The sequence below is a fragment of the Colobus angolensis genome, unplaced genomic scaffold, assembly GCF_000951035.1.
Source record: "Colobus angolensis palliatus isolate OR3802 unplaced genomic scaffold, Cang.pa_1.0 Scaffold97, whole genome shotgun sequence".
Classification (NCBI taxonomy): Eukaryota; Metazoa; Chordata; class Mammalia; order Primates; family Cercopithecidae; genus Colobus; species Colobus angolensis.
Genome location: NW_012123709.1, coordinates 5,738,787 through 5,794,671, shown reverse-complemented (window position 1 = coordinate 5,794,671; position 55,885 = coordinate 5,738,787). Strand labels below are relative to the sequence as shown.

At 37.8% G+C, this 55,885-nt stretch overlaps 1 pseudogene; it reads right to left on the bottom strand.

Moving 5' to 3' along the window:
- Positions 1-29,987: 29,987 nt before the first annotated feature.
- LOC105504999 lies at positions 29,988-31,181 on the bottom strand (annotated as a pseudogene).
- Positions 31,182-55,885: the final 24,704 nt, after the last annotated feature.

Sequence of the window (55,885 nt, the reverse complement as noted above, 5' to 3'; positions counted from 1 at the left end):
GCCATTTAATATAAGGTACTTGAGTATCTGTGAAATAGGTGTCCATAGGGGTCCTGTAAGTTATCCCCCTTGGAAACTAACGAATGACTTTATATCTAAAGTGCTTATCATAAGGGCTAGCATCTAGGAAGCTTGATGTTATGGACTGAATTGTGTCCTTGCTGATATTGTTTGGATGTTTGTGCCTTGAAATCTCATGTTGAAATGTAATCCCCAGTGTTCCAAGTAGGGCCAAACACCCATGGTGTTTGGGTCATGGGGGTGGATCCCTCATGAATAGCTTGGAACCTCACAATAATAAATGACTTCTTGCTTTGAGTTCATGTGAGATCTGAAATGTGGGGCTGGGCGCGGTGGCTCACACCTGTAATCCTAGCCCTTTGGGAGGCTGAGGCAGGTGGATCACCTGAGGTTAGGAGTTCAAGATCAGCCTGGTTAACATGGTGAAACCCGTCTCTACCAAAAACACAAAAATTAGCTGAGCATGGTGGCACATGCCTGTAATCCCAGCTACTTGGGAGGCTGAGGCAGGAGAATCGCTTGAACCTGGCAGGCAGAGGTTGCAGTGAGCTGAGATCGCACAACTGCACTCCAGCCTGGGCAACAGAGCGAGACCACATCTCAAAAAAAAAAAAAAGAAAGGACCAGGAATTGGGCTTTGTAGAATTAACTACTGTTAGGGCACAAGAGGAGGAAAATCAAATAGAAAAAAACAAGGCTGACAAGGTAGGAGGAGAGCAGGAAAGACCATTAGGCAAAGGAGAATCAAATATAATTAAAATAAAGAACATTAAATAGCTTTCATGTAAAATAATGCCAAGATGAATGTTTCCAATATGAAAATCACCTTTTTAATTATATAAGTCTCTGAGAAAATAATTATATTGATTGACAGCTCATTTACTCCTCAATATCAATCCCCAAGTCTTTTGCTGCTATTCAGACTTATCCCCTGATATCCTATAAAAATAGAAAACATTTTAAGAGGACTACCTAAATTATTTCATATGTTGGAAGACTATTAGTTCTTCTCAAAGTTATTCCTTCCTAAGTTAAATCAGACCAGTTCCTTAAAATGTAAAATCTATACTATACTCCCTTTTTTCTTCACTGTTTTCTTATGAACTTTCCTAAATTTAGTAGTTGTTGCTTGTCCTTAGGACAAAATATCTAATTATACGGTCTGATTAAATCTCTTTATGAGTAAGGAGAACTCAATGCAACCCCAGAAACCCTTGAACAAAATGAGATGTTTAGACTTATTTAGGGCTTTTAGTCAGTAAGGATAAACCTATTTCAGTGAATTTCAGGACTTCATTTTATGTATTCTTTTTTTTTTTGAGACGGAGTCTCGCTCTGTCGCCCAGGCTGGAGTGCAGTGGCCGGATCTCAGCTCACTGCAAGCTCTGTCTCCCGGGTTTACGCCATTCTCCTGCCTCAGCCTCCTGAGTAGCCAGGACTACAGGCGCCCGCCACCTCGCCCAGCTAGTTTCTTTTTGTATTTTTTAGTAGAGACGGGGTTTCACCATGTTAGCCAGGATGGTCTCGATCTCCTGACCTCGTGATCCACCCGTCTCGGCCTCCCTAAGTGCTGAGATTACAGGCTTGAGCCACCGTGCCCGGCCTTATGTATTCTTTAGGGTGTGTTTCTAAACTCTGAACATTAACTGAAATATAAGATGCAACCCACCGAGTTGAAGTACCATCTGTTAGCAACCAAAAGAATGGTATCTATTGGCACCAATTAGGAAAACAAGAAATAAAAAAGAAAAAGAAAGAATGGGAATAAAAGGTTACTTGCTATAATCTTTAGTCCATGTTGCGCTGAAGTGGAAAATCATTTTCAGAGAAACAATTTTATGAATGGAGTGCATCGGTTTTGCTGATCTTGTCACAGCTATTTTCTTATGTGTATTGGAAGTTAAGGTGAGATAATTTCCGTGGTTAAATAGAGCCATCTGGGCTTTGGTTCTCAAATTTTGAATAGAAGTAGGTAGGATCTAAGGTTATAGATTTTTTTCTAGCCTTCATGAGTCGTGCCTCAAGTAGTAATCTGATAATGCAGTTACAGCAATTTTCCAATAGTTATTTCTACAGTTTTTGGACTTTGGTAATGCATTTGGTCTGCCATAGTGGAGGCTGTGTCTAGTTTACTTCTTTAAGGGCATCTAGAAAAAAACCTAAGTTATTTCCCTAATATACTCTAATATCTTGAAACACTAAATGTTCCTTCAAAATGCTCTTGTGTTTGTAGGGAATGACAACTTCCTAGAAGGATCTAGTCCACTACATATTTTTATTACGGTTATATTCTCCTAATAAGGAAATGAGAAGAAAGTCAGTTGTTGAGCTTCTAACACAGACAAGACACTTAGATACATTTTTATTTAACTCTCATAGTAGTTTTGTGATGTAAAGATCCTTTGATACTTTTCATTTTATAGCTCAGTACACAAACACAGAGAAGTTCAGTAACTTGCCAAAGGTCACAAAGCTTGTAAACTGATAGAAATGGGAGCTCAAGCCAAGACCATCTATCTACAAACTGCATGTTTTTAGTTATTTGTCTAATCAGATAGAGAGGATTTAGAATTGAGGTAGGGTATAAATATGTCTAGGAAACCACTGACAGCGAAACATAAGGTTTCCCTACAAAAGGGTTAGTTCAGCCAAACTTCTTTCACATTATGAAACTAACCCTTATCCCAAAAAGGTGCCATACTGCCCAAACCTCTGACAGTTCCCTTAGGAACAGAAGGGTTAAATAAAAGGTCAATTGAGTTATACAAACAAACAAACAAACAAACAGGCATCATTCACCCTTTCTGGCTTTCATCAACCCCACCCTTGACCCCCAATTGGGTAGCTTTCATTTCAAAACTTGAAGAAGAGGGATATGAAAATATATTCTTTGCAAACATTTCCTCAGGGCAAGAAGAAAAAACATTTGATAAAAAACACCCACATCAATTAAAGTTGTTTCAAAGGAAACATCTGAACTGAGGTGCCATCTCAGGGGAGAATATAACAGGATAACAAGATGAGTAAGCACCAATAGAGCATGACTCATCCATTTTGCCAGTTAAAGGTACACATATAGAGTAGAGGCAGTTAGAGCAGCACGTAGTGACCACTCAAGTATTCACTTCTTCAATCAATATTGTCAGGCACTCTGCGGGGCAAAGCTGAACCACGATGGTGGTAGAATTCTGTCCCAGACATACAGGATGGGGATGGAGAACTGTAACATGGAATCTCTGAGGCTGAGGACTGGGCATGTTTCTCCCATGGACTTAAGAATCAGAGAAAGCTATGCTGCAAGGTAGAGCAAACACCCAGATAGAAACAGAGATGACAGAAGGGAGTCCTGTTGGCTTCAGCAGGACAGTTTAGCTCAGTGTTCAAGGGCATGAACTCTATAACCAGACAGCTGTGTTTAAACTTGGCTTCATTATTTATAAACTATGTAACCTCAGACAAGTTACTTACTTCATGTTTTCTTTGTTTTCCTTATTTATGAAACGGTGGTAAAACAGTATCTATTTTATAGGGTGTTTGTGAACATTAAAGACAATGCAGTTCACCTTCTGTATCCGTGGATTCTGCTTCTGTGGATTCAACCAACCACAGATCAAAAATATTTTGAAAAAATCAATAAAAATAACAATACAATTAAAAAAAACAAAAAAACCAATAGTGTATAACAAGTATTTATATAGCATTTACATTGTATTAGATATTACAATTAATCTACAGATGATTTAAAGTATACAAGAGGATGTATATAGGTTATATGTAGACATTATGGCCATTTAATATAAGGTACTTGAGTATCTGTGAAATAGGTGTCCATAGGGGTCCTGTAAGTTATCCCCCTTGGAAACTAACGAATGACTTTATATCTAAAGTGCTTATCATAAGGGCTAGCATCTAGGAAGCTTGATGTTATGGACTGAATTGTGTCCTTGCTGATATTGTTTGGATGTTTGTGCCTTGAAATCTCATGTTGAAATGTAATCCCCAGTGTTCCAAGTAGGGCCAAACACCCATGGTGTTTGGGTCATGGGGGTGGATCCCTCATGAATAGCTTGGAACCTCACAATAATAAATGACTTCTTGCTTTGAGTTCATGTGAGATCTGAAATGTGGGGCTGGGCGCGGTGGCTCACACCTGTAATCCTAGCCCTTTGGGAGGCTGAGGCAGGTGGATCACCTGAGGTTAGGAGTTCAAGATCAGCCTGGTTAACATGGTGAAACCCGTCTCTACCAAAAACACAAAAATTAGCTGAGCATGGTGGCACATGCCTGTAATCCCAGCTACTTGGGAGGCTGAGGCAGGAGAATCGCTTGAACCTGGCAGGCAGAGGTTGCAGTGAGCTGAGATCGCACAACTGCACTCCAGCCTGGGCAACAGAGCGAGACCACATCTCAAAAAAAAAAAAAAGAAAAAAAAAGGTGGTACCCCACCCTCATGGTTCTCTCTCTTGTTCTCAAGTGATATACTGGCTCCCCTTTGCCTTTTCACCATGACTGCAAGCTTCCTGAGGCCTCATTACAAGCTGAGCTGATGCCAGCACCATGCTTCCTATACAGTCTGCAGAACCAAGAGCCAATTAAACCTCTTTTCTTTACACATTACACAGCCTAAGGTATTTCTTTAAAATTAAAAAAAATTTGTTTTAGTTTCCATAGGTTATTGGTGAACAGGTGGTGTCTGGTTACATGAGAAAGTTCTTTAGTGGTGATTTGTGAGATTTTTGTGCACCTATCACCCAATCAGTATATACTGCATCCAATTTGTAGTATTTTATCCCTCACTCCCTTCTCACCCTTTCCCCTAAGTCCCCAAAGTCCATTGTATCATTCTTATGCCTTTGCATCCCCATAGCTTAGCTTCCACTTATCAGTGAGAACATACGATGTTTGGTTTTCCATTCCTGAGTTACTTAACTTAGAATAAAGTCAAATTGTCTGTTTGCAGATGACATGATTGTATATTTAGAAAACCCAATCGTCTCAGCCCCAAAACTCCTTAAGCTGATAAGCAACTTCAGCAAAATCTCAGGATACAAAATCAATGTGCAAAAATCGCAAGCATTCTTATACACCAACAACAGACAGAGAGCCAAATCCTGAGTGAACTCCCATCCACAATTGCTACAAAGAGAATAAAACACCTAGGAATCCAGCTTACAAGGCATGTGAAGGACCTCTTCAAGGAGAACTACAAACCACTGCTCAAGGAAAATAGAGAGGACACAAACAAATGGAAAAACATTCCACACGCATAGATAGGAAGAATCAATGTCATGAAAATGGCCATACTGCCCAGAGTAATTTGTAGATTCAGTGCTATTCCCATCAAGCTAACAGTGACTTTCTTTGCAGAATTAGAAAAAAAAACTACTTTAAATTTCATATGGAACGAAAAAAGAGCCCTTATAGCCAAGAAAATCCTAAGCAAAAAGAACAAAGCTGGAGGCATCCTACCTGACTTCAAACTATACTATAAAGCTTCAGCATGGTACTGGTACCAAAACAGATATATAAACCAATGGAACAGAATAGAGACCTCAGAAATAACACCACACATCTACAACCATCTGATCTTCAACAAACCTGACAACAACAAGTAAAGGAGAAAGGATTTCCTATTTAATGAATGGTGATGGGAAAACTGGCTAGCCAGATGCAGAAAACAGAAACTGGACCCCTTCCTTATACCTTATACAAAAATTAACTCAAGATGGATTAAAGACTTAAGTGTAAAACCCAAAACCACAAAACTCTGGAAGGAAACCTAGCCAATACCATTCAGAACATAGGCATGGGCAAAGACTTCATGATTAAAACACCAAAAGCAATTGCAACAAAAACCAAAAGTGACAAATGGGATCTAATCAAAATAAAGAGCTTCTGTACAACAAAAGAAACTATCATCAGAGTGAACAGGCAACCTAAAGAATGGCAGGAATTTTTTGCAATCTATCCATCTGACAAAGGGCTAATATCCAGAATCTACAAGGAACTTAAACAAATTTACAAGAAAAAACAAACAACCCAATCAAATAATGGGCACAGGATATGAACAGACACTTCTCAAAAGAAGACATTTATGCGACCAACAAAGATGAAAAAAAGCTCATCATCACTGGTCATTAGAGAACTGCAAATCAAAACCACAATGAGATACCATCTTACGCCAGTTAAAATGGTGATTATTAACAAGTCAGGAAACAACAGATACTGGCGAGGCTGTGGAGACATAGGAACGCTTTTACACTGTTAGTGGGAGTGTAAATTAGTTCAACCATTGTGGATGACAGTGAGGCGATTCCTCAAGGATCTAGAACTAGAAACACCATTTGACCCAGCAATCCCATTATTGGGTATATACCCAAAGGATTATAAATCATTCTGCTATAAAGACACATGCACACATATGTTTATTTCAGCACTATTCACAATAGCAAAGACTTGCAATCAACCCAAATGCCCATCAATGGTAGACTGGATAAAGAAAATGTGGCACATATACACCAGGGAATACTACGCAGCCATAAAAAAGAATAAACTCGTGTCCTTTGCAGGAATATGGATGATGCTGGAAGCCATAATTCTCAGCAAACTAACACAGGAACAGAAAACCATACATTGCATGTTCTCACTTGTAAGTGGGAGTTGAACAATGAGAACACATGGATACAGGGAGGAGAACATCACACACTGGGACCTGTCAGGGGATGGGGAGCAAGGAGACAGAGACCTTTCGGACAAATACCTAATGCATGCAGGACTTAAAACCTAGATGATGGGTTGATAGGTGCAGCAAACCACCATGGAACATGTGTACCTATGTAACAAACTTGCACATTCTGCACATGTATCCCAGACCCTAAAGTAAAAAAAAAAAAAAAAAAAATAATAATAGTTTTCAATCTCATCCAGGTGACTGCAAATGTCATTAGGTCATTTCTTTTTATGGTTGAGTTGTATTCCATCATAGATATATATCACAGTTTCTTTATCCACTCATTGATTGGGTTAGTCTCACATTTGTATTTTTACAAATACAAGTAGTTTCACATTTTTGCAATTGTGAATTGTGCTGCTGTAAACATGCGTGTACAAGTTTCTTTTTTGAATAATGGCTTATTTTCCTCTGGGCAGATTACACAGTAGCGGGACTGCTGGATCAAATGGTAGTTCTACTTTTAGTTCTTTAAGGAATCTCCACACTGTTTTCCATAGTGGTTTTACTAGTTTACATTCCTATCAGCAGAAGTGTTCCCTGTTCACCACATCCATGCCAACATCTACTATTTTTAGATTTTTTAATTATGGCCATTCTTGTAGGACTAAGGTGGTTTTGATTTGCATTTCCCTAATCATTAGTGATGTTGAACATTTTTTCATATGTTTGTTGGCCATTTGTATGTCTTCTTTTGAGAATTGTCTATTCATGTCCTTAGCCTACTTTTTGATGGAATTGTTTGTTTTTTCTTACTAACTTGTTTGAGTTCATTGTAGATTCTGGATACCAGTCCTTTGTCACACGTATAGACTGTGAAGATTTTCTCCCACTCTGTGGGTTGTCTGTTTACTCTGCTGACTGTAACTTCTGCCATGCAAAAGCTCTTTAGTTTAATTAAGTCCCAGCTATTCATCTTTGTTTTTATTGCATTTGCTTTTGTGTTCTTGGTCAAGAAATCCTTGCCTAAGCCAATATTTAGAAGGGTTTTTCCGATGTTATCTTCTAGAATTTTTATAGTTTCAAGTCTTAGATCTAAGTCCCTGATCCCTATTGTGTTGATTTTTGTATAAGGTGAAAGATGAGGATCCAGTTTCATTATCCTACATGTGGCTAGCCAATTATCCGAGCACTATTTGTTGAATAGGGTGCTCTTTCCCCACTTTATGTTTTTGTTTGCTTTGTCAAAGATCATTTGGCTGTACTTGGATTTATTTCTGGGTTCTCTATTCTGTTCCATTGGTCTATGTGCCTATTTTTATACCAGTACCATGCTGTTTTGGTGAGTATGGTCTTATAGTGTAGTTTGAAATCAGGCAATGTGATGCCTCCAGATTTGTTCTTTTTGCTTAGTCTTGCTTTGGCTATGTGGGCTCTTTTTTGGTTCCATATGAATTTTAGGATTTTTTTTCTGGTTCTGTGAAGAATGATCATGATATTTTGATGGGGATTGCATTGAATTTGTAGATTGCTTTTGGCAGAATGGCCATTTTCACAATATTGATTCTACCCATCCATGAGCATGGAATGTGTTTCCATTTGTTTGTGTCATCTATGATTTCTTTCAGCAGTGTTTTGTAGTTTTCCTTGTAGAGGTCTTTCACCTCCTTGATAATCTATATTCCAAAGTATTTTTTTTTTCCAGCTATTGTAAAAGGGGTTGAGTTCTTGATTTGATTCTCAGCTTGGTCACTGTTGGTGTATAAGGGAGCTACTGAATTGTGTACACTAATTTTGTATCTGGAAACTTTGCTGAATTCTTCTATCAGTTCTAGGAGCTTTTTGGAGGAGTCTTTAGGGTTTTCTAGGTATACAATCATATCATCAGCAAACAGTAGCAGTTTGACTTCCTCTTCACTGATTTGGATGCCTTTTATTTCCCTCTCTTGTCTGACTGCTCTCCAGCCTCAGGTATTTCTTTATAGTAAGCAAGAACTAACACTGAAAATTGGTACCAGGAGTGGGGTATTATTATAAACATACCTGAAAATGTGGAAGTGGTTTTGGAACTGGGTAACAGGCAGAAGTTGGAAGAGTCTGGAGGTCTGAGAAGAAGACAGGAAGATGAAGCAAAGTTTCCAGTTTCTTAGAAGCTAGTTAAATAGTTATGACCAGAATGTTGATAGAGATATGGACAATGAAGTCCAAGCTGAAGAGCTCTCAGATGGAAGCAAAGAAGTTATTGGGAACTGGAGTAAAGGTTACCCATTATGCTGTTGCAAAGAACTTGGCTGCATTGTGTTCATGTCCTTGGAATCTCTGGAAGTTTGAACTTAAGAGTGATGACCTAGGGTATCTGGCAGAAGAAATTTCTAAGCAACAAAGTGTTCAAGATGTGGCCTGGCTGCTTCTAACAGCCTATCATCAGATACAGGAGTAAATAAATGACTTAAAGTTGGAATTCATATTTAAAAGGGAAACAGAGCATAAAAGTTTGACAAATTTGCAGCCTGGCACATGGTAGAAAAGGAATACAAGCAGAGTGTGGAGCAACCACTTGCTAAAGAGACTAGCATGACCAAAAGGGAACCAAATGTTAATATCTGAGACAATGGAAAAAGAGGCCTTGAAAGAATTTCAGAAATCTCTGAGGCAGCCCCTCCTATCACAGGCCCAGAAGCCTCAGATGAAAGAATGATTTCAGGGACCAGGCCAAGGACATCACTGCCCTGCTCAGCCTTGGGAGGTTACTCCTTGCAACCAGGCTGCTCCAGCTCCAGATGTGGCTCAAAGTCCCCAGGTACAGCTCTGGCTGCCACTTTGGAGACTGCAAGCCATAATCCTTGGCAGCTTCCATGTGGCAGTAAGCCTGTGGTTGCACAGAATGCAAGAGTGAAGGAGACTTGGCAGCTTCTGTCTAGATTTTGGATAATGTATGGGAAAGCCTAGGTGCCTGGGCAAAAGCCTGATGCAGGGGTAGAGCCCCCACAGAAGGCTCTACTAGTAGGGCAGCACCAAGGGGATGTGTGAAGTTGGAGACCTTATACAGAGTCCCCACCAGGGCACTGCCTGGTGGAGCTGTAAGAAGGGGGCCACTGCTCTCCAGGCCAAAGAATGGTAGAGGCAGCAGCAGCTTGATCCTCAGCCTGGAGAAGCCATAGGCACTGAACTCTAACCCATCAGAGCAGCCCTGTGGGCTGTATCCAGCAAAGCTATAGGGTTGAGTTGCCTAAGGCCTTGGGAGTCCACCCCTTCCATCTTTGCACCCTAAATGCAGGACATGAAGTCAAAGGAGATTATTTTGGGCCAGGCGCAGTGGCTCACACCCATAATCCCAGTACTTTGGGAGGCCAAGGCAGGTGGATCACGAGGTCAGAAAATCGAGATCATCCTGGCTAATGCGGTGAAACCCAGTCTCTACTAAAAATACAAAAAATTACCCAGGCGTGGTGGCACATGCCTATAGTCCCAGGTACTCAGGAGGCTGAGGCAAGAGAATTGCTTGAACCCAGGAGGCGGAGGTTGCAGTGAACTGAGATTGCGCCACTGCAATCCTGCCTCGGTGACAGAGTGAGACTCCGTCTCAAAAAACAACAACAACAACAACAACAACAACAACAACAAACATACATATTATTTTGGAGCTTTAAGATTTAATGACTGTTCTACTGGGTTTCAGACTTGTGTGGGGCCTATTGCCCCTTTTTTTGGGCTGAGTTCTCCATTTTGGAATGGCAATGTCTACCCAATAACTACCACCATTGTATCTTGGGAGTAAATAACTTTTTTCAGTCTTACAGGCTCATAAGAAATAACTAATCTCCAGATGAGACTTTGGACTTGGGACTTTTTGGTTAATGCTGGAATAAGCTAAGGCTTTGCGGGACTATTGAGATGGGATGATTGTATTTTGCATGTAAAGACATGAGATTTGAGGAATCAGGGGCAGAAGGATACGGTTTGGGAAGTTTGTTCCCTCCAAATCTCAGGTTGAAATGTAATCTCCAGTGTTACAGGAGGGGCCTGTTGAGAGGTGTTCAGGTCATGAGGTCAGATCTCTAATTAATAGCTTGGTGCTGTCCTCCCCATAAGTGAGCTCCCACTCTGAGTTAATGCAAGACCTGGTTTAAAAGAGTGTGGCACCTCCTCCACCCCTTGCTTCCTCTCTCACCATAGGATGCACCTGCTCCCCTTTGCCTTTCATCATGACTGTAAGCTTTCTGAGGCCTTACCAGAAGCCAAGCAGATGCCAGCACCATGCTTCCTGTACAGCCTGCAGAACTGTGAGCCAATTAAACCTGTTTTCTTTATAAATTACCCAGCTTCAGTTACTTCTTCATCGTGTTGCAAGAACTAACTCCTCACCCCCCAAATTCATATGTTGAAGCCCCAACCCTCAATGTGACTGTATTTGGAGACAGCTTTTAGAAAGAAATTAAGGTTAAGTGAAGTCATAAAGTCAGCTAATCCAATAGGACTGATGACGTTATATGAAGAGAAAGGGAGTAATCTCTTTCCCCACACACATGTACCAGGGAAAGGACATATGAGGACACAGTGAGAAGACAGAGCCCTCATCAGAAACCAAATTGGCTGGCACCTTGATCTTAAGACTTCCCAGCCTCCAGAACTGTGAGAAATAAATTTCTGTTGTTTGAGTCACCCAGTCTATAGTATTTTGTAATGGCAGCCCAAGCAGACTAACACAGTAACATAAATCTTTGATATCATTATTATTCTGATTTTGGTTCCTGGGTCTAGTTCTAATTCATAGTAGCCTTCTGAGGGCTAGACAGTTTCTACTTTGACATTCTGAAAGATAGCACAGCATCACAATAATACATTTCCTACTGTTGACTTAAAGAGCATTAGTAGGCTTCTGCAAATGATAACCAAAGAGTCTTAAGCAATAAATAATATTGGAGGTTAGGGTAAAGAAAAATCACTTGTAGCTCATGACTGGGATGAAAGTATCATGGAAGAGAAGTTATTTCAGCTAGAATTTATACAATGGTTAGCCTTTTAAAAGGTAGAGAGAGAGAATATACTGATAACTGAGATAAGAGCAGAGAATTATTCATATTCTGCACACGCCAACACTACACATCAGCGTGAAATTTGGATTACTCCATGTTAGGTTTTCATAGCTATAGAGAACTATTTACCAATTTATCTTAAACATATTAAAGATGCAAATTTCAAACCTAAATTTCTAGAAGCTTTACTAAAACTTAACACATTATTAAGTAGGTAAGGTAAAAAACATTTTCTCTCTTACGTTCATTGAGGATGAAAATCTTACGAATTCTCTCAATTTTATTCATTGTTCTAATAAGAAAGAATCAGCTTTCAAAAGTTCAACTTTTCTGAGATATTACAGCAAATGCATTAGCTCATCTAGATCTTTGTTGGACAGACAATTGACTTACTTTCCTATGCTTTCTAATGGTGAATGCTTCAAATATGATATTAACATAGGCAAATAATTGTCTATCTATCTGTCCTTCACTACCACTTCACAAAGAATTCTGAGTGAACTGTCCTGTAAAAATCAGAAGGTCATGTAAGTCTTGCTCCCTCAAGCAAACTCTTATCTTTAGGAGACCTCAAAGGCAAATTTTATGACTGCTTCCTTTTAAAACTATAAACATAATGAAACCATTCTAAAAATAATTATGGTATATCACCCAAATAGCTCACAAAATCAAAGACTTGAGAGAAACATTGTCTGAAAACTTTAAAACATTGTTATTTAAATATGTATTGACATATTTTGATGCAAAGTAATTTTTTTTAATTCAGAAAACATATGCTAATAATAATTTTTTTTCATGAAAAAAATGACCAAAAGGAGACATGACTTTTCACCTAAGCAGGAGGCTGGAAGCCAGACAACTCATTTTCTTTTTTATAGCTTTTAACAAAGTCATGACTTCTTAAAATCTGTTATTCTATCCAAAACATTGGTCTACTCTTCTGGTATCATCTCTTTCAGCAAGATATTCATGGATTCCCAGGCTGGGGAGAAAAAGGCTCCAGTGATACATTCATTCCTAAAATGTTTATTGACTATCATGTATGAGTCAGGCAATGAATCTCTGAGGGCCAATACAGCTTAAGGAAGAATATGTTTGGAGTGACACATCTAATAGAGATATCTATCGTAGATACCTTAGGTAGCCTAAAGTAGCCTTTCATTGTCCCCTGGTCAAGACATTCTCCCATGCAACAAATCGGTTGATTTTTTTGTTTGTTTGCTTATTTTCACTTAAATCCACTTCCTTGTATATTGTCTTCAGTTAGTAATAGAACAACTACAGCATTATTGTCACCAAGATGCTTCATAGAATTTAGACAACATAATATTCAAGAATATAATGTTATTCAACTCATTTTATTAGCTATTGATTCTCCAAGCGTATCCCCAACTCTTCCATTCTCTTTTTATATAAAACTAATTTTCTAGTTCGTTATTTGTTTTTGGGACTCCTCCTACATGATTCGGCTTCTGCAAATAGTTTTTCTTTTTGTTTTCAAATGATCCTAGGTCTTGCTCTGTCGCCCAGGCTGAAGGGCAGCCATGTGATCATAGCTCACTGCATCCTGGAACTCCTGGGCCCGAGCAATCCTCCTGCCTCAGCCTCCCAAGCGGGTGGGACTACAGGTGTGCGCTGCCATACCTGGCTAATTTTTTTTATTTCTACTTTTCTGTAGAGACAAGGTCTCACTCTGCTGCTCAGGCTGGTCTTGAACTCCTGGCCTCAAGTGATCCTCCCACCTCGGCCTCTCAAAGCACTGGGATTACAGGTGTGAGCCACCACACCCAGCAGTTTTCACAAATAGTTTTTGAAGAAGCTCAGTCTTGGCAGACTGTGCTGGGTTGTCACGCTGCCGCTGCCACTGTGCCAACCCTTCAGGTCTCAACGAGGCTGGGTGATGCTCCAGAATGGGAGATGAGCCAATCTGGGAGCAGATTTGATCCAGCTTCATTCAGCATTACTACCAGTTATTTCATAATGAGAAAACCCAACTAGGTGCAATTTACACTGATGTGCCATGCCTCATGTGGGAAGGATGGCAATCCCAGGGGAAAGCTGCCACTGTGGAGAAGTTGTCTAGTCATCCCTTCCAAAAAATCCAGCACAGCATCACAGCACAGGACCATCAGCCCACGCCAGCTGCATCATCAGCATGGTTGTGGGCCAGCTTACGGTGGATGGAGACTCCATCATGGGGTTCCACCAGATAGATGTTCCTGTTGAAGAACATCAATAAGACTTGGGTTTGCGCCAATGACATGTTCAGGCTTGGCCTGCACATCTTGGGCTGATCTCTTCCCAGCCAGGCAGTCATGCTGTTTCCTCCTCCCTCCTCTTTCCAGTACCATTCACACTCCAGATGCTCCACATATCATGCCAAAGGAGCGAGTCCATGGTGGGAGTGGGCATAGTGCAGTGCTGCCACCCAGGTGTTGTGCACGATGTTTGGATGTTAGACTAGTTGCATCTGAAGGAAGAAGTTTGGGTTATACCGTGCATGCCTTGAAAGACCTCAGTAAGGCAGAAGGGAAGGAGAAAGCAGCTGCCTCACCATCCAGACATTGATTTGTTCAGATGTTTCAATGCCTCATGATACAATAAACCCACAAACATTTTCTTAAAAAAAAAAAAACCAGCTCAGTCTTTACTTTTGTATTGGGTCCCTTCTTTCCCAAATTTGAATAATACTGTATGATAAAAACATAGGTTTGAAGTCAAATACAGTTGAGGTTAACAGCCTTCCTCCACCAGTTACTAGCTATGTAATTCTGGACAAGTTACACAACCTCTCTGAAGTTCAGTTTCCATACTTGAAAATGGAATAATAATATTCATTTAAAAGCACAGCTGTAAGGATTAAATAATAAGCTGCTTAGCATAGCATGAGTTACATACTGAGTTTCTGTGGATTTGAATCTGGTCCCTGATCAGTTTCTTTAGTTAAGTCTACAAAAACCTGTGATTAAGAACAGTCCCACTATTTAGTGCAATCACGCTTCTTCACTTATTTCTCTCATTGCTATTCTGGGTTTTCTCTCATGGTAGTCATATGGCCTTGGAGGGAAATATCATCTTTTTCTGGCCCTTGATTCTATCACATTACCTTCTTTTCCTGGTCAGAAGCAAGCTTTACGTGTCTTTTGTTACTAGCTCTCCCCACTTCTCTTGGTGGTCCTGAATAACAACTCTTCTTCTTTTTTTTTTTGAGTTGGAGTCTTGCTCTGTTGCCCAGGCTGGAGTGCAATAGTGCGATCTCAGCTCACTGCAACCTCTGCCTCTCAGGTTCAAGCCATTCTCCTGCCTCAGGCTCCTGAGCAGCTGGGACCACAGGTGCCCGCCACCACGCCTAGCTAATTTTTTGTATTTTTAGCAGAGACAGGGTTTCGCCATATTGGCCAGGCTGGTCTCGAACTCCCATCCTCGTGATCCGCTGCCTCGGCCTCCCAAAGTGCTGGGACCACAGGTATGAGCCATTACGCCCGACCCCTGAATAACTTCTTATATGGTTCTTCCCACCCCACCAAACCCAGGGAAGAGTCCTCTAGAATCCTATCACCAATACCAAAATATGTTCAACCTAAAGTAAAAACAGCGGCCACCATTTCTAGCAAGAAAGATGGTTTACTTTTTTCACTGGGCACAGATAGTACACACACACACACACACACACACACACACACACAGAGTCTTAAACAACTTCTGAATGCCCTGGAAAATGACTTTTGACATCCAATATATAAGATAAAAGCCATAGCAATGTAAATTGATGGTGGGGGGAAATGGTTCTCCAAAAATTACCTAGTGATTCTTCTGGCTGTCTTTATCTTTATCTTTGCTGTAGTAATTTCAGATGTTTTATTCTTTCATTAAGCATAAATTTTAAAATCCATTACTTTTAATTCAGTTCAGAGGGGCCAACAGGACAGAAGAACACTATTTCTTTTCAGGACACAGTTCTGTTCCAGTAACAGGGAAGCTTTCCATTTCAAGCATGATCTGATCATCTCCCACAGTCAAACTACTGACTTTTCTCTTTTGTCATCTATCCTCACTCATCAGCTGCCATGTACTTTTAGAAACTGTGAGAGCTTGATAACATCCCAATCTAATAAGTGTACAATATTACAATATAATCTTATCACATATTTACAAATAATGTCTTTTCCATATAATATACACAACAAGAAACCCTTCTAAATCATCCATGAAGAATAAACTTAACATGTGTGCAGAGGAAATTAAGTGCTGCTTTTTTTCCCCCTAAGGTAAAATATGTTATTTGGCTAAATTTTTATCCTGAAATCCTCCACGGAGACATGTCTATATCATGGACTAATAGATTGCAAAAATTTTCTGGACAATAAAAATGGTGATTTAAATATTAATGAAAAGAAAAAAGTGAGAGCACTTACTGTTTTATTTATTTACTTTATAACTTCAGAAATATTTTACAATATAAATTATACATATAATAAAAATTATTTTGTAACAGCCAATAGATCTATATTTTGGGGGAGTGGTAAGCTTGGAAAAATGAATGAAAGAAGAAATACCTCCTTTCCCTACTGACCTAGTAAAAGGACTTCAGGTGTTGCATGGCAAGTTTGAGCCAGAAACAAGTATGATGACTTCTGTATTAAAAAAAGCAAACCTATGACAGATATAAAAGGAAAGTCAATGAGTGAAGTCTCCAAAATGTATGTACTTTTTTTTCTTTCTCCTTTTTTCTTTTTTTTTTTTTAGAGACAAGGCCTCATTCTGTCCTCCAGACTGGAATGCAGTAGTGCAATCACAGCCCACTGCAGCCTTGAACCCCTGGGCTCAAGCAATCTTTCTGCCTCAACCTCCCAAGTAGCTACGACTATAGGTGCACACATGCTCACCTAATTTTTTCATTTTTTTGTAGAGATGAGGTCTTGCTATGTTACTCACGGTGGTCTCCAACTCCTGGGCTCCAGGGATCCTCCCACTTTCGTCCCCCAAACTGTTAGGATTACAGGTGTAAGCCACTATGCCTGGCTCACACCATATACATTGAGATGCATTAGAGATATCTCCCTGGTCAGCAGAAAAAAAAAAACTGTATCTAAAATAAGTACGTTTTATTCCTAGCCTTGATTTCTTCCTGTTTTCCAGTACCAATAACTTTTCAAAGAACTTATATAGCCATTTGATATGGTTTGGCTGTGTCCCCACCCAAATCTCACCTTGAATTGTTGCTCCCACAATTCCCACGTGTCGTGGGAGGGACCTAGTGGGAGGTAATGGAATCATGGGGACTGGTCTTTCTTGTGCTGTTCCCATGATAGTGAATAAGTCTCACTAGATCTGATGGTTTGATAAAGAGGAGTACCTTTGCATGAGCTCTCTCTCTTTGCCTGCCGCCATCCACATAAGATGTGACTTGCTCCTCCTTGCCTTCTGCCATGACTGCAGGGCCTCCCCAGTCATGTGTAACTGTAAGTAAATGACAGTTTCTTTCTTTTGTAAATTGCCCAGTCTTGGGTATGTCTTCATGAGCAGTGTGAAAATGGAATAAGACACCATTTTTCTTTAAAGAAGTCCTTTTCAAATTAAAATTTTCAATGAAAATTAAGTGATTACTTAATCTATTTCTTTTATATTTAGAAATAAATAGTATCAAATTAAGTGGAAATTTGTTTAGCTAACATTCTTGTTTACTCGAGGAAGTTATCTGTATGTCCAGAAATATCTAGACTAGATTTCTCTGGCACATTCTTCCTGATGAGATTCTGGACTGACTCAATTATCATTTTGAGGTTTTTTTTTTTTTTTTTTTTTTTTTTACCTGAGACTACTTGTTCACTATAAAGGACCCTAAAGAAATAACTCTGAAATGATAATAAGAGTTCATACAGGCAGCTATTGAAGCTGGGGCAAAATAGAAAAATCATTCAAATAGTATTAATAATCTGTGAGGCAATGAATTTATTAAAGACAAGCTAGTGAAAGCAGAATGGAAAATAAATATACTTTGCTTCATGAATTCACCTGTCCTGGGTAAAAACATCACTTTATTGTCAAATAAATATTTGAGTTTCATCACAGACTAGGTAGACTAAAAGACACAAACTAGTTACCCTTCCATTAATATGAGAATTGCCAGGTATTACAATACTGTAGCAACAATGAATTTTCCAGACAAACACCAAGAACTGGATCCAGTACAGATGTGATGATAGCACATTAATAAGCTAATTCCTTTAGCTACCTCTTCATTTTCTGAGTCTCATTCGCAGAGAGGCAATGCCATTAACTCTGGATGAGGTGCTTTGCCCAATGAATACCTCTTGATTAAATTGTTGATCGGGCCTTCTCTGCTCACTGCACTCTCCATCCCTATGGGAAATAAAGTCTTGCACAGCATCCTCCAAAGGACACAGAATAGGCACCATAAGCAGTAGGAGCATATACTGACTAGATGAACAAATGACTCAAGAAATAGTTCGTAAGACATTGAGAGTTAAACTAGCATTGCTAGGTTAGTGGTCATTATCTAGAGTAAAACAATCGTGAAGTCTAAAGACAATATAAAAATTGATCTATCTAGTATATTATCCTGTTGATTGAATTTAGAAAACTTTGTCTGAAAAGGTGGAATTTAAATCCTTAGTTTATTAAAATTTTGGGGAGAGGACTGGCGAGATGTACACTTATTTGAAAAAGTTTTTATTTTTTAAATTATCTATCATAATTTTCTGCTAAGAGAACTAAGAGGTATTTTTGTTCTCCCCTGAAGATTATCTGAGAGTATTATGGCTTTGCTATTTAGGGGAAAATGCTAGAAAACTTCTAACCAAGGCAAATTATCTGTCACTGCAAGCACATTTCCTCTGAGGAAAGGAATTTCACGGGAGAAGCAACAGGTGCCTTTCTTTTTCTTGACGCAGTAGTATACAGCAAAAAGAAGACAATAGGAAAAAGTTGTTAAAATGTGACCCAAGACTGAAGTCTACAATACCAACTCTCAATGAAATAAATATCGTACAGAATATCCACAATGCTGAGATTGGGCTGAAATGTTACAACTTAGTAAACAGGGTTTATTTTTTAAAAATCACCTTATGAGTCAAGATATGATATATTAGAAAAATAATGTCCACAAAAAATCTAGTTTTTAACAATTGGCACCACAAAGCACTTATTATCTCTGATTAGTAAAACTGTTTGTTTGAAAGCAGTCAGTTTTGAAGATTACAGACAGGAGGGCGAGTTTAAAAACATACGAGGTTTACATAGAGGGCTATTATTTTACAAACAACAAATGATTTAAAATAGTCTGAACTAACATTATTTGGAGTCACTTTCATGTTATAGAACTCAATAAATAATGTTTTTTAAAAACTTCGCACAGTTCTTCTTGATCTACTTGTAATTGTAGGGCATTATTAGTTTCGTGTGTATCACGTTTCCAGATCTGGGTGTTGAAAGATTTATTCATGTTGAGCTGTGCCCTGGGGTAATTTTAGTTTTCATAAAACCTAATTCTACAATTATAACCATCTGAGAAAATGAGTATTCTTCCTACGAACAGTGTAGTAAGAAGATACATTTTTATTATAAGCCTGATTTTCACAAGTGATTATTTTTTTCATTTTCCTTAAACTCCTCACTTAAATTTCTTTTCTTATTAGACCCTCAACCCACAAATGTTCAACTGTCAGAAAAGATCAGTGTTACCGAACTGCCAGCATTAATCTTTTGTTTGAAATGTATAAAGACAAATAAAGGAGACATTGCAAAATGTCTTTGTGCAGTAGAAGCAGATATTGAAATGATAAATAACATAACCTGTAAACACTAGCTATAATGTTCTTGGATAATTTCTAAATATTAAAGACAAGGGCATCTCTGTCAGGTACTACATAAATAAACCATGGACAATACCTGACACCGGAACTTTCATTCTTGCAATGCTATGCTAAATAAGCACGCTCCCCTTGCCTGTCTGAATTCTATATGCCCATTTCCAGAAATGCTGCTGTAGATAAGTAACAGTGTCATGTTTGTTTTGTCAACTACATACTGATTATCTTTTCCTGTCTGTAGTTTGGGAACATTATCAAGGTCAGCCGCAAACTCTCCGAAAGTCTTCCCTAATGTAGCTGTATTTGATAATTTCTATAAGGGGCTTTCATAAACAAACTTTGCAGAAACACACATGTATTTTCCAAGATTTTACCTTCAGGAAAAAGGAAAGACTTACCACTAAGATTTTACTTTTAGGAAAGATTTTACTTTTAGAAAAAATGAAAGACTTAACAGTAAGGTTTTGGAAATTTAAAACCAAAAGGAGAGTAAGCCTAGTCATTCATTCTATTTTCATTTAATCACTAACAATGTGATATTTGAGGATGACATACCTAATTTTTTTGGAGATACTTTTACAATGACCCTACTTTCTCTACCTTCCTAACCACTTCCTATTTATTTTATTCTGACAAATTACTTATGAAGCATTTGCAACTGATGCACATATCACAAAATTATTTCTGCCAAGCTTCCTCTGTGACCTGCCCGTGGGACATGACATGCTCCAAGATGCATCGCTCTATCAACCCGCATTTTTCCAGGACAATGCAAATTATGACAAATCCCATCACCCTGCATTATGTGCTTCATGCTAATCTCACTAATTCTAAAGAATCAGGAGGGCTTGTTGTTCTGCTGAAGGGCATACTGTCTGATTGAATGATAGAAAAACATTTACCATCTCCTTCTCACAATCCCAGCTGTGGCCACCACTGTCCCACTTCTGCCAGGCAACCGCTCTTGCTGTGTAACTTCCATATCAGAATTAGCTTTATATCAGCTGAGCTTTTTAGCAGGAAACTACACATCACCAAAAAAAAAAAAAAAGTTCTAAAGTCCAGAAAATAAAAGGCTTTTGGGGGTAAAATGAAAAGAGGAAATAGAATTTTTACTGACTGTTGGATACCTGCATTCATTTCTACTTATTTTAAATGAAGAGTTAAAATCAAATTTATCATTTCCATGATAAAAGTCAGATGGTTTCTAGACTTAGAAGTTTCTGGCTGCTGGATCACTACAAATGGCAACCTGAGAAGTCTCTTAAAACAGCTAACCTTGAGGACAATTCCTCTGGGCTTCAGAAGGTGGCAGTATTACTACATGAAACAAGCTTAAGGTTTCCGTGCTATTCCATGGCCACATTGCTGAAATAAACATGTTTAATTCCCAAAGAAACATATATTTTATCCGCTGGCATAATTTACTTATAACATTAAAACTCAAACATGGAGCAATTTGTAGCAATAACCATGATTATGCTGTTAGTGGCCCAAATGTCACTGTCTAGATTAGGCTAAATGATACCTAGCACCGAAGAGCTTCTCTGATTTATTTTTTATGATCACGGGTAGAACTTGCATGCTTAAAAGGCTCACCAGAAAACTGCCTTCAATAAATAAAAAAGGATGAAAAGATTGAAAGAATCTCGTATTATTGTTCAGAGATGTGATTGTAAAAAACTGTCATAGGAATGAGGCAAATTTTAAATCTCAGAGACATTTTCAGAAAAAGAGGTAAATATCTTGAGCGTTTCTAATGTTATATTTTAGATTCTAAAGTATTTTTCTGTAAGCAAATAACTCATCTTATAAATTAAAATGCATCTAAACTGTTTTGTCCTTTATGAATGTTTCCTGAAATGTCAGAACAAAATTAAGGTTTTAAATACATGTAATGCACTAAAATTGATTATTTTAGCTACTTTTAGAAAATGTAGTAAATATAAATCTGCTAATAGATGTTAAGACTAAAATATCCTATTCAAACCTTCAATAATTTACTTTTGGGAGTTCTGGTCTAATGCATACTTCTACCTGGAAACTATATTGTAGGCTCTTTTGGCCATTATCATACATCAAATTGAAATTGTTATGCATAATAAAAGTAAAAGTAAACCACACTAAAGTTGAAAAAGGAATGTAAGCCATACTAACTGAAGTTGAAAAGGTTTTGCAATGAACACACATTTTACCACTTACTAAAACAAGGGCAAATTTAAGTCAGCATCTGTGCCTTAATGGAATGTTGCATAATTGGTTTAATGTTTTAGTGAGTCCTTAGATGAGCTTAATACGTACACAGCACAAATCAACATTAAGATATTACAAAGAAGAGACAGGAAGATCTTTAGCTTTCTACTTTACTCCCAGCGAGACCCAATCCCCTCAGAGGAATATGACGATGTGAACATCATTTCTGCAAAGGCACTGGGCACACCCTGCACATGCTGTGGCTTGTTGACATGAACCAGGGCAGGCAGACACCAATAATACATGAAGTGCGGTTCAGAGGCAATTAGGATCAGTTGTCAAGGCCAGGCCATTAATGAAAGAACATGTCAGAGGAGCTGGAGACTTCAATGGTTGAGGGCAAGAAGGCGATTTAGTGTGACAGATCGAGTCCTTCCAATGTCCTCAGTGGTACATGCTAATACCAGCCTTAACAACCTTTTGTGGCAGTGTATAATGCGACTAACATGGACTTTGATTCAGCAAAATGACTGCTGCCACTGTTAGTCTGTCTCATTTCGAACAACAGTAAAAGCATTGCTACAAATAATTACCCACTTCCGTCCCTCCCTCTGCCACTTAAAGCATCCGCCCTTTGTGCATGCATGTCTTAGTTGTTTGTTGCTAGAAGGTTAGGATTTTATCACTTTCGGTTTGTGTGATACTTTTTTTGTCAGCACATACAATCCCAAGTAACTAATTATAATATATTTTAGATGACAAAAATAAATAATTAAAACTATCACATTCTCATGTAGTTAATATTAACAACTTCCAACACAAGTAAAATATGTCTAAAAGAAACAATATCCACCACGTAACTTACAGACAATAAGGGAAGTTCCTTACCTAGGCTCCAAAACCATCAGCCAAAAATTAACCTAACACTCAAAGAAGTGAATGCAGGAGCATTACAGAAAAATCACACACTGCCATTTTTTGTTAAGTTTCACAATTTAATAGTGATTTAAAATAAAAATCTACAAGCCTACAAGCTGAAAATCAACAGTAAGTAGGAAAAATACATTAAACATTGGTTAGCAATCCAGGTAAATTACAAGGGATGGCTAATGGTTTTGGAGCCTAGGTAAGCAATTTCCCTTACTGTGTGTAAGTAACTTACACGGTGGATATTGTTTCTTTTAGACACATTTGACTTGTGTTGGGAATCCTTAGAAACTACGTCAGAATGGGATAGGTTAAATTATTTATTTTACCTTCTAAATATCTATTATCATAAATTACTTGGGATTATACATACTGACAAAAAAAAAGCATCACATAAACCAAAAGTGACAAACATCCTCACCTTCTACAGATTTTTATGTTATGACAAAACTCCACAGCATCACACTCTTGTCTTTATGGAGGCCTGTTATTTGTTACTTTTTGGCTCTTCTTTCATATTTTATGCTCATTTGGATAAGATATTCTTACGAAGACAAAAATTAAGTTAGAAGAAAAATGGCTTAAATTTTCTTATAAATTCTCAATGTTCTCACCTCCTCCCAATTTTTCAGAATTTATTTCCAGCATCTCAGCTACAAAAGATGATGCGATATTTTAGGCTTAAGGTGGTAGTTCAGCCTTGTCTGCCTATGAATGACTAGACAGATATGTAGAAGGGTATGTGGATAGAAATTAACGGAAATTATACTGTGAGGTAGGTACCTTCTTGAGATATATACATGTTTTTTCTGGGTCTTATTTTTATTTTCTTCTGAGATAGTCCTCACTGCTTTATTTCCTATTTCATACACCACTACTCTCTTCTTTTGCTATTTTGTTCAGTTCTCTTTGCTCACTTACCTTTTTTCTGACCTTAGTCACTGCCACTCCACTCCTCTAACACTTAATTCATTTTCAGTCTTCTCGCTTCCTCATATAAATGCTTTTTCCTCCTTTCTCAGGAGAGCTTTCAAAACTGAGCCCTAAAAGGAGAAGTAGCATAAAAAAATTATTACTACAAATATCTAAATGTTCATGTAATCTCTAAAAGCGTTCTCATAAGTAATTTTTTTGATGAAAAGAATTTAGGAAAAAAATTACCATGCTAAAAATGTACCCTTTTTAGTTGTACCCAAAGCCAACACGCTCCAGACACCTGATAGTGTTATTAAGTTATTATTACATTAACCACATACCACAAATGCAAATTGTCTACCTGGTCCTAACCAATAATAAATATATCTTCCTTCTAAAGAGAGGTTCAGTAGATCAGTGATCTACTCTTGGTTAGTCTGCAAGATATCTAGCTTAACATTAGCCCTCCAAGTCTGGGTCTGCCATGAGACTGATATTTCTGTACCTTGATATGAGAATATTTGATATTATTTCCCCTGCTAAATGTTCAGGACTAATATGATAACAGAATATGTTTAACTGGTGACTAGGATAAGTCTTCGTTATTTTTTTCAGGCTGCTGGCCTTCATGACACGGAAGTAGGCCTACAGAGCTAAAAGTCAATACCGCAAAGTTAGTGATGATTTTACCTATTGGTAGGATCAGGACTTTAGAAAGCGCCAAAATGAAAAAAATTTTATATTTATTCATTTGAATAACAGAAAATGCATATTTTTAGAAAAGAAATGCTGGGAAACTTGCTACTTTTTAGAAAAATGTCCTTTTTTTTTTTTTTTAAAGTGAGCAACTTCTTTGAGATGGCTTTTGAAACTCAGTTCAGTTTCTCGCCCTTTGCCTGAAAATCTGGGATTTCTCATCTGTCGTAATATGTTTATTTTGAGTATAACATTTTAAAGGTATTATTTTGCCTTCTAAAAACTTACTCCTAGGCGGTCTGTTTTCCTTTACAAGCATAATTATATCTAGTTTATTCAATCATTATCTCATATTTTAATAATATGCTGCCATTTGGGTACAGCTATAACCATAATAATGAACATAAGGTTCAAAGATCACTAGATATATAGATGGCATGAACCATTAGCAAGAAATATTCTACAGCATAGAGATCATACATTTTAAAAACTCTGAAATTCACTATAGAATTTGCTATTCTGACTAAGGCAGCTTTCTGTGTAATTAACATAAATCTCTTTATAAAACATCCTAGTTTTAATAACAAATAGGGACATTTTCCAGGAAAAATAAGGAATAGAGCACAAATAAAATTATAACATGAATAATTTAGTTATCTCTTTCTCATATCTCATAATGACATTGTGCAGCTATAATGGACCTAAACCGGAACTATTTTCTTTAAAAAATAGGCTTATCTCCTTTTCCTGTATGCCATTGAAATTCATATCATCACTTCCACACAAAAACACATAATTAATCCTAATTATTTCCAACACTCTGAGCAGGAGAAGTGGAGTCTGTGGTTTCTCCTTTTATGTGTGTTGAGTCTTTCTGGCCACAAGGGCACCATTTAGCAAATTACTTCCTCCAAAACGCTGACCAGTGCCCTCTTGGCCTGAAAGAGTTAGTGTAGTTGCAAGGGGTGAGTCACTGAATTCCTTTGTGACTTGGAAAGATGAAACTCAGTGATTGCTCAGGGGTGTCCTATTCTGCTACTGAACGATGATCTGGCAAGGGGGAAAAATTGCTTCTGAAATGCAGGTCTTAACAGGACATGGCCGGGCGCGGTGGCTCAAGCCTGTAATCCCAGCACTTTGGGAGGCCGAGACGGGCGGATCACGAGGTCAGGAGATCGAGACCATCCTGGCTAACACTGTGAAACCCCGTCTCTACTAAAAAATACAAAAAACTAGCCGGGCCAGGTGGCGGGCGCCTATAGTCCCAGCTATGGGAGGCTGAGGCAGGAGAATGGCGTAAACCCGGGAGGCGGAGCTTGCAATGAGCTGAGATCCAGCCACTGCACTCCAGCCCAGGCGACAGAGCGAGACTCCGTCTCAACAAAAAAAAAAAAAAAAAAGAAAAAAAAACAAGACAAAGGAAGAGGATGCACTGTAAACGCACAGAGGTGGTGGATGTGAAAGGAATGTAATGATGTCCTTGACTGGTGCAGAATTAAAATGGAAACAGAATGAAATCTTCCTAGTGGTGATTCTCCAACTTTGTTAGAACTTTTGTCCAAGATTAGCTAACTCTGTATCATTGTCTTACTTATCTTGGGTGACACTTGTTAGCATAAGGGGCACAGTAACCATAAAACCATTGGCATTCCAACCTCTAGGCTCTAAGTCCTACTCAGTAGGGAGAGAGCTTCACATCTCAGCCAGTCCAGTTGTTTGCTCCAACTCTGACTAACTCAGCCCTTTCTCAGTGAACTGTCTTTGGCACGCTGCACTCCTCAAAATGCCCTAGCTCCTGAATTGCCTCCGTATATAGCCAGTTGTTTCCCTGCTTTGAAAATGCTGTAATGTCACTCCTATCCCCCTCTCCTCCTACTCCATACCCAACCCAAATGCACCTCTTGTCTCCTGGATCTATCCTACTCCCTCAGTCCTTGAACTGTAACAATTCTTTCCTTAGTTAGGACAAGATTCTTGAAGGAGTTGCCTTTGAAGCTGCCTTAGACTTGTTGTTCCCCTAAATTTCCATCTCATATCCCTCTGGTGATTACTGTTGCTATTAATATAGTCTGTAAATAGTTCTTTGCTTTCAGACAGTAGGTTCGTAGCATTGTCCTTTCAAGATCAGTTGGGTCATGTCCATGAGGATTGAGCTGTAGACCTTACTAGTTGCAACAAGAAATGTTCCTTGCAACTTCAACTTCAATAGTACCTCCTGTTGGTTCTCTTTAGTTTCCTTTGCCGTTTTTTTGTCTTCAACGTCTGCTAACTCTGATTTCATTAATTCATTAAATTTATCTTTGTGTGTACCTACTATACATTATATACTGTGCTTGAGATACAATAGTGAACAAAAACAGGTATAGTCCCTTTTGCACAGAGCCTAGTCTAGCAAAGGAGTCAAACTTAATAAAACAATCCCACAGATAGAGATAAAACTGCAGCTCTGACATATGAGAATAAAGATGAGGTGCAAAGTGCCATAAGAACTGGATCAGGGAGGCCACTGGAGTCAGGGAAGGTTTTCCTAAAGCTATGAGACTTGTACAGAAATCAAAGAGAAGACAAACAGCTAGTTAGTTACCAGGAACAGGATGAGATATGTGCAAAGGTCCTGTTGCATGGTGAGTTCATGGGGCTCAGCACCCTTCCCTCACAGTCCCAATCCTCCCTCCTAGTGCCATGTTGGCTATTCAGAGTTGAAGGGCAGTTGCTGCAACTACCTTGCTCCCAGGGAGGCTGCTCTTAACTAACACACCACCACCTCACCTCTACAAACTAGCTAAGAAACCAAGCCTGTGAACAAGGCTAATATGGGCCACTACCCACTTTTCCTTGTGTTATCATCAAAACTGACCAGGCCCACATTTAATTTCAGTCCAAGTATCGCAAGTTGTTTTCATTAAACCCATCTCCAACCCATCTCTGACCTCCCAAAGCCTTTCCCTGGACCCTAAGGAAATCAGAATCTCTCAGTAACAAAATCTCCCCAAGTCCACAATTCTATCTGTTGACTTTTTCTTCACCTTTTTGCTCACAGTGAAGACAGGACTCTAAGTCTGCATCTTTTCCTGAGTACTTCAAAATGAAAGTTGCTTTTTCTTTCCCACCCACATTCTAGGACCTGGAGGTAATGTGTCTTCTCTAGCTCTTTAAAATCTCCAGTCTCTTAGAAGCACAGACCACTACCAGACTACACCACCACTTTCATTGTCTTCCTCCATGCCATTACTCCTGTCATCATCCCCGATGGCTTCCACATCTAGGCAGATACTCCATCTGACACTATGGACTCTCAGGTGTCTGAATTCTATAATACCAACAATCCTTTCCTCCATCCCACACCAGTCACTCATTCCCATGGTCACTAGAGCTGTTTTCAGAATGCAAAGTCTGATCCATTAGTAATAATAACAATCAATTTAATGAGTTATAACCAGTATTTTTCATTTTAAGTAACATAGAATAGATTTTTAAATATCGGAGTTGATTGAATGAAGTCAGGTAAATATTGTTTCGTAATTTCTTCAATTACATATCATGTACGTATTGTGCAAATTGACTTGCCTTGAACATTATATTACTTACTACGTTCATTTTAAAAAGCTTCCGAAACACTGGTTGGCCTTGTCATCACCAGTAACCACATTACTTCTAAAATTCTGATTTTTAAGTGCAGATTTGCTAACTACCATCTTCTAATTTTAAAGCCTACTTATTCTAGCTCCCTTCCTCTAAAATTTTTATATCTCATTCAGACCTCCAATTTATTGACCCTACCACTTTTTACTATACCACTCTCACTCCCAATATGCTCACATCCTTCTTTATCTGGCTCAGACTCCAGGCTCTATTGCTTTAATCATACCCATATTCCTTTGCTCCTTGCTACTCCGTTGTATTTTCTTGTCAAAATCCCAAAAGTTACACCGAACTCTCCAGCTACTTTGTGCCACTAGAGAAAAACACATAACTGGAGGCAGATTTCACATTACATTTATGATGATAAATTTCAAGCAGGCATTTAATGCTGCCCAATCTTTTTTCTTTTTTTTGAGATGGAGTCTCGCTCTGTCGCCCAGGCTGGAGTGCAGTGGCGCAATCTCGGCTCACTGCAAGCTCCGCCTCCTGGGTTTACGCCATTCTCCTGCCTCAGCCTCCCGAGTAGCTGGGACTACAGGCGCCCGCCACCTCGCCCGGCTAGTTTTTTGTATTTTTTAGTAGAGACGGGGTTTCACCGTGTAGACCAGGATGGTCTCGATCTCCTGACCTCGTGATCCACCCGTCTCGGCCTCCCAAAGTGAATGCTGCCCAATCTTACTATATTTTCCTAGTATTTTAACTTTCTCTTCCCCCTGACAACCATTTTTTATCTCATATTCTCTAACCTGTTGGCCTGGCTTCTTATTCCACCTTCCCAATACCAAGTCTACAGCCTGATGAGCCCATATGCTGCACCTTCCCTAGGAACACAATAGAATTATCCCTGCTCCGATCTAGGACTAATCACTCCACTTCAAGTTCCAACCCATCTTGCCAACGCAAAGATTTAGATACTGAAATTATGATTTCACTGTCCTGTGTCTTCAGTTTTATCCTTTTTCATGGGTTATACCCATTAACATAAAAAATATGCTATAATGACTCTGAACTTGAAACCAATTTTTTTTAGCCCCTTGTCCTCGATTTTCTCTGTCAATTGCCTTTTTTCTGTTCCTCTTTATAGCAAAGTTCCTTGAGAGTGAAATCTATACCCACTCTTTTCCCTTCCTCAGTTTTTTTTTTAAACCTATTAGGTTTTTATCTCCACCAATCTGTTGAATCCGGTCATGTCCAAGTTCTCAACAATTTTCATTTTGACAAATCCTGAGGCCAGTTCCTGTCTTTTTCTTATTGTATTCAGAGCAGCATTTGTCCCATGACTTAATTCTTTATTCCCCCCCGCCCCTGGCCCAGTCTCTCATTTCTTCTTTTGAGAGACCACATATTTTTGGTAAGGAGATTGCCTGATCTTATTAAAAGTGCTATAGGACTTGATCTCTCTCCTCTTCACTTCTCTATCTTTTCTCTATAGGTGACTTTATTCGGTTCCTAGACTTTAATCTCTATCTATATGCTGTGATTTTTCCATTTTATATCTATAGTCCTGACCTTGAGTTCTAGATTCACAGTCTTCTACCTGCTCGATATAGCCACTTGGTGGTCTACTAGATACAGTCAATTTAACCTGCTCCAGCCACCCCTGTCAAAAAAACTTGATTTCTCTCCACTAACAAACTTGCTCCTTCCCTACTTTTCCCCATCTCAGTTTATAAGACTACCATTTATTTGGTGGTCAAGGCAAAAACCTAGGTTTCATCCTTAATTTCTACCTTTCCATCACCAATCATCAGCAACCTCTGTTAGTTCTGCCTCCAGATTATGTGCCAAATCCACTATTCTTTATCTCTTATTACTGCCTCCCATCTCTCCAACCTTATCTCTAACATTTTCTTTTTGTTTGGTTTTTAAACAGATTTTTATACTATATTTAAAAAACCACAAAATAAAAAAGGGATCAATCAACATATATCTTAGAAGTCCCTCCAAGAGTCTCAGTATGCAACAGCCATGGAAGCTGTGACCTTTTTCCTTCTTTTCTCAGCTTGTAGTTCATTTAAGGATCACCGGAGATGACTTGTGTTCTAGTTCTTAAAATCAAACTTGTTCTGCCAAATCCAAGACCCTGAATTTTTCCACACTGTAGAAACATGCATTTGCCACCCATCCACCCAAATACCTCCCATTCGAGTCAATAACTGCTTGAATTGCTGATTTAACTCTCTCAAATTCTAAAAATATCCGTACTGCTTCATCATCAAGGGCACCAGAATTTCAAACAACACACTTTTCCCAACTTTGCCATATTTTTCACATTCTTCCCTGGTTTCAACTTCCAAGTCTTCATCCCCCTTTCCTGCACCAACCATGTTCCTTAGTAGGGCCACTTTAGTAGGACACTTAAGTATTGCAGTCAGAGATTTGAATCTGACTTCTTGGATGCATCTTTCTCTGTGGCGTCACTCACGATGATCTTGCCACCCAGCATGCCGGTCTTCTCCACCGACAGGGTGGTGCTCAGCCCCTGCTCGTGCTTCCCCAGACCCCGGCCCTCCCGGAAGCCGTACTTCCGTATGCTCTTGCGCGCCACCGTGCCCCTCCAAGTTAGCGAGGAAGGAGCTGTGCTGGGCCGGGTTGGAGATCTCGGTCTGTCTTGTTGCTCGTACACTGGGGGAGGACTGGCAGTTTTGGAAGACTGTGATCGAGGTCTTGAGTCCTCTTCATAAGGAAAATCGCGGGGTAACTGTCTTTTTCTACCAGAGAAGTGGGTGGGGCAATGGCAGCTCCGCCCATAATTGTTTTCCTCCTCTCTCGCTCCTAATCTTCATCCTCATCACAATCTGGATCTGATCTCCTTGAAAACTCACTTGCATCATGTCTGTGTTTATGCCTTTTTTCTCTTTCTTCTATTTCCTTTTGTCTTTCCAGCTCCCGCTGTCTTTGTCATTCCTCTCTGGCGTTTCACTACTTTCTCACAATCGTTGGGAAACATGGGATCATATTCGTCAGCTAAGGGAATCAGAACTTCCCCTGCAGAAAACCCAGTGGGAACAAGATCCTTCAGCGCAGCTGGTACATGCGGTGGTGTGTCCACAATTTGCCGGTCATCTGAGGAGCCACCTCGTTTTAGGTCAATGACTGGGGCAAGAACTGTACTTTGTTTCGTCCTTTGGCCTTTGAGTGAGAGCTGCCTTCTTCACCTGAAGCTGACTGCAGAAGTTTGGGTTTTTTGGACCTGCCTTCTGTTTTTGAGTCACTGGTTTCCTCTCCCCGGTCATCGTATAGGGACATCTTTTCTTCAGATTAATGCCTGCCCGCCTGCTGACTCTGCCCATGGGCCGAGGTGGTGGCAGCGTGGAGCCTGGAGCCGGGGAGGCAGGAGCCCAAGGCGGCGCCACCCACCGCTGAGTCCGTGGGGCGCTCGGCGGCGCGGGGTCAGGGAGCGCGGGCTGCCGGGAGAGCGCGCCCCGTCTCTAACATGTTCTTCTCACTCACTATGTTTCCTCAATCCTAACTCCTTCCTGCCTCTCCCCAGCTCTTCACATAGATATAGCTGACTTCCCTGACTCCCTAATCTAAAAATGGATCTCGCCTCAATTATTCTCTATCACTGAGTCTCGACTTATTTTCTTCATAGTATTTAGCAGAATCTGAAATTGTTCTTTTTGGTGTGTGCTTGGCATTTGCTTCTTCAATAAAATATAAACTCTATCAGGCCAGGGCAGTATGTTCAGCTCCTAGAATATAGCTCTAGGGCTCAACACAATCAAACATGCACTTACCGAAGTATCACTCTGGCTGGATAGCCGCTTTAGCACGCAGAGACCAGTTAGGAAGTTGCTAGGGCAGTTTGGGTGAGTGACGATGGGAGCTTGTACTAGGACCACAGAAGTGGTGAGAAGTGAATGGATTTCACAAATATTTGGGAAGAAAATCATTTGTCCTAGGCCACCCATGCAGGGACAACAGCAAACGAGAACAAGCTTGGCATGCTGAATGAACAAAAATGGGAGATGGAGCACAGTGAAAAATGAAAAAATGGTAGGAGATGGGGCAGACAAGGGTATAATCATGTAGTACTCACAGGCCACAGTGAGAAGCTTGGGTTTTGTTTTAAATGTAATGGAAGCTATTGAATTGTGTAATCAGATTTACATTCTTAAAAGATCATTTTGAGTGCTACACTGAGAATAAATCATGGAGGAGGCAGCCAGGGTAGAAGCAGGCAGAGCACATAACACGGCAATTGTAAAACCATAGAGAAGAATGAAGGTAGCTTGGGTTATGATTGTAAGAACGGAGATGAAAAGCAGCAGGTAGATTCTGAATGGTTCTGGGACTAAAGTGGCAGCATTTGATGTAATGGACAAAAGAGAACATGAAACATGTCTAGGTTTTTGGCTTGAGCAACTGGGCGAATTTTTATGCTATTTCCTGACATGGGAAAAGACAAATGGGAGAGAAGTGGGAATTAAGTCAAGTTAATAAACTATTATGTTGGGTATTATCTTTCACCCCATATGGTAGGTCTGGATATTTCCCACATACTTTTGTTGACTGTTTCCGTAAGTTATGTACCAAGGACTGGGAGTTTCAAATATTCTTTGCAACATTTGAGAACTAAAGAATCCCCCTTGATCATGATCTTCTGTGCCCCTGTAAACTTACAGGCACACATAGCATCATCATTATGCTGAGTCCTGTACTTTACTCCACTACATTACCTGTTTTATAGAGTGCCACTAGGACAATTCAGCAATGTATTCTATCACCATCTATCAAGGCATGAGAAAAATCACCTTCTTTTCAAGTATTAGAATTGAATGATCACAATCCAGTTATTTGAGATTATTTCTTCGTCTGAGCAACAAGAAAACGGTCTCATTTCCAAGTTTAAAAAAGGAATTACATGAATCAAGAACCAAAGACCTTTCTCAACACTAAATCACAATTATTTTAGATAGTACTATGTAGGTTTAGAGAAATTAAAAACTGTATGTATTACTCAAACATTTCTTCTAATATTAATTTGATCACATATTTTAATAGGTAAACATGATTTTGTTATCCAAGCCAGGACACTTATGAGTGACAGAAGGAGCTATTATAATTACAGGATAACACCAGGACTGTGCAGACATACTGAGGTCTAAGGTCACTCTGTTTATAACATGATGCCTTAAGAATGAAAGCTCAGACAATATCTGGCTTCATTTAGCTAAGTCAGGTGGTAAAATATGAAGAATAAAATGAAAGAAAAATCAGGAATTCTGCAACTTGCTTAGTAACTTTTCTCCTCTTTGCTTTTCATTTAGTTGATTTAAATATATAATTACCAAATAAGTTTTGAAAAGTCAGTTTATTCAGTTAAATTTGTGGTACAAATCCAAATAAAGATTCTTATTTCATTATATTAGGTCTTATATTAGGGCTTAAGAAATCTAAAGAGGATGCTATAGACATATCATCTATACATCAAAAGAAAAATTAACTTCAAAAACTAAAATAAAAAAATTAGGCCAGGCATCGTGGCTAATGCCTGTAATCCCAGCACTTTGGGAGGCCAAGGTGGGTGGATCACTTGAGGTCAGGAGTTTGAGACCAGCCTGGCTAACATGGTGAAACCCTAACTCTACCAAAAATATAAAAAATTAGCTGGGTGTGGTGGTATGTGCCTGTATTCCCAGTTACTTGGGAGGTTGAGGCAGGATAACTCCTTGAACCTGGGAGGCGGAGTTTGCACTGAGCTGAGATAGTGCCACTGCACGCTAGCCTGGGCAGCAGAGCAAGACTCCATCTCAAAATAATAATAATAATAATTAAAAAGATTAAAAAAACAAATTCCAACATTTATTGTAGTCAGCACATAAAATACATATATAGGTTTGGTACAAATATATGCATACAAAGGAAATATTTATATATAGAATAAGACTATCATATCTAGAACTGAGACAAATCAAACTGAATATCAAATCTTTGGTAACAAAAGGGAAAAGGTTTCCACTAATGTAAATATATACTTGGGGACATTCATTTTCTCATTTCAGTTATCATTTTCAAACTATGCTGTATTTTTTGTATAACCCATTTTTCATCTGCCCAATTACTAGCAATCTTTTTTCCACTATCAAAAATGATCATTTGTTTCTTTATTGTAGTAGATAAAACATCCTTTCATTGTTTCAGCTCACAAGCTGTGCAGATCCTACCCACTGTTCTTGCCTCCAGCACTTCACATTATTGGTGTATTATTTCATGCATGCCCTACTCTTTTATCAATTGCTTTTGAAGTAATGTTAATAGACTAGAAAATTGAGACATTTATGAAGTATAGGGAGTGTTTATGAAAAAATCCATAAAATATGACACAGGCAAGACAAGATAAAAGCGGCATTTTAATAGATTATGGCAAAGAGATCCTGTCAGAGTTGACAACTGACTCCTTCGAGATCACTAATTTTTATGGGATTAATTCTGTGGTATAAAAAATGAAGTTAAATGTCCTAATTAATTTGTAAATAGCACACCCACAATTAAACCTTGTGGCCCCTTCTTGGATTGGGGCTGCAGTGATTTTTGAAAGTAATTATCTCAAATTCACAATGAAGATGATTTTTCTTTTTTTTTTTTCTCATGGCATTTCAGCTAAATATTCACTGTGATTCAGACTTGAAAAGAGTCTTCTGATATATAAATCAGTTTGCAGATTTGTGTGGAACCACATTGATTACACTTGTAAGCTATATACTTACAATGGTTTATATATTAAAAAATAAAATTTGGAGAAATGGTGCGGAAAGGAAGTGGTAAAGAAAAACTAGAGTTTCTCCATATTGGGGCAACTCTTCCTTGTTCTTGAAGAACCCCAAAAGGTTGAGTTTCCTTCTCTTACACAGTTAATAATGTGGCGGTGCGTTGTCTCTTACACAGCAGTTAGAAAGTACATTACACTGGAGTTAGAAAATAAAGCACTCCCTGGCTTTTCCATCATGATGCTGTGGCACGTATTAGTTCCATTCCTCTTCCTTGCTTCCATCTTTAATATTTGAACTTAATAATACTTTCTAATAATAATAATAAACCAAGATTCAAAGGTGTTAAAGAAATTACTCAAATTATATATATAGGAGGTAACAGAACAGATTCTTGAAGCTAGATTTCCTGACTCCAAATCCTATGCATTTTTCAGTATAAGTATACTGTTCAGGTTGCAGCTTTGCAATCAAAAATAACCTGATGATAAAGTAAAATATTCTACCAGTTTTGAAAAGAAAAGTATTCAAATCAGTGAGCTCTGAAGTTACAAAAAAAAAAAAAAAAAGGAGGAGAGGTTAGTGTCTATTTACTCTTCATTTGAATATTCTATATTTTGGAGGAATGGGAATATGAGTCATCTTTTTTTTCCCTTTTTTTAAAGAAGCATACTAATTTTCTTTATTGAGTCCTAGGATAAAGTAGGATTGTAAAAGTTAATCATTTTATTTTGTTTATGCTCTAAGGCCCTGGTAATAGGTAAGCTGTGATTATATTCCTGAAAATAATATTGTAGCAAAAATGGTATAATACTGCCAGGTTTGAGAGAAAGATCTTTTAAGTTGCCATTACTTGGCAAAGTAGTACTAATGTTAAGAAAACAAAAATTGAGGTTCTCAGATATAAAAATCTAGTTTTCTGATTTATTATAGTCTTTCTTATATAAATGACAAATATTTTGGCTGAACTGATACACTGATATGGTTAATCTGATTAAATGATATATTTATCTGATTATTTAACAAATTGAATCATATAGGCTAGCCCAAACCTTTCACATCTCACATGAGGAAACAGAAAATTGAGAGTCACTAAGTGATTTGCTCAAGATCATGTACAAATTATATTACAGATTGCTGACTAGAACTCACTACTGCTGATTCTAAGCCCAACTTCCTTTCCAATACATTACCTTACTTGATTTTATCAGAATATTATTCGGTCAGAACCTCTGGTACGCACAATCTAAGATTTTAGCACATCCTCTGATGGAACATCCTTCAACAGGTGAAACATTTAAGAACAGACAGGCCCAGTATTATAAACATGATTGCAAAGAGAAGTCCTAAGCTGACAGAAAGAGAAAATAATAAATGGCACCTTTTTCATCTCTAAACTCTCTAATTCCGAGAAAACACCCTAAAGCCTTTGCCTTGGGTAAAAAATATTTGAAATGCCAAATCCGGTTATCAATTCATCTTTATGTGTGTCGGGAAGGATTACCACAGTTAAGTATATTCTAATCCTGTTTATACCCAGCATTACTCCTGATGTTCTAGTAAGAGTGCCTATTTTTATTTTTATTTTTGAAGTGACACTAACCTGAGAAGAAAGAAAAAAACAGAATGTTTAAACCATTCTTCAAAGCTCATCTCTATGAAGCTATTTTGATGGTAAAAAAAAAACAAAAACCCCAGCAAGCTGCAGCTAAATTACATAGCCTCACCCTCACATTCTCTGAATACAAATAACAAACGAACGTGATATACTTACAGAGTTCGATAATCAAATTTGTAATTCTGCTTATTTTATGCTGTTCTGTCCTAGAATTGAAAATAAAGACAACTAGTCACAGAGGGACACTTTTAATATTATTGTTTTTACATCTTCATATGAGAGCAAGTGGGGAAATCTCCTTGTACCGTCTGGTGAATACAACATGGAATTTTTACATAACCAACTCCTGTACTCATTAACACTACTGAGATATCCACAAAGGTTTGAAGTGTTTGATAATGTCTGTGGAGTAAGTAAACTTGTTGTCTCAAGTCAGGTAGTATGCTGTTAGTTCTACTATAGATGATGGCTCATTTTAAATATCTTTAAAGGGCACACAGTAACTCTTTTCTCGGGTGTGTTTTGCCTCCAAATAATTATTAATAACACCCCTTACACTGACGAAATGTTCAACATCATTAAATGGAAAACAATGACTAAGATCTTAAAGAATATTGAGCTATTTTTCATGACTTTAACCACATACCCACAGACACTGTGTAACAACAAAATTAACATTTTCCAAATCTCGTATGTTTTTAGTTCCTGATTATTCCTGTGATCCAAACCACTTTGGTTTTCAGTTTTAGATTATTCTGTTTTACATTCAATTACCACTTTAGGAAGTTCATAATTGACTGGAGATCTACCATCTCTTGACTTGCCACAAAACCACCTGTATTAAGTTTGAGGAAGTTTGAGATAATTATACAGGAAATTATAAAGTATTGGTTATTGTGCTTAGACCATTTAAAAAGCACGAAAGATTGTTCAGATCTCACATAGACAGAATTCTATACATATTTCTAACAAAGATCAGTTACAATTTAGTTTTCAACTTTTATAAGAAATTCTGTTTTTTTTATAGCCACCGACCAGAAGACACAAAATAAAATTACATTGTAGTAAAAACTTAGCATGACATAAATACTCAGACCTCAAGGGTCAACAAGCTAAATCGAGTTTTATAATTTTGTAGTGGTTATTCTGTTATTCTTGTTTCGGGTAATTGTATTGCTGGAACACTAAGGTTTTCACATCTGTGCACTCTGGATCACCTTAAGCCAGCTGGTTCCTTTCAAAACTGCTCATCTTTTGTTCTTACTATGCTCTGACCTGGGCCCCTAGCCTTAAGGCAGCAGTGTGCTTTCTGCAGCCAGGATATCCTCTTCAAGACTGTCAGACAATCTCAAATGATTGATGTGCTAGTCTGGTGCTCTGGTATTTTTCCCTTTAGTAAGACTCCAGTAAATCTACAGCTCATTCTATAAGAATGCTAATTAGATCACTTTTACTAACTTTGTGCATGTTTTTTTTTTGTTCTCCTGTATCTTTGGAGGTGAGCTTGAAGTTCATAATACAGTGTGTTTCTAAAATATTTTTTATAATATTACATAGAAATAAAATACATTTCCCACCAAGGGAAATAATTCAACTGATGAACTCAATTGGCTCTTTTCTTTCTAGAACTGCACCATGCATCCTTACTATGCTTACTTTTATTGGGAGCCTGCTCTACCCTCTCTGAGGTCATGCCCCTTATTGAGTCATGGTGTTCTATCATTCAAAGCCAAAGCAGGGCAGAGTCAGGTTCTGTTAGGCTATCAGGCTTGTGTCTTTGCTGCAGAGCTGTTTTCACATAAAGACAGACCTCTATCAACCTCAGGACATTAATTCTAAGCCTCTTGCCTTAACGCAAATTGTACCATGTCTCTCAACCTGTTGATTGTGGCTTTGAATTTCATGATTGATTGCCCTTTTGGGGCCTTACATAACCTCCCATTCTGAGGCTAAGAACTGACTTTCTGGCTCCAAACTTTTGCTTTCATGCTTGACCATATTTGGACTTTATCTCCAAATAGGTTACCTCCCTCAGTAAAGTTCAGGTCACTATGGTTTCCAGAACCTGTAATTACCTCAGCAGAGCTCCCTGCAGTGAACACACCCAACATGTTCAGCCTGATTCCAGAAGTCAGGTTCAGACTGAGAAAAGTCAGGAAGCAAAAAGACTGCGTGGATGTTGTCACGTGGCCCTTAAGAACAAAGGCGGTTTCAGAGTGAGGTGGCTGAGAGGAAAAAGAACACTTCAGGGATAAAGAAAAGCAGATAGGAAAGTCTGGGCAACTTTAGGGCTTTTATAGTATGACTGTGCACAGTACAGTCATAAAAATATGTTTAGCTCAAGTCATTTAAAAAACTGTAATCTAGTATATTTACATTAAATTGCTTCCCTACAGATTTATTAGTGGCAAGAGAAAAATTGATAACCACACAGTAGAGAAGTTGGGCACTACTCTGACTGGGACATCAAAATGAACATCTCCATTGAGGGCAGATGGATATAGCGTGCCTCCTGATGTGGCACCCTGAGAAGAGCACACCATCTCTCACTCTGTATTCAGCACAGAACATGTAACCTCAGTCTACCCACGAAGAAACATCATGTAAAACCAAAACAAAGACTCCTCTGATATTAAAAATGGAGTTACAGTTTTCAAAAATTTGAATGCTATAAAAGCAAAACAAAGCTTTATAGAAATGCTCCAGATTAAAGGTGACTGAAGAGTCTAAATGTAATACCTGATCCTAGGTTGAGTCCTAAAAACACTCCTGACCCTGTTTTTCTTGAGAAAAAAACAACGGTATAAAGGATATCATTGGATTAATTAACAAAATTGGAATACAGATGAAGGATTAGAAAAATGCATCAATTTTAACTTTACTTGTTATAAGACTATTTTTATTTTTAGGAAACAGGTATTGAAGTATATAGGAGTAAAGAGGCATGCTACTACTTTTCAAAAGGTTCAGAAAAATGTGCTGTGCATATGTATACATATATATATATGCATATCATGTGTGTGTGTATATATGCATATATACAAACACACATATATATTCAGAGAGATAAAAGAGAATGAATAAGCACAGTTATCTGGTAATGCAGATGGAGCAAATGTCAGCAACAGGTGAATGACGGTACAAAATACATAGATACGTGAACATTCTAGTATCATTCTTATTCATGCTACTTTTCCACACATCTGAAATAACTACACAATGAACCTGTGAGGAAATAAAAACTTCTGGCCAGGCATGGTGGCTCACACCTGTAATCCCGGCACTTTGGGAGGCTGAGGTGGGAGGATTGCTTGAGGCCAGGAGTTCAAGACCAGCCTGGGCAACATGGTGAAACCTCATCTCTACAAAAAATATAAAAATTAGCTGGATGTGGTGGTGTGTGCCTGTAATTCCTGCTACTCAGGAGGGTGAGGAGGGAAAATCACCTGAACCCATGAGGTTGAGGCAGCAGTCAGCTATGATCCTGCCACTACATAAATAAATAAATAAATAAACAAATAAATAAATAAAACCTCTAGAATGTCAAAAGCTTCTATGATTTACCACAAAAAAGCATGTGAGGTGATGGATATGTTAATTGGCTTGATTTAATCATTCCACAATGTAAATATATAGCAAAATAGCACATTGTATCTCATAAATGTATACAATTTTTATTTCCAACCAAAAATAAAATAAAGTAACCCTCCCAAAACAAGCAAAACAAAATAATCGCCAGATATGGTGAGGGGTGGCGAAGGCCTGAGGAAGGCAGGGGAATTTTTACAGTAACAGAAATCTCTTAATTTAAGTTCCTGATGGCCAAAAAGAAAAAAAAAGTACTTGGATAACCCACAACTGGAAAGACAATTCCTACTGAAATGAGATTATACCTATATCCAGAGAAGATTCTTTCTTCGTTATATGCTATAAACATTTAGGAGCTGAGACAGTTTGTATTTTAAGGAGACATATGTAAAAATGATTTTAGGTCTTAGTGCTTCTGTTATTTGTACTTCTACACACTAAATATAATAAATGTAATTTGAATGTAACAATAAGAGAATCAGCGCTATGGAGAGAACAAATATATGCTTATCTGAAAGTTAGCAGATAAAGAAGTACTGCCAAAATAAACAAGCTGAGAGTGAGAACGGACATTCAAAGTACATTATTGTGTTACTGGAACATCTGGTACTAACACTGTCAAGTTTACATATGTTCTCAAATGCTTATTTATGTAACAATCAAATGCTAAGCATTCCAGCTGCACTTGTAAACTTTTTATGAACTGAAGTCATATGCACAAGCTCAGCTAAATATACTTCACAGAGGGAGGAGCGTAAGGAAACTAAGAACTCTCACAACTGAAGTCTGATTATGGTGCAGCCTTCTGGCAGTGTTGTGGACCAGTGTCTGGTGTGAGAACTAAGCTGCTGGCTCCTACAAGATTCATTCCATTCTAGCAGCTAGAATCAGAAATGCCTAACCAATGGGTCAAACATAATTTGGCAGTTACCGTTTTTAGACATACTTTTCTCAGAAAAGAAAATGGTATCAGGAAAAGAAAATAGAGCTAAGGACATGATGAAGTAGGTCACTAAGAAAAAGAATATTTAATATTCAAGTGAAAAAATATTTTCCTCAACCCACCCTAGACTTAGCACAAGTGAAATGACTGATTGTGGCAATGCATAAATTAGAAAAGACAGCATAAAAAGAGGAGGCATGTTTGTATGATAATTTTCTCATATCACTCCTAATGAAAATTAGTTGTGTGAAACTTGCCTTCTTAAGAGACAGAATTCATAGTAACTGCCTTAAACCCATTTTAAAGAGCAAAAAGGCACAGAGGGAAACAAGCATTTCATACTGTTTTTCTCCTCTACTAACAAAAGGAAGTGAGATGAACCAATTTTCCTCCAAGTTTGCCAATCATTTCTTTGATGAAACTTCTAGAGTATGAAATGTTGCAAAATGGAACTAATTCATTAAGTTGCTTATTTTCTGAACGGCAGATCTTAAAAGTGATTCCTCTCAGGTTGAGGTTAAAAAGACATATTTTTTGGCGAAAATAAAATCCCTTCCACTTTTAACCGACTGGCACATTTCTGAAAGTTATCTTTAGAATTAATCAGATGTTTCAGAGTGATGTGTTGATCTTGAAATGTGAATATCTATCATCAGTGGGATCCTCCTGTGTGCACTTTTTGGCTGTCACTAGCACTTTTCTTATGCCAGCTCTTGAAATCACAAATTTTGGGCCTAGAAGAAAACTTTTTTTTTTCTTTTTTCTTTTTTTCCCCCCCTGTGTCACAGCAGTTTTAGAGCAGTGACTCAAGCTTAGGTGAACATCTGAATCACTTGGAAACCCAGAACCCATTCCAGACCTATCAAATCAGAGTGAAACTCATGCATCGGCACCACTTAACTATGGAGCTCAGATTGAGAACACCACATGGAACGAGAATGGATATTCTTTAGGGACAGCGGGATTCATTTCACAAAAATGGCACTTTCGCAAAATAATTAAGCATTAGGCGTTCCCCATGCTGTCCTCTAACCAGGCTCTGGAAATTTAAGGGTTATAATCACAACAGTTTTAACTCTTCAAACTCCGCCTTTTTGCACGTCTTAAAAAGGGCCAATAAGGGACTGTTCTAGGGTAGGCAGTCCCGCCTTGCATGCCCTATGGCTTCTCTCATTTTAGCTGAGGAATAGTGGGGCAAGAAAAGAGGATCTTTTTTCACTTTTGACAGGTTATAAAAAAAGTAGCAATTTTTGCCTACAACACTACATTGCAATTATGAATGTGAAGAAGGGGTTAGGATGTCGGTGGAAGCTTAAATCATAAACAGGACAGGACATAATAACCTTATATGAATGCCTTTTAGAGCTACTCAAAACAATATGTCACGTATATATAAATTTCTGTGTAATAGTACTAGCTGATAGAATAACCTGAAGTTCAGCTTTAAAAGGAATGACTACTACTAATATTACCTTCTGATTACTAATAGTACCTTCTTTAATGCTCACTGTTCTGTTTAGATCATAAATTGGCCGGGTGTGGTGGCTCACGCCTGTAATCCCAGCACTTTGGGAGGTCGAGGCAGGTGGATCACCTGAGGTCGGGAGTTTGAGACCAGCCTGACCAACATGGAGAAATCCCGTCTCTACTAAAAATACAAAAAAAAAAAAAAAAAAAAAATTATCCAGGCGTGGTGGCACATGCCTGTAATCTCAGCTACTTGGGAGGCTGAGGCAGGAGAAGCACTTGAACCCAGGAGGCAGAGGTTGCAGTGAGCCGAGATTGCGCCACTGCCCTCCAGCCTGGGCAACAAAAGTGAAACGCTGTCTCAAAAACAACAACAACAAGAATAACAACAAAAATCCAAAAAAACTATATCATAAATTATGCTAAAAGAGATGGGAGAATTATTGTTGAGCAGAGAATTCAGTCTAAAAGGAGAAGTAAGACACATGAATTACACATAGTACTCAATAAACATTAGGTGCCATATGATTATGGTAATTATTAATTTAAAAACAACAGGTTTTAAAGGCAATTTACAAGCACTGAAAACAAAAATGCACACCCTCAGATTTCAATCACATCTTGGCAACTGAAGACTGCTTTTTTTCCTCTATATCCCCACAAGTGGTTATACCATGTCATCTTTGAAAATAAATGGCAGTCTTACTCTTTTTTCTTTAGAAAAATATAATTCAAGACAATTACAAAAAAAATTCTGTCTTCAAATATCTGATGAATTTGTCTACAATAAAGCTAATTTAAAAATTATTACCAAATATATGCCCTCCTTATGACTATTAATCCAAGTTTAGAAATTTATGTTCAATGCTTTGGGGCAAGAAAGAAAAAAAAAGACATACACACAGAGAACGAGAGAGACGGGAATGGCATTAAGATCTGCTTTAAGTACAGTTATCTGAAATGTTCTCTTGTTTTGACTTATTCCAGAAGGAAAACTTGAAACAATGATTAAATGAGTATAAGTTACAAAGAGGCATATTTTAGCTCAACATAAGGATTTTTAAAATAGAGTTGTCCAACAGAATGGATTGTTTCAGGAAATGATGAGCTCCTTTGCTGAAGATATCCAAATTGAGACCGGATGAGCATATGCCAAGGATGCTGCAGAAAACATTTCTGCACTGTGTGGGAGGTTAGCCAACAGAAGATGATGTCTTAGGTTCCTTCCAACGCTAAGTTTTATAATCTTATGACTATCCAAACACGAATAACTACTTTAATGATACAGAGTCTGAAGCCTGGTTAGGAAAATGAAAAAAAAAAAAAAAAAAGGAACAGGAAAAACAAACAAACTTTACTTGGGTACCAGGGAAAACAGACTATATGAAGAAGTTTCATCTTTTTTTAAATGCTGAGATAAGGAAAGCTACTATATTTTAAAAGCATATATTTTATGATGCATGCAATTATTTTATAAAATCTAGTACAAACAATAAAGCATGCATTTCCAAAAGATAAATGAGCTGAGGAATAAGAAATTATTTGCTGAATGATTTGTACAATTATTGAATTACAGAAGAGTATAAGAAGGTAGGCAGAAAGCCAGTGAAGGACTGAGCAAGGGTTTTACACAGTCTCACAGTCCTATGGAGACAAAAACTAGATTTCAGAAACTTCCGAGGGAGAGGGATCCTGGTTAAAAATCCCAGGATCCCAACTGGGAATTCAGGTGTCCACGTACTGGAAAAGCAGAGATAAACAAGAGGCAGGCTAAGCATTACAAAATCTGTAACTGAGTCCCAGAATTAAGATAATCTGCCAACACTCTATTGGCCAAACAGATTCATGGACAGAAGTAACATTATCCAGAATCACTATAGTTTAACAAATACAATATTTAGCGTTAATAAAGAAAGGAATAACAGACATGACACAAAACAGGACAGGAGGGGAAAAAACCCAGATCCACAGGTGACTCATTTATTGAAATTATTTGCTAAAATTAAAAAGAAGTGTATTTCCTTCTTTTGCATATAGTTATCTGGTTTTCCCAGCATCATTCATTGGAGAGATTGTCCTTTCCTCATTGTATGCTCTTGGTGCCTTTGTCAAAGACAAGTTGGCTTTAAGTGTATGGATTCATATCTGGGTTCTCTAGCTTATTCTATTGGTCTATGTGTTTGTTTTTATACCAGTACCATGTAGATTTGGTTATTATAGCTTTGTAGTAAATTTTGAAGTCAGGCTGGGTGCAATGGCTCACACCTGTAATCCCAGCACTTTGGGAGGCTGAGGCCGGTGGATCACTTGAGGTGAGGAGTTTGAGATCAGCTTGGCCAACATGGTGAAACTCCATCTCTACTAAAAATACAAAAAAAAAAAAAAAAATTATCTGGGTTTGGTGGCAGGTGCCTATAATCCCAGCTACTTGGAAGGCTGAGGCGGGAGAATGACTTGAACCCAGGAGGTGGAGGCTGCAGTGAGGTGAGATCGCACCACTGCACTCCAGTATGGGCTACAGAGTGAGACTCAGTTTAATTTTTTTTTCTTTTTTTTTTAAATCAGGTAGTGTAATGTCTCCAGCTTTGTTCTTTGGCTCAGGATTGCTTCGGCCATTTGGAGTCTTTCATGGTTTTATATACATTTCAGGATTTTTTTTATTTCTGTGAAGAATGTCCTTGGTATTTGGATAGGGACTACAATGAATCTGTAAATTGCTTTGGGGAGTACTGTCATTTTAACAATATTAATTCTTCCAATCCATGAGCATGGAATATCTTTTCGTCTTCTCTTCAATTTCTTTCATCAGTGTTTTATACTTTTTATTGTACAGATCTTTCAGTTCTTTGGTTAAATTGATTCCTAGGTATTATGTATTATTCGTAGCTATTGCAAATGAAATTGTTTCCTTGATTTACTTCTCAGATTGTTTGTTGTTGGTGTATATAAACACTACTGACTTTTGTATCCTGTAATTATTGAATTCATTTATCAGTTTTAACATTTTTTTTTGGTGGCATCTTTAGATTTTTCTAAAAAGAAAATCATGTTGTGTGTGTACAGGGCTATTCATACACAAAAAGTGAATCAAAATTGACTTAAGACTTAAATCTAAGACCTGAAACTATGAAAACTACTAGAAGAAAACACTGGAGAATGACTCCAGGGCATTTGTCTAGGCAAATATTTATTTTGTGTAAGGCATCAAAAGCACCGGCCACCAAAGCAAAAATGGACCAATGGGATCATGTCAAGCTAAAAAGCTTCTGCACAGCAAAGAAAACGATCAATAGAGTGAAGATGCAACCTACAGAATGGGAGAAAATATTGCAATCTTGCATCATACAAGGGATTAATAGCCAGAATATATAAGGAGCTCAAACAACTCAATAGCAAAAAACAAACAAACAAACAAAAAAATCAAATTAAAAAAATGGTCAAGAGCTCTGAATAGACATTTCTCAAAAGAAGACATACAAATGGTCAACAAATATATGAAAAAACACTCAACATCAGTAATCAGAGAAATGTTGGTGCAAAAGTAATTGTGGTTTTAGCATTGTTGAAATTTGCCATTTGATATTGGAATACATTTTTAAATAAATGTGGTTATGTCATACATCATTTTAATGAATATTTTCTTTTTTTTGCTAATGACTTATTACTTGGTATTTATTTTATGTTTATTTTAGGCTTGGAAATGATGTTAGACAAAAAGCAAATTCGAGCGATTTTCTTATTTGACTTCAAAATGCGTGGTAAAGCAGCGGAGACAACTGGCAACATCAACAATGCATTTGGTCTGGGAACTGCTAACAAACATCCAGTGCACTGGTGGTTTGAGAAGTTTCACAAAGGAGGTAAGAGCCTTGAAGATGAGGAGCACAGTGGCCACCTGTCGGAAGTTGACAACAACCAACTGAGAGCAATCATTGAAGCTGATCTTTTAACAACTACACGAGAAGTTGCCAAAGAACTCAATGTCAGCTATTCTATGGTCATTTGGTATTTGAATCAAATTGGAAAGGTGAAAAAGCTAGATAAGTGGGTGCCTTATGAGCTTAGCAAAAATAAAAAAAATCATGGTATTGAAGCGTCATCTTCTCTTATTCTATGCAACAGCAATGAACCATTTCTTGATGGGATTGTGACATGCGACAAAAAGTGGATTTTATACCACAACTGGTGATAATCAGCTCAGTGGTTGGACCGAGAAGAAGCTCCAAAGCACTTTCTACAGCCAAACTTGCACCAAAAAAAGGTCACGGTCATTGTTTGGTGGTCTGCTGCTGGTCTGATCCATTACAGCTTTCTGAATCCTGGTGAAATTATATCTGAGACGTATGCTCAGCAAATTGATGAGATGAACCAAAAACTGCAACGCCCGCAGCCGGCATTGGTCAACAGAAAGGGCCCAGTTCTTCACGACAACGCCCGACCACGTCGCACAACCAACACTTCAAAAGTTGAACAAATTGGGCTACAAAGTTTTGCCTCATCCGCCCGCCGTATTCACCTGACCTCTCACCAACCAACTCCCACTTCTTTAAGCATCTTGACAACTTTTTGCAGGGAAAATGCTTCCACAACCACCAGAATGCAGAAAATGCTTTCCAAGAGTTTGTTGAATCCTAAAGCACAAATTTTTACACTATAGGAATAAACAAACATTTCTTATTGGCAAAAATGTGTTGATTGTAATGGTTCCTATTTTGATTAATAAAGATGTGTTTGAGCATAGTTACAATGGTTTAAAATTCAGAGTCAGCAACTTCAAATACTTTGCAACAATGACATATTATCTCTCCCCAGTCCAAACGGTTTATGTCAAAAAGACAGGCAGTAGCAGAAGCGGGTGAGGATGTGGAGAAGGGGAACCCTCATACACTGTTGGTGGGAATGCAAATTAGCAGAGAAACTATGGAGAACAGTATAGAGGTTTCTCAAAAAACTAAAAATAGAACCACCGTATGATCCAGTAATTCCACTACTGGGTATATATCCAAAATAAAGGAAATCAATATATTAAAGAGATATCTGCACTCCCACGTTTATTGCAGCATTATTCACAATAGTCAAAATATGGAATCAACCTAAGTGTGTAGGAACAGATGAATGGATAAAGAAAATGTGGTATAGATACACAATGAAACATTATTCAGCTGCAAAAAAGGCCAAAATTCTGTCATTTGCAGCAACATGGATGGAACTGGAAGTCATTACATTAAGTGAAATAAGCCAAGCACAGAAAGACAAGTAATGGATGTTCATACTCAACGTGGGAACTAAAAAAGTTGATCTTGAGAAGATAGAGAGTAGGTTGGTGGTTACCAGATGCCAGGAAGGGTAGGGGGAAGGGAGATATGAAGATAAATTGATTAATAGATACAAATATATGGTTTAATAGAAGAAATAAGACCTAGTATTTGATAAATCATTAGAATGGCTACAGTTTACAATAATTTATTGTACATTTCAAAATAGTTAGAAAAGAATAATTCAAATGTTTCTAGAATTTTTAAAAAAGGTGATAGATATTCCAAGTATACCGATTTGATCTTTACAAATTATATGAATGTATTAAATTATTGACATGTACCCCAAAACTATGTACATCTGTTATGCATCAAGAAAAAATTGTTTCAAAAAGGACCTGTGATTAATATGTCAAAAATAGATGATAGGATTGAATAATTTATAGATTCCAGAGAGCTGGCTGGAATGTATAAAAAAGAACCGAAAAGCAACCTGAAACTTAAAAAAATGAAATCACTGAAACTAAGGACTTATTAGGTAGGTTAAACAGAATACTGGAAGCTGAAGAGAGGCTTAGTGATTTAGAAGAAATGCCAGAAAGTATTTAAGCTGAAACTTGGTGAATAAAAAGAATGGAAGTACTGAGAAGATTATAGCTATATAGGCCTGGTAAAAAGTTGTATGTAATTAGAGTCCAGAGAGAGCATAAGAGAAAAAAATAGGACAGAACAATTTAAGTAATAAAGGCAAAGAATTTCCAAAGTGAAAGACATGCGGGCAAAGAAAACCAAACCTAGGTATAGCACAGCAAAACTGATGAAAACCAAAGACAAAGGACAAAGAAAAAAAACCAGAAAACAGATAAATGGCAAAACTATACATTACCATCAAAGGTATAGCAGTAAGAATTATGGTTAACTTCTTAATGGAAATAATAAAAGACACCCAATGGAAATATATCTTCAAGATGCCAAAAGAGAACTGTCTTTCTAGAATTTTATACACAGCAAAAAACTCTCCAGGGCCGGGCACAATGGCTCAACCCTGTAATCCCAGCTCTTTGTAAGGCTGATGCAGGCAGATTGCTTGCACCAAGGAGTTTGAGACAAGCCTGGGCAACATGGTGAAACCCCATCTCTACAAAAAATACAAAAAATTAGCTAGGCATGGCGGTGTGTGCCTGTAGTCTCAGCTACTTGGGAGGCTGAGACAGGAGGATCGCTTGAGCCCGGAAGGCGGAGGTTGCAGTGTTCTGAGATTGTGCCACTGCACCACTCCACCCTGGGTGACAGAGACACACTCTGAAAAAAGAAAGAAAGAAAGTAAGTAGTAAGAAAGAAAGAAAGAAAAAGAAAGAAAGAGAAAGAAAGAAAGACAAGAAAGAAAGAAAGGAAGGGAAGAAAGAGAGAAAAAAAGAAAGAGAAAGGAAGGAAGGAAGGAAGGAAGGAAAATACTCCCCAAACAAGAAGGCAAAATAAAGACATTTCCATACTAACAACAGCATGTAAAATTTTCACCAGCATATTCTCACTAAAATATATACTACCATGAGTTCCGCTGGACAAAAAAAAAGGAAAAAAAAAAATTCCAAATGGATACATAGAAATTCAGAAAGGAATGAACTATGACAGAAAGAATAAAAATGTGGGTGAATATAAATGGTTATTGATTGTAAAAAACAGTAATTATAATGTCTTCTGGGAGCTAAAACATACGTAGGACTAAAATGATTAATAACACAAAGGATGGTAATAAATAAAGTTAAAATACTTTACAGACCTAGCATTGTCCAAGAAGTGTAAATATCTGAAAAGTTGTATTAGGCTGTAATAAGTCCAGGCAATATATTGTATTCCTCAGCATATGCAGTAAGACACAGTAAATGAATGTATAATTAATAAACCAATAAAGGGGGTAATAGAATAATGAAGAACGCCTAATTAACTTAAATGTTGTAAAGAAGAAAAAAAAGGAGCATATAACAGGAGAGACATGCAGAAAATAGAGGATAAGTATAAACACAAATATATCAGTAAGTATATTAAAAGCAATCACTCCAATTAAAAGCCAAATATTTTCAAACTGGATTGAAAGTACAACTAGATGTTGCTTAAAAGGCATATTCCTTAAATATAAGCATACAGAAAGGTTAGAAATAAAAAAGGTAGAAAAAGATATACTATGGAATATTAACCAAAAGAAAGTTGGTATGGTTATTTTATTATTGAAGTAGAACGTGTAGCAAAATAAAATCCACCAGGAAAAGAAAATAATTCTAAATTTGATTTCACATATCTTCAAATAACTAAAGCAAAAACTAACAGAACTTAAAGGAGAAAATAAATCCATACAACCACCTCTCTCAGTTACTTATAAAGAAAAAATTAGCAAAGATATAGAAGATCTAAAGAAAACTTTTAGTAAACGTTCCTAAATTTTCATATATCTAACAGTGCACACAATGATAAGACAATACATATTCTTTACGAGTGCATATAAATCATTTACCAAAATTGGTTGTGTGCTAGGCCCTAAAGCAAGCCTCAATGAATTTAAAGAAACAAAATCATATGAAATACATTCTTTGACCACTATTTAATTAAGCTAGAAATCAAGAACTAAAAACAACAAATATCTTTGCTTCATAGCCTAAACTAAGACCGCAACACATAAGAACTACTGGAAGTCTTCCACTGCAGATACTGATCCAGGAATCATTTTCACATTTAAAACTGTACTACAAAAGACATTTTATTTTCAGTTAATTACCAAAAAGTTTGTGTATAATGTATTTGGAATAGCTTTTCCTAGACGAAATCATATATAAATATATTTTATGGGATTTTTTCATAGGATTGTAATCAAGGTCTTGCATATTAAAGCTGTCAATATACATACTTGAGATCACTAATGCGTCTTTATTTTTAAACTTTGTTATTGTAAAAGAGCCAGCTGGTCAACTTACTTCACCTACTTGGTTGCCACAAAAACAAAAAAACCTTAAGCAAGTCTACCAACCTTCATAGACTAACTATACTGTCCAGTGCTAGCAGGTGCCTAGTGAGAAATACTCTGAATGTGCAGGATTGTTTTAGGTGGAGAGAGACCATCACCAATCTTCATGTCACTCTGGTGGACAAGGCAATCTACTGAGAAAAGTACTTCTGGCAACATGGTTTCTATGCACATTCTGAAAAATAAACCAAATGTGAAAGAAAATTAAAAAACCCCAAGGTAATGAATGTAAAAGGCTCTTCCCTCAAATCTTAAGATGACATGTATCTTTAATGCAGATGCTATTAAAAAAAAAAAAGAATGAAAAAAATCTTAAGATTATATTGTTGTGGTTCAAGGTGACCAATTTAACTTAAATATTTATGTCTCATCCCTTTCCAAATTCTCCTGAAGTGACAGTAGAAAGGTAAATCTAAAAATAAATTCTTAGAGGTTGAGCACCATGACTCACAATTGTAATCCCAGCACCTTTGCAGGCCAAGGCAGATGGATCACCTGAGGCCTGGAGTTCAAGACCAGGCTATCCAATATGGAGAAACCCCATCTCCACTAAAAATACCAAAATTAGCCAGGCGTATTGGTGCACGCCCATAATCCCAATTACTCAGGAGGCTGAGGCACGAGAGTTGCTTGACCATGAGAGATGGAGGTTGTAGTGAGCCGAGATCAGCCACTGCACTCCAGCATGGGTGATAGAGCGAGACTCTGTCTCAAGAAATATATGTGTCTATTATATATATTTATTTATATAGTGTATATTTATTTATAATAATATATAATAAAAATATATTTTTAGAAATGCTGCAAAGTTAGAGGCATGCTACCAACATACAAGAACAGTAAGAAATTTCTGGAAAATGTAAAGCAAGATTAGGAAAGAAAGACTGAAAAAGAATTACAAGGCTGAAAATTTGCAAAACCCAAAAAGGAAAAGAAATGACATTAAGCATAACAAATTCTTACACTCTTTTCCTGGTTGCCATTTTACATGGAGCTATGTGAAAATTAGTCTGTCCAACCTTTCAGTTCATTAAACTGATCTTTAGTTTGTTCTTTCTACTTTTCAGTCCAACTACTGATTTTTTAAAAATCACTAATCATTTCATTTTCATGGCTTTTTTTTCAGACATATTATCTGCTTGAATGTCACTAAAAAAATTAAGTAAAATAATTCTGAAATTTCATTTATTTCCCAAATTAATTTTGTTTTCCCAAAGGATATATTATTTTGTTTGTTAAGGTTGATGCCACTTTGTCTGGTTCTTATGTTGTTAGCCGGAATATATTTCAAATGAAAATGTTCACCTGGCTCCAAGGGTGTAGATGATTACATGGGTTCTGGACACACCGTTAGCTGGCTTGCATGGTTGGATATCTCTTGAGTGTATATACTTCCTTCTCTTTTGGGGTCCCTAAGTCAGAGGAGACTCTGCCCAGTCAAATGTGATTTGGGAATCTCCCACATCAGATTTAGATTTTTGTATTTGTAGCTTTATCCTGTATGTAAGAAAGCCAACCGCTTCACAAGCAGAGTGCTCGTGCAATTGTTTTACTACCCTATAATTAAATAGCTGGCTCTCCAGACGTAGCCTTTTCCTTCTAGTTCCCTGCAGTTGTTAACCTTGGGCTTATTTTCATGGTTCCTTTTGTTTTGTAGAATCTTTTCCTTCTCTGTGGAGTTGCAGGGTCATCTTTGTTGTAATTGGCCATCCACCTTATTCTATTTCTTTTTTTTTTTTTTTGAGATGGAGTCTTGCTCTGTCGCCCAGGCTGGAGTGCAGTGGCCGGACCTCAGCTCACTGCAAGCTCCGCCTCCCGGGTTTACGCCATTCTCCTGCCTCAGCCTCCCGAGTAGCTGGGACTACAGGCGCCCGCCACCTCGCCCGGCTATTTTTTTGTATTTTTTAGTAGAGACGGGGTTTCACCATGTTAGCCAGGATGGTCTCGATCTCCTGACCTCGTGATCCGCCCGTCTCGGCCTCCCAAAGTGCTGGGATTACAGGCTTGAGCCACCGCGCCCGGCCTCTATTTCTTTTATACCTTTCAAAAACTCACACTGCTAATGGCACTCTTCCCTGCTGTCTAAAGTTGCTATAGGTTTATTATTATTTTATATTTATTCTGTCATTTCAATGGAATTTTGGTAGGGAGAAAAAAAATAAAAGCTCTCAAAATCTTCAGTCAGTTTTCTGAACCCTGACCTCTCTGAAGGGTCTCCCTAAATTCCATGGGTATGAGTGGAGTCAGCTGGTCATCAGAAATGGAAAAGTCTGAAAAAAACCCTCAAAAGGCCAATCTTAGGTTCTTCAATTGTGATGTTATCTACAGGAGCAACTAGGGAAGTCACAAATCTTGTGACCTCTGATCCCGTGATGACCTCTGAGCAGTAAGGGATTACAGAAACTATGCCTACATTTTAGCAGAGTTCAGTTTCCTTCCGTAATCCTAATCTTGTGGTCTTTCAATAGTTTTACAAATGCAGTTTAGCTTTGGAGAGAGCTATCATCACTCTTGCTTTAAGGTTAAACTATAAACTAAATTCCTCCCATGGTTAGCTTGGCCTATGCCAAGGACAGAGTGAAGACAGCCAGCTTGTAAGGCTCGAAGCAAGATGGAGTCAACTATGTCATATTTGTCCTATAATTTTGTAAAGGTGGTTTCAAAAGAGGCCAGGAACAACAGAATACACAGGAGTAAACACCAAATATTTTCATCTATATAGAGTTCAAAAACAAGCAAAACTAATCATCTATGTATTAATTGTGAGAACCGTGGTTACCTTCTGGAAAGAGGGGAACAATAGTGACTGCGAAGGGCACAAAGGAGGGAGAACTTCTGTGGTTTTGATAACGTTTTATTTCTTGACTTGGGTAACTGTTATACAGGTGTGATCACTTTGTAAACATTCATTAAGTTGTATTCTTGATTTGTGCTCTTTTCTCTGTGGGAATACTTCAATAAGAAGGTAAGAAAAAAGGCAGTTTTATGGATTTTCTAAAAAAGGTCCTCCTAATATTATTTCACTCATCTAGAGGTGACTCTGAATAGACATGCTTCTTCCCACTTCTCAATTTGTACTGCCACTGTAATTTCCTGATGGGTTCACCCTGACCACTTTACAGACAAAATCAGTTCACTGAGATTCTGGCATTGCAGTAGAGAAAGAGTTTAACTGACGGGAACCCGGCCCACACAGGAGAACTGAAGTTATCACTCAAATATGTCTCTCCAAAGACTCAGGGGTTAGGATTTTTATGGAGAATTTAGTGGGCAGGAGGCCAGGAAATGGGTGTTGCTGATTGGTTGGGGATGAAATCACAAGGGTGTGGAAAACAGCCCTCATGCACTGAGTCTACCTCCAGTGGGGCTGCAGGACCAGTTGAGTCATGAGTCATGGGTCCACGTGGGGACGTGGGGTCAGTCTGAAAAAATATCTTGAAAACCAATCTTAGCTTCTACATAGTGATGTTATCTATAGGAATAATTGGAAAAGTCATAAATCTTGTGACCTCTGGCCACATGAATCTTGAGCAGTAAGGGATTATAGACACTAGCCCTACATTTTAGCCACATTGAAGCCCTTTCCATAATCTTATTCTTACAAAGGAGGTTTTTGGTCTCTAAGCAAGGAGAGGGTTAGATTAGGGAGAGACTATTGTCATACTTGCCTTAAACTACAAAGTAAATTCCTCCCAAGGTTAGCTTAGCCTTCGCCTAGGAATGATCAAAGATGGCTTGGAGGTAAGAAGCAAAATGGAGTCAACTATGTCAGATTTCTTTTACTATCATAATTCTGCAAAGGCAGTTTCACGACCATTTTCTAATAATTTTTGGTCATGTCAAACCTGTATGATTTAAAATTTCCTTTCCTTGTCTTTTCTGTATCGCTACATTTCTGTTTTGCTTTGGAGTTGGAGAGTAGAACCCTGACAGCATCTACCAAGTTTTGGGTGGGAGCTTTAATCTGAATAATCATAAGTTTTTAAAACTAAGGACAATTTTCTTCTATTTTCAAAAATTATTTTTCTACCACCATCTATTTATTCCTATTTATTTGAAAGTGTGACCTCTTCAAATTCTCCTCTATATCTCTTAATTTTTCTCCCATATTTTCCAAACTATTCTGTATTGTGGGACATTTCCTGGATTAGTAGGAAACTACTTTATCATCAGCTTGTTCTTATACTCTGAACTCTATTATATGCCTCTGAACATCATGTTTATCTCAGGTTATAAATACTTGATTGAAGGAATAAAAAAAATAGGAAAACTCTCTTCAGTTTTCAGAAGGAGTTTAACAACGCCTTTGAACGGAATTTTTAACATTTTCATTCAAATATTATGTTATTTAAACAACAAATAAAAGAATAAAAGAAAAAATAATGAAGACAATGCTCACGGATGACTTTGAGATGGATTTTAATCCTTTTCTTCTCAAATCTTATATAGTGGGGACATAAAGTAATTAAATTGGATTTTTAAAAACAAGGTCAAATTCTGAACATGGCATTAAAAAATCTATTTAAGGATGATGTTATTAAGGTATAAGAGGCTTTAGACGTGTCACTTTTCTGTGAATGTCTTCAAGTCAGCTTTCTTACAGAGAATTTTGGTTTTATGTCTGGCTTTACACATTTTTGGTTTTGTTTCAATGAACATATTTATGGGACTACAGCCAAGAGAGTGTGCCATTTGGGGAAGGAGGGAAAAACATTTTGTTTCCTTTTTTTTTTCTTAAGGTATTTTTATTTACAGAGTGAACACAGGATGTCATCAAACTTCAAAATCTGAACAGTAGAGGTGACTTTGTCAACATCGCTTTGCTCCCAAAGTCAGTAGCTTTCCAAAACAGTGCAGTCGCCAGCTGACCTCTTTAGTTACTGCCACAGTTAGACATTTTAATAAAAGCCTATTGTTCACTTTATGCTGGATCATTTCATCTTTATGTATTGTTTGCCCAAGCAGAATTCACTTAAAAGTAAGGATTAATGCTCTAAAGTTATTCTACCATCAAATTGCTTTAACAGTACAGGGGAATTATTTTCACAATTACTAATAAAACAACTAAATGCAGCACAAGAATTCATCCAATACATATTTGCTAAGCATCAGTACTGAGGAACCATTGCTATTAGAATTCTGCAGGAAATAGTTTTATAACATATGACAAAGTTCTACACTTAAATTTATCATTTAAAATTTCATAGCTAGGGCTGGGCGCGGTGGCTCAAGCCTGTAATCCCAGCACTTTGGGAGGCCGAGACGGGCGGATCACAAGGCCAGGAGATAGAGACCATCCTGGCTAACACGGTGAAACCCCGTCTCTACTAAAAAATACAAAAAAAAAAAATGA